This window comes from Garra rufa, chromosome 4, assembly GCF_049309525.1.
Source record: "Garra rufa chromosome 4, GarRuf1.0, whole genome shotgun sequence".
NCBI lineage: Eukaryota > Metazoa > Chordata > Actinopteri > Cypriniformes > Cyprinidae > Garra > Garra rufa.
This window is the reverse complement of record NC_133364.1, coordinates 35,743,665-35,807,944: the sequence shown is the minus strand read 5'-3', so window position 1 is coordinate 35,807,944 and position 64,280 is coordinate 35,743,665. Positions and strand designations below refer to the sequence as shown.

At 38.7% G+C, this 64,280-nt stretch overlaps 4 protein-coding genes and 1 long non-coding RNA gene across 5 annotated transcripts in view; all 5 read left to right on the top strand.

Annotated features, from left to right (window-relative positions):
• Positions 1–4,719, top strand: part of LOC141333977 (membrane-spanning 4-domains subfamily A member 5-like) — a 10,604-nt gene extending 5,885 nt beyond the window's left edge. The window contains exons 5-8 of the mRNA XM_073839129.1: positions 3,591–3,731; positions 3,866–3,982; positions 4,117–4,197; positions 4,460–4,719. Coding sequence (XP_073695230.1) covers positions 3,591–3,731; positions 3,866–3,982; positions 4,117–4,197; positions 4,460–4,534 — 414 coding nt within the window. The 3' untranslated portion in view covers positions 4,535–4,719. The remainder of the gene's footprint in view (positions 1–3,590; positions 3,732–3,865; positions 3,983–4,116; positions 4,198–4,459) is intronic.
• A 5,364-nt stretch (positions 4,720–10,083) lies between these two features.
• Positions 10,084–21,068, top strand: LOC141333978 (membrane-spanning 4-domains subfamily A member 4A-like). Its single transcript, XM_073839131.1, has 8 exons — positions 10,084–10,162; positions 11,553–11,753; positions 15,222–15,332; positions 15,418–15,486; positions 19,545–19,685; positions 19,820–19,936; positions 20,628–20,708; positions 20,849–21,068. Exons 2-8 carry the CDS (start codon positions 11,580–11,582, stop codon positions 20,921–20,923), a joined length of 768 nt encoding a protein of 255 aa, XP_073695232.1. The 5' UTR covers positions 10,084–10,162; positions 11,553–11,579; the 3' UTR covers positions 20,924–21,068.
• A 367-nt stretch (positions 21,069–21,435) lies between these two features.
• LOC141333999 (uncharacterized) lies at positions 21,436–23,988 on the top strand. Its single transcript, XR_012355452.1, has 2 exons — positions 21,436–23,772; positions 23,837–23,988. It is a non-coding gene; the product is annotated as an uncharacterized lncRNA (long non-coding RNA).
• A 13,117-nt stretch (positions 23,989–37,105) lies between these two features.
• LOC141333975 (membrane-spanning 4-domains subfamily A member 5-like) lies at positions 37,106–44,085 on the top strand. The gene is made up of 8 exons (XM_073839127.1): positions 37,106–37,220; positions 39,255–39,455; positions 40,811–40,921; positions 41,007–41,075; positions 43,099–43,239; positions 43,369–43,485; positions 43,623–43,703; positions 43,843–44,085. The coding sequence occupies exons 2-8, from the start codon at positions 39,282–39,284 to the stop codon at positions 43,915–43,917; spliced, it is 768 nt and encodes a 255-aa protein (XP_073695228.1). The 5' UTR covers positions 37,106–37,220; positions 39,255–39,281; the 3' UTR covers positions 43,918–44,085.
• Positions 44,086–49,095: 5,010 nt separating this feature from the next.
• On the top strand, positions 49,096–58,374 carry LOC141333972 (membrane-spanning 4-domains subfamily A member 8-like). Its single transcript, XM_073839125.1, has 7 exons — positions 49,096–49,296; positions 49,631–49,741; positions 49,833–49,901; positions 52,227–52,367; positions 52,567–52,683; positions 57,531–57,605; positions 57,757–58,374. Exons 1-7 carry the CDS (start codon positions 49,111–49,113, stop codon positions 57,829–57,831), a joined length of 774 nt encoding a protein of 257 aa, XP_073695226.1. The 5' UTR covers positions 49,096–49,110; the 3' UTR covers positions 57,832–58,374.
• Positions 58,375–64,280: the final 5,906 nt, after the last annotated feature.

Sequence of the window (64,280 nt, the reverse complement as noted above, 5' to 3'; positions counted from 1 at the left end):
TGAAGCTTACATTGCCATGTACCTGAGAGAAAACTGATTTGACCATCTCATTTCAACCAGTAAGAAAAGGTGTTATTTTTAAAGCTTGTTATTTTGCAGAACGGCACAGTTATAAATGATAGGAGAATAAGGCCTGAAGTTAAGAAGAAAAATGTAATTATTTTTCATAATATTTTTCTTTTTTCTCAAACATTGTCTGTGTAAAAACACTCCTGGCCAAATGCCCACAGAGGGCTTTACTTCCCACTTTGATAATTACTGTAGTTCTGTACCATGTTCTGAACATCACATCTTTTGTTTTTCCCTCAGATGTAAACTGTCTAGGTGGTTGATTATAAATATGTGGACTTCATATCTGAAAATTACCTCAACTTAGCACCAGCAAGCTTGTTTGTTAGGAAGTTAGCATCAGCTATATTTACTTATTTTCAGTATGGTTATGAATAAACATTTGTATAAACATCTGTCTACTAGGCTAGTTGATCCGAACAATATAAAAAAGTATAGCGTTAATAAACAATTTAAAAACAGACGTCACATAAGGATACATACGTAGCATTTTAATAAAACTGTTAATGTTACAGCAGCGAATATGAACGGGCATGAGTTATTTTATTTAATCCGTTGTTTTAATGTTTTTTGACCTAAAAAGAGACAATGATGTTAAGTTAATGTGTCTGCATTCAAACATTTCAGAGGGCTTAAATACATCACCCTCTACAGCAGATTTAGTTCGCAGACAACTGACAGTTACAATAATTAATCCTAAAATGCGACATTATAACTTACTTTTCGCAGCATCACTCGCGCACGCGCTCACATTATCTCCCGGTTCTTGTTTGTGAATCCAGTTGACGGGAGACTCGCTCTAAACGGCTCATTTGAATCAAAAAGTTGTCGACTCGAGAACAGCTGCAATTGGATCAGTCCAATTCGTGAATGAATCGTTTGTTGCGATTTGCAAACCGATTGAAAAGAATCAGTTTGTTCATTAATCAGACACCGCTTCTGCGTCTCGGAACACGTGATATATTATAAGGAGTAACGACATGTTTTTGAAATGTAGTGAAGTAAAAAGTACGATCTTATGCCTTGGAATGTAGTGAAGTAAAAGTAAAAGTTACTCAAAATAAAACTACTCCAGTAAAGTACAGATACTTGAAAAATGTACTTAAGTACAGTAACAAAGTACAACTACTTCGTTACTGTCCACCACTGCTCATTACCCAGAAGGCACACAGGAAAGACTTTGTGATGGGTAAAAGCAAAGAACTCTCTCAAAATCTTCGTAATCTTATCGTTGAAAAGCATTGTGATGGGAATGGTTATAGGTGCCTTTCCAGAATGCTGAATGTTCCTGTGAGCACTGTGGGGCCATTATCCGGAAATGGAAAGACCATTAGTTCACCATAAACCGGCCACGATCTGGTGCTCCACGTAAGATCCCTGTCCGAGGAGTCCAAAGAATAATCAGGAGAGTTCTCCAAGAGCCAAGAACCACTCGGGCAGAACTTCAGGAAGACCTTGCATCAGCAGGTACTGTTGTTTCAAAGAAAACTATAAGCAATGTACTGAAGCATTTTGAGGCTCGGTTAAAGTTTGCGAAACAGCATTTGGAGAAGCCTGTGGATTATTGGGAGACTATAGTATGGTCAGATGAAAGCAAAATTGAACTTTTTGGCAGTCATTCTACACACCATGTCTGGAGAAGAAATGGCACTGCCCACCACCCCAAGAACACCATACCAACAGTTAAGTTTGGGGGTGGAAGCATCATGGTTTGGGGCTGCTTTTCAGCAAGGGGTACTGGCAGACTTCATATTATTGAAGGCAGGATGAATGGAGAAATGTACCGGGACATTCTGTATAAAAATCTGCTGACATCTACCAGAAAGCTGAAAATGAAAAGAGGATGGACATTCCAGCAAGACAATGATCCCAAACACAAGGCTAAGGAAACAATGAAGTGGTTTCAAAGAACGAAAATCAAGTTGCTTGAATGGCCCAGTCAATCACCTGATCTCAATCTCATAGAAAATCTATGGAGAGAACTGAAGATCAAAGTTCATAAAAGAAGTCCAAGGAACCTTCAAGATTTAAAGACTGTTTGTGTGGAAGAATGGGCCAGAATTACTCCTGAGCAATGCAGACGGCTGGTCTCTCCAGACAAGAGGCGTCTAGAACCTGTAAACACCAACAAAGGCTTTTCTACAAAGTATTAAAAAAAGTGTGTTCAATACTTATTCCCTGTGTCATTTCACTTTATTTATTATGACTCAACTTGTATACTTAAATGTTCTGATTTCTTTGGATGAATTCAATATTTTGCTTGATGGCTACATCTGGTGGAAATTTTGTGTCAATAGTCCACTTAGAAATACCCTTACTGATAAAAATGCTGATGTGTCAAATACTTTATATTTGGAATCTGCTCTTGCCAGTCTTACTGTGGATTCACACTGCCGCCGGCGATAGCGTCAAAATTCGCCCTGGCCGCCCTGCAAGCAACGCTGTAGAAAGATTCCTTGGCGCTCTGACGATCGAACGCTTCGGTCTTGTATTTAAAGCGGCCGCAAAGCAAACAAGCATGTCGATCTTGTGCAGACTGACCACAAGTAGGGTGTAAGTTAACCTCATTAAATATTTTAAACATGAAAATAAGAAATTGAATTTAATTGTAGTTACATGTTTGCTAATGAAATAAACCAATTAAAAGCCATTTGTATGGTGTGGCTTTTGTGTTCATGGTTAAGTGCTAACTTAAAAGCAGTGACACGTCGTAGATTACAGGAAACCCGCCACAGCAATAATTAACTTCTCCTCCATTTTCCTTGGGAACTAATGTGGCCGGAACCAAGTTTACAGGACTGCGTTCTTTGGAAACCTCTCAGCAGTGAACCTCTACATTCCGATTGGTTTCCACCAGGCCGCGTCATAGCTCATTACCATAAAGTTGACCTGACTTCAACTCTCCCCGACGCCCACACCGCCCAAAACTCGCCACGCCGCTTCTCGCCGCCGGCTCACATTGAAAATGATTGACTTCCGGCCACTTTGACGCTCTCGCCGGCGGCGGTGTGAGCGCACAGTTAGGGCTTCAACAACTGAGAGCAAGGCAGTCTCAGTTGAATGTTTACTTCTGAAACCAGACTGATTGCTGTCCAGTGAGGTTGTGTGAAAAAAAGACTGAGACTTGAACACATCTTGAACACATCTTGTTCAAGTGTTTTTGCAATGAAAGGAAGAAGGGTCTGTAGTTCTCAAATAGAGATGGGTCAAGGGTGGGTTTCTTTAATAGATGGATATATGAGCTTGTTCAAATGTTTAAATGAGATGGAATAGGATCAAGTAGTGGGATGATTAGAACGGTTGAGTTTGGAGACTTCTGTCTCAGACAGTGAAGAGAAGGACGTGAACGAGTGTGTGTTTGCAGGTAAGATGTGCTTGACAGTTTGTGGTGAGGAGAATTGTACACTGAGCAGAAAGTATCTGTAGCATGTACTTTTCTATCTACATTAACATGTTAACACAATGTTCGGAAGTTTTCACTAATTTATTAATCTGTTTTATGTTTTGTTTTCGGCCTGTAGGTGAACGCTTCACTTGGAATGAACATTTTCAGTATTATAACCGCAGGCATTGCCATTATTTTACTTTCACTGGATTTGGTTATATGGCCATACAGTTACTGCAGCGGTTATAACTGTTATTATTTACAGGAACAGTATGAGGTATGTCATCAACTTTTATATTCACTAGGGATGCAAAATTTGAAAATTGATTTACATTTTCAGTTTTTGATCAGTTTCGCAATTGTATGAGAATTCACAGATAAATTTGTGTTAATGTCGATTTTTTCTCTCAGACTCTTTTCAGGGGAATCAGAGGTGTGTTGTTGGTATTCGCCTTGCTTGAGTTTATCATCTCCATCTTTCTATCAGCATTTGCCTGTAAAGGCAACAACTGCTGTTGTCCTTCTCAGGTGACTAATGAGTCAAATCAGGGGTTTCTGAACTTTGCTACTTAACACTGTATTTCATTATTTGTCAGATATTTATCATTAAAACACCTTTTCTTGAACTCAGTTCTTACGCATCCCTAATTCTTCTTCCAAAGGTGCAGTTCGTCCAACAGGTTTTACCACCACAGTCCTCTGATTGCAGGCCCATTCATGTCCAGGATCTTAACAGCGCAGAGGTAAGAGAAACTTGTAACACCAGGGCTGCGTTTCCCAAAAGCATCGTAAGCTTAAGTTGATCGTAGCTCCATTGGTTTCAATGGGTCTACGATGTACTTAAGCTTACAATGCTTTTGGGAAACGCAGCCCAGATTAGTTGGACTTTGAGTAAAATGGTAAAGGTGTTGAGAGTCCATGTATCGGGAGTGTGGGTGCAATGAATCTTGCATAATTATGAATAAAATAAGCAATCAAGCAAGAAAGTGCTTTTTTGTCTCGCAGATACCTTTGGCCAGCAGCTCCACCATTCAATACCCGCCTGCAGATGCTCCTCCACAATACAGCGAATCCAAATAAATATGAATAAGTCCCTTAAGAAACAAAATATATGGGAATGTGTTAGAAAATATCATTTGATCTATTAATCTCACTTTTTTGTTTGCTTACTTACACATTTTACAAATATATTTGGATTGTATAAAAGAAAAGTGGGCACTTAAAACAAAAATTAAAGTTTTATTAAAGCTTTGTCCCATTCCCTTTATATGAATTACTGAAATATTATGAACTCAAGTTGAAAAGACATAATCAGATATAGAGGCAAATATACAGCATGCAAACATGCATGACATACTGTATGTCATGCAGTCTTGTATTCAAACAGTCATCAGTTTAGACTAGAAGAAATCATTCGAAAGGAACCAAAAGTCAATTTTCAGTGGGGATGATCCAACGCTCTCCTTTGACTTTGTATTGCAGGAAGCTGACACAGTAAAGGTGTTTACTGTACACCTTGTCTCATAGCAGCTTTTAGACATTGTTCTGTTTTTTTGTTATAAGTCAGAAGTGACAGGGAGGCCGCTTCCCACAATTCAAAGTCAATAGAGAGCGTTGGATTGTTTTCTCCCTGGTGGCCGTGGTCTTCAGATTATGAAAATGGCTTGAAGTGGGCCAGTATAGTCTATATAAAGCATCTGCTTTGTACAAACACAATTATTCCGTTTGTTTTGGTTTCTCCTTTTGCCCATATTTGGACTTCCCCTCGTTATCATGATTTGTATCACCTGTCCTAGTTTTCGGTGGCACTCTTGAAGCATGTTCGCACCAACTCTTAGTGTCCACACCAATGAATGATAACACTTTAGGTTCTAAGCATGTGATGCAGGTTAACTGCATGTGGCTTTAAACGCTGAAGCTCTTTGAAGCTGAATGGATTCTGATTGGCTGTCAATGCTTTCATCATTCATTCCAACAATATCTGTGCAGTTATCGTTGTGAACAGTAGATTAAAATACTTATTATATTTCAACATCTGCCAACATTGACTGTCATCATGGAATATTTTTAAAACTAATTTAATGATAGACTAATACTAAAAACATTTCGGATATGGGAATAATGGCAGTATTATTATAAATCGTCATTCAGCGTAACAAATCATTTATGTAAAAATTAAACTTATTAAAATATAAAAATTAATATGTGGTCATACAAAATTTTATCATCATTTTAAATGACTTTCACTTCCTTAGAAAAAAGTATTGCTGACAAATAGGTAAAACCTTAATTTTTGAAGGACATTATAAACCCAGCTAAAAAAAATTGGTGCCCTCAAGTTTGAACTTTCACAATGTAGCTACAAAGGACTCTAAACCATTAGTCTTCATGCCTGTTCTAGAGGACCCACTCTCCTGAAATGTTTAGCTACAACCCTAAATCAAACACAGCAAAGTTCTCCATAGTGGTCTTCTATGGTGCCCCCAAGTTTGAACTTCCAAAATGTAGTTTAAATGTAGCTTCAAAGGGCTCCAATCCAGAGGTCTTCAACCCTGTTCCTGGGGACCCACTATCCTGAAATGTTAAGCTACAACCCTAATCAAACACAGCAATGTTCTCCATGTAGTGGTCTTCTATGGTGCCCCCAAAGTTTGAACTTCCAAAATGCAGTTTAAATGTAGCTTCAAAGGACTCTAAACCAGTGATATTCAACCCTGTTCCTGTGGACCCACTATCCTGAAATGTTTAGCTACAAACCTAATCAAACACACCTGAAGCAGCCAATCAAGCTCCAGACTGGTTGAAAATTGCAGGCAGCTGTGCTGAAGCAGGTTGGATCTAAACGATCCCAGTCGAGGAAGAAGGGTCTTTTCAAGCGAAACGATTAATCATTTCTAAATGTGTACTCTGTGCACTCCGGTTTAAAACAGTTAGGGTATGTCGAAAAACTCCTATCTCATTTTCTCCTACATCACTGTTTTACCTTTTTTTGTAAAGGCCGTTTAACCTTCTTTGCATGTTCACTTTGTAAACATTGGGTCGGTACTTCTGCAGCGATATAGCACAATTTTGAAATTGGAGGAGAAAATGAGATACATTTTTCCTCAGCTGGTATCATTTAGAGCAGGGGTGGGGAACCTTGATCCTCGAGGGCCGGTGTCCCTGCAGAGTTTAGCTCCAACCCTGAAAAATAAAATACCAACCTGTATCCTAAAGACCTTGATTAGCTTGTTCAGGTGTGTTTGATTAGGGTTGGCACTAAATTCTACAGGGACACCGGCCCTCGAGGATCAAGGTTCCCCATCCCTGATTAGGGCCATATGTAGCTGCATTTAAACTAGATTCTGGAAGTTCAAACTTGCGGGCACCATAGTCCACTATATGGAGAACAATGCTGAAATGTTTTCCTCAAAAAACAATTTCTTTACATGCAGCACCACTGTGCTTTGGGCCTCCCGAGTTTGAGTCCTGGCTTGCAGACGTTTCCTGATTTTTTTGTTCTATCAAAATAAAGGCGAAAATGAAAAAAAATCTCTCTTTATCTCTTAATCTATCTTTAAAAAAGATTGGTCAGGATTATTAGGTTATACTTGAACTTGAGGCCTGCGTTCAACCTGTGTGCTTTCTGATAGACATTTTCTCCCCTTGATGGAACTCAAAAATAATTGTGCAAACAATAATTCAACAAACCTGTTTCTCTTAAAATAATCCCCCTCACACTTTATACTGTGCTTGTGCTTTGGATAAAAGCGTCTATTTCTGATAGAAAACGTCCAATAGACATCTTGCAGACGTCAAATAGACGTCTCCGAGATGTACATGTGCTATAAGGGGAATAACTTACATCCAGGATTGTACAGAGTTTTGTTGTCTCCCTGCACATACATCTCTGAGATGTTTATTTGACATCTGCATTTACATCTGCAAGACGTAGTTTGCTCATCTGCAATACGTCTATTGGACGTTTCCTATCAGATGTCAAATAGACGTCTATTAGATGTATTTAAGATGTTTATTAATTAGAATGTATGTAAAACTGACATTTACAGACGTCTGCCAGACATTTGTACACAGCAGATGCTTTCCAGATCAGACATCTTGCAGACGTACATGTACTTTCTGGGTAGTATAAAACAGTAAAGATCCAAGTGTGTCCCACTTTGTCCCAATTTGACTCCTGTGAACTACCCTGGAAATCCAGAGGTCTCGCGAGAGCACAATTTGAATTGTCTCTGCAAGACACTCTGGCCTCGAGCAATGATGCACGTTACTGCAATGCGTAAGCAATTCTGGGAACCAATCAAATCGGTGTATCTGATGTAGGCGTGCCAGAGGCGAGTTAAGCTCATGACGACAGCGCTGCGAGGTACGGAATCATTTAGTAAACATTGAAAGCGATCTATTCTACAGATGAAAATCAGTTGTTTGAAACGGCTTTGGCCGCTACAAAAGAGGAACAGAAAGCCGCGCTCGAATTGTTCCTTTGCAAGAAGGACGTTTTTGCTGTTTTGCGGACTGGATACAGCAAGAGTTTAATCTATCAGTTAGCTCCGCTGGTAGTTAAGCGTATGGGCGACCATGAAGGGGAACAGATCCGAAGTGGGCAATGCCAGATAGCATTCGGCAGTCTCGAGTCCTGGCTGTTAAAAAAGAAGTGGTGATAAATGTTATCGAACAAGGTCTACCGGGACAACCTGATCGGGATTGTGGTGGATGAGGTCCATCTCATTTACAAATGGTAAGAGTCACTTGGTAAACTCACTGTAACGAAAAACGGAACTATTCAATAGTTATACAGTAGCCTAACTGGAACAGGACGATATGTCTCGCATCTGAATGAAACGCTAGCGTCCATCCACATATTAGTTGATAGTTAATGAATAGTTTGATCGGACCTAATTGTTTTATGAGGTTGATTCGGCTGTCGTAATTAATAGTTATTAATCTTGTCACATTGTTTATGTTATAACATTGAAATCCACTCTTATCGTCGCTCTGGATATGTCACACCATGTATTGTTGTGATTGGTCTGGAGTTATCCAATTGCGTGCTGTGAGAATTTCAAATGCATGCTTGGTGCCGCCCCTCGAGTTAGGTCCTTTTCATTGCTCAATGCCAGACCCAATATCTTAATAGATTTGGGTCTGGATTTTTCCAGGCTACCTGTGAACGGGAAATGCAGTCAGAAAAGGTTAGTACTGGGGAGAGGGTGCCCTCTAGTGGTGATCGAAAGGAGCCACAGAAGCATGATTGATGACACAGACATTGATTGGTGGTACTGGAAATGTACACATTTATTTTATCTATTATAACGTTTCTATAAGCCCATTATTTTGACCGTTTGGTTTTTTGCTTTGCTAATGTCCAGTAACTTTCCTGAGGGTCATTTTGACCTTGTGAGAGATTGATACATACAGCATTCAGACATTTTAAAAACTCATCATCAATTCAAACATGATCTCAAATTGATTTGTTATGGGGTTTTATTACTTTTGCACAAACAATAGAGAATATTAAATTAAAACAAAATTAAATAAAAAAATAACGGACAGGTTGCCATGGAGAGGAGAGCATCCGCGGCTCATAAGCGCGTCTATAAGTATTACAGTGCTTCTATTCAGGTTTGTGATATTCTTATAATTAGTTTGAAACGTAAAAGCCACCAAAACAATCTGCTAAGCTATGTATTGAGTGTATATTGAATATTGACAGTAAAGTACCGCAGGTGTTTCAGTAAATACACAGGCAAACATAATTCAGTCAATAATCATGAAAAGTGCTATGTTTCATAGTAAAATAGGATTCTAAGGGGTAATGTGCAAAGAAACACACAAGGACACTTTTAGGGGGAAACAGGGGGAAAAAGGGAGAAATGTGACTCCCTTCGGTTATAATTCAATAACCTCCTGTTAGAAACTGTTATATGAAAAAATCATTTTTTCTGGTATATCCTGAGACCTAGTGGAATCAAACAAAACAAGTGGCAAATAGCTGGGACACCCAAAACCTGAATAACAGACTTTTTTTTAAAAAGAGCATATGTTTTTTTTAGTTTTTATTGTAATATTTGAAACCTATATAATGTTATTTATAAAGAATTACACTGATATCATGTGGTTTAAATGGTTTTCTATACAATGAAACCATTTTTTCCCCTCCATTGTATGTGTATAGGGGAACCATTTGAATTTAGGGTTAGGCCAAATGCAGGTGGAAATCCCCCAAATAGCTGCAGAGCACAAGGGGTTAAATCAAGGATTGTCTAGCTTTCTGAAAAAAGAAGTTAAAATTAAGCGAGTTTTAGCTTGAAACGAGCAAAATAATCTGCTAATGAGGTGACAAAAATAATCTTGTTTCGAGCAGACTAGATTGTTTTGTATATAATCATAATAATATAATCATTATTTCACTTGTTTCAAGCAAAAACTCACTTAATTTTAACATGTTTTTTTCTGAAAACAAGACAATATATTTTAACTCATCTAGAAAATCCTTCGTGATTTAAGAATTTTCAGATATTTTGGCTGGAAACGAGACAAAACGTCTTAGTAAGGAAAGCATTGTTTGCAGTGCGCAATAGAAAGTCAATGGAGAGAGTGGGCGTGGCCTAAATGCACTCCGTGTTTATAGATGCTCCACATGGAAATCGAAACCGTCTTGTGAGAAGGCAGACGCAATTTCTGAAAGCTGTAAACCAAAGACTGCAGGTTCTCTCTTATTTGTATCCTTCTCATAACTTGCATGATACTGCCATATAAATGTCAGGAGATGTGTGTTTTTGATATGCTTATAGTGGTGTTTATTCGAGAAGTCAGGGACAATTTATATATTGCTAACGTTTACCATTTTAATCCATGCTTAGAAGTGAGAGTAGATGAAGTTTCTCTTCACAAACAATTATAATTTATTTAATAGTTACGTTACATACAGTAAATGAAGTGAAAGCAAGAGGGCGCGGAATCAAGGAAGCTCCACAAGTCTGGACTCGAATGTAATGCTATATTCTCCATATTTTCCCGTTAGTTTGGGCGTGGCGTTTTGTAAAATAATAAATCTACCATCCGCTTTCCGCTTTAACTTCACAAAACAGCTCGATTTGCTCCTTGATATTGCAAACTGGCGTTTATTATAATATTATTTTAATGTTTTGTCTAAGCACACTGGTTGCTAGCACAAACAATTTTACAGCTTACTGTTTTTCTTTCCATTATCTCCCCTTGAAGAAAACACGTGACAGGATGTGATTGCGCAAGGTTTTTCCAGGCAGAAAAAAACGGAATAACCGCAGTTCCATCCTAGTTCAGCTTTTCTTTTTTTTTCTTTTTTCAGTAGAGCAGAAACCTGAAAAGACCTACAATTTTTTTTTTTGAAATCCAAGTCACATATACAGTGCTGAGTTTTTCAGACTTCTATGATAAACAAGTTAAAAACAGCATTTATGCACAAAGGAAATCAATTGTAATAATATACACTACTGTTGACGAGTTTGGAGTCAATAATTTATTTATTTCCTCTGCTAGAGTCATTACTCAACTCACTTAGATTCAGATGTTTATATTTATATAAAATGTCAGTCTGTGTGGTATGCAATGTTCATACATGCAATGCTGCATTTCCTTTAAAAAACATCAATTATCAGATTTTTGAGTTGAGATTTTTCAGAAGAAATAAAGAATCTGTTGGTACATAATTTAAAACTGAACGGGTTAATATCATAATCACTGTTATAGAATTAATCATCACACCAGATACAGTGTTATGTTACATTAATATGTATTTTTTAGCAATTCTTTCAGACATTTTCAGAGGGGTGAGGAGTCTTCTTGAGCTGCAGCCTTCTTTTTTCTTCTCCTCATCCCTCATCTTCATTCTCATCCTAAACTCTTCTTCTTTTCTTCTCAATCTCTTCAAACATTCTCCGTTTCATCCAGCTCTCTTTTTTATTTCAGGTTAGAGGCAACACGATTACATTAAAGAAACATCTACATAAGTGTACACTGACTGGAAATGCTCAAAAAGTACCAGATTTTTCCTGTATTATGAGCTGTTTCCTAATCGTATTGTTCACCTGTTTTGATTCACTGTGGTTTTGAACAGGTACAGGTTTGAGATTCAGAAACCAGAATGTCCCACACGGTTATACCAGTGAACTCTTCAACGCTCGTCATCCAGTATCAACCACCAACACAAACGACGGTGGAAAATGCTCCAGTGCCTGTTTATGTCCAACAGGGGGCAGGAGTTTCGCCTCTTCAAGGACTTCAGGCTTTTCTGAAAGGCCAGCCGAAAGCCCTTGGGGTGAGAAATGTCTTATAAACCATTTTATGCATGTGTAACTCTGTGGGATAGACACATTAACAAAGCATACACAGTTTTTATTGAAGAATGTGACTTACTGCCTTGGCGAAAGTGCAGAAAGAAACCAGACTTGTCGGTTAAGTATTCTGTAACAATAATCTACTGGAGGCGAGTTTTGATGAACCCTATTACAGTTTATTAAAATCCTATACAAACAAATACAAACATACAGTATGTGACCAAATCACAGAAAATATATCATAAAAAAGGTTCAGTACTGAAGACACCTGGTGCCACACTCTAATCAGCTACTTAACTCAAAACACATGCAAAGGCCTTTAAATGGTCTGTCAGTCTAGTTCGGTTGGCTACACAATCATGGGGAAGACTGCTGATGTGACAGTTGTCCAAAAGATGAACATTGACACCTTGCACAAGGAGGGCAAGACACAAAAGGTCTTTGCAAAAGAGGCTGGCTGTTCACAGAGCTCTGTGTCCAAGCACATTACTAGAGAGGCAAAGGGAAGGAAAAGATGTGTTAAAAAAGTGTACAAGCAATAGGGATAACCGCACAATGGACAGAATTGTGAAACAAAACCCATTCAAAAATGTGGAGGAGATTCACAAAGAGTGGACTGCAGCTGGAGCCAGTGCTTCAAGAACCACTACACACAGACGTATGCAAGACATGGGTTTCAGCTGGCGCATTCCTTTTGTCAAGCCACTCTTGAACAACAGACAGCGTCAGAAGCATGTTAGAAAGGACTGGACTGCTGCTGAGTGGTCCAAAGTTATGTTCTCTGATGAAAGTCAATTTGCCCAGAGTCTGGAGGAAGAGAGAAGAGGCACAGAATCCATGTTGCTTGAGGTCCAGTGTAAAGTTTCCACAGTCAGTGATGGTTTGGGGGTGCCATGAAATCTGCTGATGTAGGTCCACTGTGTATTCTGAGGTCCAAGGTCAATGCAGCTGTATACCAGGATGTTTTAGAGAACTTCATTCTTCCTGCTGCTGACCAACATTATGGAGATGCAGATTTCATTTTCCAACAGGACTTGGCACTAAAGCTACCAGTACCTGGTTTAAGGACCATGGTATACCTGTTCTTAATTGGCCAGCAAACTCACCTGACCTTAAGCCAATAGAAAATCTATGGGGTATTGTGAAGAGGAAGATACGATATGCCAGACCCAACAATGCAGAAGAGCTGAAGGCCACTATCAGAGCAACCTGGGCTCTCATGACACCTGAGCACTGCCACAGACTGATCGACTCCATGCCACGCCGCATTGCTGCAGTAATTCAGGCAAAAGGAGCCCCAACTTAAGTATTGAGTGCTGTACATGCTCATACTTTTCATGTTCATACTTTTCAGTTGAAATCCTTTCTTTGCATTGGTCTTAAGTAATATTCACATTTCCTGAGAAACTGAATTTGGGGTGTTCATTAGTTGTCAGCAGTGGCGGCTGGTGCTAAAAAGTTTTAGGGGGGCACACACAAAATAAATCACATTGTTAATACAGGCTTTATTATCAGTAAAGTAATCATTAAACATTTGTAATCATCCAAAAAAATATTAGCCATTTATATTAATGTGTTTCAGAGATGAAGGCCATAATACTAATATTATCCACACGAGGGAGCCACAGGATAATTCTCAGTTTTAAGACAGTGAAAATAAATTGATTTGTAGTAAAACATTGCATATAAATTAATTTTCATAAAGTTATATATAGTCCGATATAATAAGTAACTGTTATGCAAAAACTGTAAATACTAAATACTTGTAGACCATTAATTGTTTTGACCTAATTATAGTGGTATTGACAATATATTTGTCAATCTATCTATCTATCTATCTATCTATCTATCTATCTATCTATCTATCTATCTATCTATCTATCTATCTATCTATCTATCTATCTATCTATCTATCTATCTATCTATCTATCTATCTGTGTGTGTGTGTGTGTGTGTGTATGAATATATATATAAATAATATTGTGCTTATAATAATACTAACATAAACACTCACAATTTACTTGAAAAAAAGACGTCTATTGTGTAACTGCATCATCTACACAAATCATTGTGCTTGTACCCCGACGATCGAGTTAAACTGCATTGTTTCAGTTACTCTCTGTGTAGTTGTCCACAACGCTTTGGTGACAGGACTTTGAAATAGCAAACAGGGAAAACGATAAAAGGCATGACTTTACATGACTTTATCCAAGCTCCATGATTCGTAAGATTGTTTTATTTTTTGCTTCATTTGAACGGCTTGTGATCTCACCGAATTTGGTGGAAATTGCTCTTCGCTCGTTAAGTTCGCCATCATTACTCTGATTGACCGCGCCTCAAAAAAAAAAAAAAAAAAAAAAAAAAACTTAAATCTCGCGGTATTTTCTGCTGCTTGGGGCAGAATTTTCAGCGCCCCAAGACCATAAAATTCTGAGAGACTGATTGGCCGCATATTTATTAATTTAAACTAGCAACAGTACATGACTGGCTATTTGGCTGACAGAAACGATACAAGTCTGTCTGTGGAAATTCACTGGTGAATGAATGTCACTAGGTGGGAAATGTTGTATATGTTTTCATATCGCATGTAGGCACATACTGGTGGGTAAAACCGAATTAAAAAACTTAATTTGTAAAAATACATTTTACATTTTTAGCCCCTTTTATCAGGGAGGGCGGTGCCCCAGCGCCCCCTATGGGCCGGCTGCCACTGGTTGTCTGTTATATTCATCAAAATTAAAAGAAAAAAACACTTGAAATATATCAGTCTGTGTGAAAAGAATGTAAACATTATACAAGTTTCACTTCTTGAATGGAATTAGTAAAAATAAATAAACTTTTTGAAGTTATTCTAATTATATGACCAGCACCTGTATATATCTGTTTGCTTTCACATTTCATGTGTAGAACAGTAGAAAAATGTTTCAAGCGATCTAGAGAGTGAACGCGCTCTGACTCTCTTATAACACTTGCGCACAAAAGAAAATGGACAGTGTTCTTCTCCAGATCACATAATTCAGTGGAGAATTAATAGAAAGTATATTAAGAACATGTGAGAATAACCATCTGTTCTCTGATGCGATGATAACAAGGGTGCATCCTCTTCTCTCATAGAATACTCCTCTTATGTGTTTGTTTACACTGGTTTTCAAAACCGCTCTCGTCCTTTTTGGACAAATCTTATTGGAAAGCTGTGTTTTGTGTGTTTGTAAAGATTCGTCGGACGGTTTGTTAAAAAAATATTTGCTTTTCCGAGCTCAGTGTGCTTAAAGTTTGCAGCCCAGGAATACGAAAAGGCAAAGGAACCACATTACAAAACAGGGACCATGATTATGACAGAATAGAAGTTACATAACTACAGCTGCCATTAATCTATATTGTATATTGTTTAACTATATGAAAGACTCTCATCATACTCACACTTTCTGCATTCTTTTTGTCCCTCACAGGCGGTCCAGATAATGATCGGTGTGCTGACTCTCCTGTTAGGCATTGTGTGCACAGTTTACATACAGTCCATCTTTGTCATTAGTGGTCTTCCTTACTGGGGATCTATCATCGTAAGAAACAATTATATAATTAGTCTTTTCTAATACAATCTACCTATTCCAACGCAAGTCTAAATTCTTGTCTTTCTTTTCTCAGTACATTACCGCTGGCGCACTCTGCATTTCTGCAGAAAACAAGATTAATTCACCCTCCAGTTTGTGTCTGGTATGTACACAGCCGTTATTACTTGTAAGGGTCCAAGCACCACACTGGAAGCACAGAAATAGTGTTCTGTTGTGTTTGGGCTGATTTTCTTTACTGGTTTATACCTACAGTAATAATACAAATAATATTTGACACATCAGCATTTTTATTAGTAAGGGGATTTCTAAGTGGGCTATTGACACAACATTTCCACCAGATGTAGCCATCAAGCCAAATATCGAATTCACAAATAAATCAGAACATTTAAGTATACAAATTGAGTTATAATAAATAAAGTGAAATGACACGGAATAAGTATTGAACACATGAAGATAACTGTCACACCCTCAGCACGTTCCCTCAGCCCCAATCACCGTGACCCATCTCAAACCAACCAATCCTCACTGCACCACGCCCGTGAACCATCACCAGAGTTCTAATCACCCACACCTGGCACTGCAATCACCACTCCCTATATATACTCACCTCTGTCATTCACTCACCGGCTGGAATCGAAGTTACATGGACACTTCTCCTTGGATCTTCTCCCCCTTCTCTTGATTCTCCTGTGCTCTCAACGGACTGCATCTGAGTGAACCTGTGAAACACATATTGCCCACTTTAAGGGAAGTGATTGTTGCTCTTGCTGGCGATTGCCTATGAACTCATGTTTACCTGTTTGGACTGTGTTTGATGACTCGGATATCGAAGTCTATACTCACCTGTTTTCACCTGTGTGAAGTGTGCACGTCTGTTAATAAATACCTTGAAATATACTTACCTTCTCCTTGTTTGTGTGGACGTGACAGGATTCCAGCCCGGAAAATTACTACAGCTCGCTCATGGAGGCGTCTGCATCAACAGCCGCTGATTCTCCCGATCCATTCGCGGAAATGGTTACTGCTCTCCGCCAATCTCTGCAATCTGTTCCTATGACGACCAGAACTAACACCACAACGATCTCCAACACGCCCATCTCTCGCCCCCTGAATTATTCCGGCGATCCAGGCGGTTGTGATGGCTTTCTCCTCCAAAGTTCTCTCTATATTGAGCCGAATGCTCACCATTTCCCGAACGAAGTCTCCAAAATCTCATTCATGGTTTCTCTTCTCACTGGACCGGCACTTCAATGGGCGAATGCGCTCTGGGAGTCAAGAAGTCCAGCGCTGGCCTCACACAGTGCGTTCACCTCTCACTTCAAGGAAGTGTTTGGAGCAGCTATCACTCCCCTCTCCGTGCACGATGAACTCATCACTCTGCGTCAAGGCACAGACAGCACACACGAATACACCCTCCGCTTTCGCTCTCTAGCCGCCCATAGTGGTTGGAATCAAATTGCTCTCCTGGCGGCTTATCGTCAAGGACTCAAACCACAAATTCGCAAACACATGGTCATCTATGATGATAACGTACCGCTAGAAACTTTTATAAAGAAAGCTACTGGTGTTTCGCAACATCTCTCTGCCTGTCCTTCTACATTGTCTGTGGCTAGTTCCCCTCCATACAGAGCATCGTCACCCCAACGAGACAGTGAGGAGCCTATGATCACCGATTCCTATCATCTAGACCCTGCAGAGCGGAGACGTCGTATTAACAACCATCTGTGCTTGTATTGTGGAGAGGCCTCACATCTCATCAACACCTGCCCAGTTCGACCACCTCGTCCAATGGTGAGTACAGTAGCCTTTTCTCCTGCCATATCTCACTTACCCCGTATTTCTGCAAACCTAATTGTGGACTCTCGTACTCTCCCCATACATGTCCTTGTGGATTCTGGAGCGGCTGGCAATTTTATCTCCTCATATTTCATTGCCAAGCATCAAATTCCCACTGTACAAAATGAGATCAAATACCGCATCATCACAATTCAAAACTCACCATTGGGCGACGGTAAAATCTCCCGACGGACCAAAGAGGTAACCTTAATTTCTCAATTTAACCATCATGAGAACCTAACCCTTCTCGTGCTTCCCCGAGCCAATGTGGACGTCATCCTGGGCAGGCCATGGCTGGCGGAACACCAGCCACACATCGACTGGAGCACAGGAGAAATCCTTGGCTGGAGTGCAGGATGCCAGAACCACGGTTACCAATCTCCATCACCAGCTTCACAACAACCTCTTCACGCTGTCTCCCTCAATGCAACCACTATAGAGAGCCCCAACACTCATTCTTCAGTCACCATTCCCACCATCTATCACTCCTTTTCGGACGTCTTCAGTAAAGAACGAGCCACCCAATTACCACTTCACCGGCCCTGGGATTGTAGCATCGACCTACTGCCAGGTGCGAAACTACCCCATGGAAAAGTGTATCCTCTCTCCCGTCCTGAGCAGGAGGCCATGAAGGACTACATCCAGGAGGCACTCCAACAGGGGTTCATCAGACCTTCCACGTCTCCAGCGGCGTCTAGTTTCTTCTTTGTTCCAAAGAAGGATGGAGGACTCCGGCCCTGCATAGACTATCGGGTGCTGAATGAAGCGACGGTAAAGTTTGCTTACCCTATTCCTCTAGTGCCAGCTGCTTTAGAGGAACTCCGTGAGGCCCGTATATTTACCAAGCTCGACCTCCGCAGCGCCTACAACCTGATCCGTATCCGAGAAGGGGACGAGTGGAAGACCGCCTTCATTACCCCGACTGGACACTATGAATATCAGGTGATGCCCTATGGCCTGGCCAACAGTCCATCCATATTTCAAAACTTCATGAATGAAATCTTCCGTGACTTTCTCCTTTGTTTTGTCATCATCTACATTGACAATATACTGATCCATTCACGCAACCTAGAAGAACACCACGACCATGTTCGCCAAGTCCTGCAACGTCTCCGTAAATACCAGCTCTACCTGAAGAAGGAGAAGTGCGAATTCCATCAGCCCACCGTCTCCTTCCTCGGATACGTGATCTCTGCGGAGGGAGTTCGCATGGAGCCTGGTAAGGTGGATGCAGTGACCTCATGGGCGGAACCCAAAACGGTGAAAGAACTTCAACGCTTCTTGGGATTCGCCAACTTTTACCGTCGTTTTATCAAGAACTATAGTCTCCTTTCAGCACCTCTTACCTCCCTCCTGAAGGGAGGACGTAAAGTACTCCAATGGAACCCCGAAGCTCAAAAAGCCTTGAAAAAAGTGTTCGACCACCATGTTTACGTCAGCGCCGATACTTCAACATCCCGACCCGTCAAAGCCTTTCGTCGTGGAAGTGGACGCGGCCGATGTAGGCGTTGGAGCTGTACTCTCACAATGGTCTGGTGAACCCCGATCCCTCCATCCGTGTGCGTACTACTCCAGAAAACTCACCCCAGCTGAACAGAACTATGGGATAGGTGATCGTGAGCTGCTGGCTATCAAGTTGGCCCTCGAAGAGTGGCGGCACTGGTTAGAGGGAGCCCAGCATCCTTTCACCGTGGTAACCGATCACAAAAACCTTTAGTACCTCCAACAAGCCAAGAGGCTTAACGCACGCCAAGCTCGCTGGTCACTATTCTTCGCACGTTTCAACTTCCGGATCACTTATCAACCAGGTCACAAAAACACCAAGGCAGACGCACTGTCCCGTATGTATTCACCTGATCCTACTGATCCTACCTTCTCCTTGTTTGTGTGGACGTGACAATAACAAGGTGCAAAATGACATAGAAAGCCAGGAGATCACCTGAAATCTGTCAGTATTGCCAGTCTCATTGCCTGTATTGCCTTCCATTACCCAGAAGGCACGCAGGAAAGACTTAATGATTGGTAAAAGCAAAGAACTCTCTGCAAGAGTATAGAAGAGTTAGACATATTGTTAAGTTTGTGTAAGTATGTCCTTTTAGCAGTGGAGACATCAGCAGAGAAGGAGGAGAGGACTGACTGATACACATTAAGGTCGGTAGGATTTTTTGATTTGCGCCAAACCCAAGGGGCAGAAGGGGTTGTATGGGCTGGCCTGGAAGACAAGGGGCAGACAGTGTCTAAATAAGATGTAAGAGAAGAAAGTATCAGTAGCATATACTTTTCTATCTACATTAACATCTTAAAACAATGTTTGGAAGTTTTCGCTAATTTATTAATCTGTTTTGTTTTGTTTTCTGCTTGTAGGTGAAAGCTTCACTTGGAATGAACATTTTCAGTACTATTACCGCAGGCATTGCTATTATTATACATTCACTGTTTTTTGTTTTATGGCCATACAATCACTGCAGCGATTATGACTGTTATCAATTAGATACACAGTATGAGGTATGTCATCAACTTTTATATTCACTAGGGATGCAAAATTTAAAATTGATTTGCATTTTCAGTTTTTGGTCAGTTTCGTAAGTGTATGAGAATTCACAGTTAATTTGTGTTAATGTTGATTCTTTTTTTCTCAGACTCTCTACAAGGGAATCAGAGGTGTGTTGTTGGTATTCGCCTTGCTTGAGTTTATCATCTCCATCTTTCTATCAGCATTTGCCTGTAAAGGCAACAACTGCTGTTGTCCTTCTCAGGTGAGTAATGAGTCAAATCAGGGGTTTCTGAACTTTGCTACTTAAGGCCGCGTTCACACTTGGCATCTTTTTTGACAAGAGAGAGTTGACCAGGGCGTTTTTTTTGGTAAAAAAAAAAGTTGGCAGCGTTCTGTTACAAAAAGCAGCCGAGTGCGTCTTTTGTTGCTATAGCAACAGCTGCAACAGTAGCATAGTGCTGTGTGGTGAAGAAATGTCGAGAAAGAGCCTCTTTGTGATGTATATTATGATAGAGTTGTTTACTCATATCATACAACTCCTTGTGCTCCGAAACTAGTTTATCTACCGGCAACTTCTCCATTTTTTTTTTCTTGTTGTTTTTGTTGTTATGGAAACGATAGGTCCCGCTACTTGCTTGTCATTGGTCAGCTGTCAAAAAAGCGCTTGACGTAGGGTGTTTTCTTAAAAAAAATCAACTTTTTTCAACTTAAAAAGACGCTCTGAGCTGCAGAAAAAGACGCCCGGCGGTGGCGTTTAAAAAAAGCGCTAGGGCTTTTTTGAAAAGACGGTTTACTCCATAGGATTAGAATGTAAAACAGACGCTGGCAGTTTGGAAAAGGACGGCAAGTGTGAACGCGGCCTAACACTGTATTTCATTATTTGTCAGGTATTTCTCTATTAAACACCTTTTCTTGAACTCAGTTCTAACGCATCCCTAATTCTTCTTCCAAAGGTGCAGTTTGTCCAACAGGTTTTACCACCACAGTCCTCTGATTGCAGGCCCATTAATTTCCAGGATCTTAACAGCTCAAAGGTAAGAGAAACTTGTAGCACCAGATTAGTTGGACTTTGAGTAAAATGGTAAAGGTGTTGAAAGTCCATGTATCGGGAGTGTGGGTGCAAATAAGCAATCAAGCAAGAAAGCTGATCACACAGTGCTTTGTTGTCTTGCAGATACCTTTGGCCAGCAGCTCCACCATTCAATACCCGCCTGAAGATGCTCCTCCACAATACAGCGAATCCAAATAAATATGAATGAGTCCCTTAAGAAACAAAATATATGGGAATGTATAAGAAAATATCATTTGATCTATTAATCTCACTTTATCATATGCTTAATTACACATTTTACAAATATATTTGGATTGTATATAAGAAAAGTGGGCACTTAAAACAAAAATTAAAGTTTTGTTAAGGCTTTGTCCCATTCTCTTTATATGAAATACTGAAATATTATGAACTCAAGTTCAAAAGATATTATCAGATATAGAGGCAAATATACAGCATGCAAACATGCATGACATACTGTATGTCATGCAGTCTTCTATTCAAACAGTCATCAGTTTTAGACTAGAAGAAATCATTCGAAAGGAACCAAAAGTCAATTTTCAGTGGGGATGATCCAACGCTCTCCTTTGACTTTGTATTGCAGGAAGCTGACACAGTAAAGGTGTTTACTGTACACCTTGTCTCATAGCAGCTTTTAGACATTGTTCTGTTTTTTGTTATAAGTCAGAAATGACAGGGAGGCCGCTTCCCACAATTCCCACAACAAGGATTACAATATGCCCAGGATCTGTTGTTCTGTTAGCTACAATTGTATTCAATCTCAACAGCCCTTGAAGTGGGCCAGTATAGTCTATATGAAGCATCTACTGTGTACAAACATCTGGCAGACGTCTGTAAGATGTCAGTTCTAATAGACGTCTTTTTGACATCTGATAGGAAACGTCCAATAGACGTATTGCAGATGAGCAAACTACGTCTTGCAGATGTAAATGCATTTGTCAAATAGACGTCTCTGAAACGTACATGTGCTATCAGGGTCCAGAGAATAGTGACTTACAGTACATACAGATGTCGGTAGATTATTAGTGTCAGTATGTATTTGGCTTAAGAGCAAGAGTGTTTTATAATGAATGCTGGTGTTCCATACAAAAAAAAAATGACACACTCATTACATACAAATCATCGTTGTCAGGTTCATGGGCTGTTTATCTGTGTTTTCCTAGTGTTTCCCCCCCCTGTGGTTATTATGTTTTGGTTTCTTCCTTGTCTCCCCCTATTATTCAGTTTGTTTTGGTTTCCCCTTTTGCCCATATTTGGACTTCCCCCTCGTTATCATGATTTGTATCACCTGTCCTTGTTAAGTTGACACACCCCTCTGTTCCCCAGTTTCTTTGTCAGTGCATGAAAATTCATTGCAGTTTCTCAAGCATACGATGTTGTGTGTAATTAAGGAAAAGTTCCTTTCACTTTACATAACAACTGTCCATATTTATGCATGCCTCAAAACATTCATCAACCAATCAGGTTCAAGCATTCAACAGCCCCCTAGAATCATATCCCTGATAGCACACTTACGTCTATTTGACGTCTGCATTCACATCTGTAAGACGTAGTTTGCTCATATGCAAGACGTCTATTGGACGTCTCCTATCAGATGTCAAATAGACGTCTATAGATGTCTTTAAGATGTTTATGAATTAGGATGCATGTAAAACTGACATCTTACAGACGTATGACAGACATTTCTACACAGCAGATGCTTTCCAGATCAAGAGATCTTTAACAGACATCTTGCAGACATACGTGTGCTATCTGGGATAATTCAATTTGACTGAGCCTGCAATACTATTTTAACATCATCAGTACAATCTTTTTCTAAATGTGAAGGTAATTCTATGTAGATGTATAATGAAATCACTTGCCAGAAGTAACCCAGATAGCACACGTATGTCTGCAAGATGTCTGTTAAAGATCTCTTGATCTGGAAAGCATCTCCTGTGTACAAACATCTGGCAGACGTCTGTATGATGTCAGTTTCACATTCATTCAAAATCATAAACATCTTAAAGACATCTAATAGACGTTTATTTGACATCTGATAGGAAACGTCCAATAGACATGTTGCAGATGTAAACAGCATTTTATGGTTGTTAATATTACAAACTAGTATTTCAAGATCTAAAATAATAAAAAAAGGTTTAAATACGAGATTAAACAGACCCAAGCCTTAGTGTTACAGATTGTAATGATGGGTCAGAGGCATGCAAATCCATTTTGCAGCTTTTATTAAACAAACTCAGGGTCAGACAGGCAAGGTTCAGAGACAGCCCCAGAACAATAAAGACAATCCAAAAGAGTAATCAGTAGACAGGCAAAAGTTAGTGCTGAGTAGCAGAACAAAACAAGAGTAATTCAAAATATCATAATTGCATTCAAATGAAAGGTTATTTTGATCATAATTGTCAAATTGTCAAAGCCGATCTCCATCAAAACAAATAGCAAAAGAAAACATGCTTTTCAGTTTATTAAAGATGAATTATAACGTTATATTTCCTCATCTAGCCACAGTGTTTTCCCGTACATCAGTCACTTAATTATTTCTGGGAAACACTCAGATTTTTTTTTTTTACTTTTTAACTATAAAAAAATATATATAAAAAGAAACGATATAGAAAGGCATGCTATACATTTGCTATACTGAAATTTCCAGTGTATTTCTTAAAACATTCTTCATTAAATATTCATCACTAATGATATAACATGAGCCAGTCACAGACCTGCGGTCAAGCCAGCCGCCCCTTAAAATACACGGTCAAGCCAGCCGCACTTTTTCTTGCGCGTGTAATCGTGCACTTACGGTTCGGGTACTGAGAGCACGCAAAATGCATGTAAAGAAGCTGTCAAACCGGCATTTCCTATATACTTTTTATTCGTATGTTTATAAATACTTTACATTAGTCCCTAAACGTTTGTATTGTATATTAATTATTCTAAATAATTTATTAATGTAAAAAAAATAATATTAATGTGTCTTATTCCGTTTTTTTATTTTGATGTTTGTGTGTGTGTGTGTGTGTGTGTGTGTGTGTGTGTGTGTGTGTGTGTGTGTGTGTGTGTGTGTGTGTGTGTGTGTGTGTGTGTGTGTGTGTGTAGGCTCTCTCTCTCTCTCACTGACTATATATAGAAGAAGAAAAAGCCGTCACACCTGCGTTTCCTTTTAGTTTATGTAATTTTGTGCATAAACGTTTGTATTTGTACATTATTAAAATAATTTATTAATGTTAATAAATGTTAATATAAAAGTGTTTTATTTAATCAGTTTGTGTGTATGTGTGTGTGTGTGTGTGTGTGTGTGTGTGTATATATATATATATATATATGTATGTTTGTATAAACGTTTGTATTGTACATTAATAATTCTAAATAATTTATTAATGTTGAGAAATGTTAACATTTATGTTTTTTATTTATTTTTTGTTTTTATTTTTCCAGTGTTTATATATATATATATATGTCCCAAATTTTAAACACTTTTCTTTACATATTTGCTCATTCTTTAAATTCACATTTGTTCAAAGTGATCCTGGCTATCAATGTACTAATTTCAAGTCATTTTACTGTACAGTTTCAGTGAAAATTAAAGGCAAAATCATCCCAAACATACTTGCACTTGTATAATTTCCTTAGATAGGTTAGCTCATACAAAACAACATAGCCTATAGCACTTGGATTATTTCCATATATTTAAACACTCATAAAAAAATTTCCTCTGTAGGTTAGCTTATTCTTTCAATTGTTTTTTCAGAATGACCCTGACTATCGCTGTAGTTATTTTCAAGACATTTTACTGTATAGTTTTGGAGAAAAACAATAACAAAATCACCCTAAACTACAAAATGAGTCCTATAGCACTTACACTGTATCCCATTTTCCAACACTCATAAAAAATATTTCTCTATAGGTTAGCTCATTCCTTCACTCCATCTGTATTCAGAGTGACGCTGACTATCACTTTAATTATTTTCAAGACATTTTACTGTATAGTTTTGGAGAAAAACAATAACAAAATCACCCTAAACAACCAAATGCTTCCTGTTATTTGCACTGTATGCCGTTTTCCAACACTCATAAAAAATATTCCTCTATACTGTAGGTTAGCTCATTCTTTCACTCCATCTGTATTCAGAGTGACCCCGACTATCAGTGTAGTTATTTTCAAAACATTTCGCTTTATAATTTTGGAGAAAAACAAACGCAAAATCGCCCCAAACAACAAAATGTGTTCTAGCACTTGGATTATTTCCATATATTTAAACACTCATAAAAAATATTCCTCTATAGGTTAGCTTATTCTTTCAATTGATCTGTTTTCAGAGTGACCCTGACTATCAGTTTGTTCATTTTCAAGACATTTTACTGTATAGTTTTGGAGAAAACTAAAAACAAAGTCACAGTAAACAAAGAAACACTGTTTTCTGTTTGTTTGTTTGTTTGTTTTTTCACCTTAATCTTTAGTCTATTGAATACAACTGCTCAGATGGAATTTCTCACTTGTCCATCTCGACTGAATCATTACAATTATATGTAATTGATAACACAAAGAAATATAAACATGATGCGGTGTCATGTACCTGTTTAAATGTGATCACACTTTTATGAATTCTTTGCTTATATTGTACAAAAAGCTTGATTTACAGAAGACTGGGGTACAACCTATGGAACGTAAACAAGATTTTTATAAAGACTGAATTACAGACAGATGGTTGCATAAGCATTATGTACGTTTCAAACAAATAAACACAAACAGAATATGACAATATGATTTTATTAGGTGTGTGTATTAGTGCTCATCAGAGAGTCAGTAAATGTCCGCAGGTGCTAAAGCCGCAGTAGACACTGTTGTGCAGTCTGAAGGGTTGCACATGAGTACAATAGGAATGCTGAAAGTACTGTTGTTCTTCAAGATGCACATAGTTGTTTTCTGTTATAACAAAAGCAAAGAATTCATAAAAGTGTGATCACATTCAAACAGGTAAATGACACCGCATCATGTTTATATTTCTTTGTGTTATCAATTACATATAATTTTAATGATTCAGTCGAGGTGGAGAAGTGAGAAATTCCATCTGAGAAGTTGTATTCAATAGACTAAAGATTAATGTGAAAAAACAAACAAACACACAAACAGAAAACAGTGTTTCTTTGTTTACTGTGACTTTGTTTTTAGTTTTCTCCAAAACTGTACAGTAAAATGTCTTGAAAATAACTACAGTGATAGTCAGCGTCACTCTGAATACAGATGGAGTGAAAGAATGAGCTAACCTATAGAGGAACATTTTTATGAGTGTTTAAATATATGGAAATAATCCAAGTGCTATCGCGCTTTTAACAATACAGATTGTGTCAAAGCAACTTAACAGTATTTAAACAGGAGTGTGTAAGTAACGCATTATTGTAAACAATATATTTTGATGTGATATCATCCAGTTCAGTTCAAATAGTATACGATATCGCTGGAAAGTGTCCCCAACTAAGCAAGCCAGAGGCGACAGCGGCAAGGAACCAAAACTCCACAGGTGACAGAAATGGAGAAAAAACCTTGGGAGAAACCAGGCTCAGTCGGGGGACCAGTTCTCCTCGAAACCAGCAGTTTGTAACAATGTCCGATTGTAGAAAACTAATCAGGATCCTGTGGTGTAGCACCGATGGCCGTCTAGGTTGCGAGGTCTTTTGTGATGATCCGTCTCTGGAGCTCATCTGGTTGACATTCAGGGCTATAGAAGTCATCTCCAGGTGGTGATCCATGATCTAAGATGGGTGCGGACTGGATCCGGGGGACTGCAGTGACCATCTGATCTGGATACAGGCTGGGTCTGGTGGCTACGGTGACCTCGGAATAAGAATGAAACAGACTAATATTAGCGTTGTAAAGTTTGCTATGGATTTAGGGTTGGTTGAGGAATGTGCTACCAGGATGGGGTGTCCATTAAAACACAGATGAATCCAGTACTCAGTCCATGCATTTTATTCATCATTAGAGGCATAAGATTTAAGCCAGGGTGGCATGACCCAGATAGAGTTGTATGGTTTAAAGTCAGGAACACATCAACTCTAAAGGAAGCTCTCTTTGTGGGAAAGGAAAGGCAATGTTAGCTTCAGCAGCATGTTGCACACACTCCAAACAACAGCAGCTAAATACTGATTAGTGCACCTGAGGAGACTTAGCTCCACCCATGGCTGACTGTCATGTGACCTCCTGGGAGTTCTTAACAGCCGCCCCCAAATATGACAACATATTTGGACTTAAAGAATTCTGTACAGTTATTATTCCGAGTCATCTGAAAACTTGGTAAGTACCACCAGGCGACTGACAGGGCGTACATAGCGTTTTCCGTCAATAAGAATTTCCACAACCCTTATCCTACCATCAGAGCTTGGTAAGGTCTTTATGACAGTTCCAATAGGCCAAAGTCCCCGTGGAAGCTGAGGTTCCACTACCATAACTACAGCATCACATGAAATTGATTCCTCATCCTTTTTCCACTTCTGCTGACCTTGAAGAGAAGGAAGGTAATCCCTGATAAAACTCTGCCAAAATCTGTCAGCCAGTACTTGGCTATGCCTCCACTTCCTGCGTGAAAGAATTTCAGAGTTTGCATATATTACTTGAGGAAGGGAAGCATCTCGCCGCCCCATCAACAATATATTGGGAGTTATAGGATCCGGGTCTGAGATATTAGAGGATACATACCCAAGGGGTTTAGAGTTTAGCAGCTCTTCTACTTCAACAAGTACTGTATATAAAACTTCTTCTGAAAGTACCTGTGTACCCAGTGTCACCCGTAAGGCCGTCTTAATGGATCTGACCTCTCTCTCCCAGCAACCTCCAAAGTGTGGAGAATATGGAGGGTTGAAGTTGAAACGTATCTGAAACTGGGAAAGCCGTTCCTGGAGAGCAGGGCTAAGCTGATCAAAAGCCTCTCAGAGCTCTCGCTCTCCTCCCCGGAAATTAGTTCCTTGATCCGATAGGAGTTCATAGGGCCGACCTCTGCGAGCTATGAAACGTCGGAGAGCTAGTAAGAAACTGTCTGTATCCAAGCCAGATAGAAGTTCAAGATGGACACATCGTGTTGTTTGACATTTGAATAGAAGACCCCACCGTTTCTCATGTCTACGACCTACACTAATACTGAAAGGGCCAAAACAGTCCATACCCGTTGACCAAAATGGGGGCTTATAAAGCCGAAGTCTAGAGGAAGGTAGATCCGCCATCCTAGGAACTGAAGGAGAACATTTCCATCTCCGACATTCACAACATAATCGTTGAACTGATTTTACTGCTTGCCGTCCTCGTAGAACCCAATATTTTCTTCTAAGTTGAGTAAAAACACGTTGTGGACCTGGATGACACAGAGTTGAGTCAAGATCTGCAATCAGAAGCTTAGTAATATGATTCTTAGGATCCAAAACTATTGGGTGGAGAGATTCTAACTCCAAGTCCTTGCTCTGGCGAAGGCATCCTCCTACTCTTATAAGACATGTCACAGGGTCATACTCAGGTGCCAATTCAACAAGTCTACTCCCTTTGGAAACATCCTGGCCTAGTTGGAGTAACTTACACTCCTCAGGAAAATCCTCTTGCTGTGCATGACAAAGGAGCAACAGCTCTGCTTGATTCTGACTGAGTCTGTTCTCTGGTGTAGAATTAGGAGAAAAGTTCTCAATGGTATACTCAACTAGATTTGACCAAGTATTGAATTGGGAAGTTTGTAATTCGGAAAGGCTTGATGAAACTTGTGTCTGGCCACAAAACAAAGGTTTCCGCAATTCTAATGACACATCATCAGAAGCAATACTTGGGTACTTAGGCCATTGATGAGGAGGTAGTGTGAGGAAGGAAGGTCCTCGAAACCAGCGACTATTAGGAGACAACTCAGCCAACCTCTTTCCTCTAGTTAAATCATCGGCCGGGTTGTTTCCAGTGTCCACAGATCTCCATTGTTCTGGTGTAGTGTGATCTAAAATCTCAGTGATACGGTTAGCTACAAATACCTATACAAATACCTATACAAATACCGGCAAGATTCAGAGTGGATCCATGTCAAGACTGTAGTTGAATCGGACCAGAGTGTAACTTGAAGGGGCACAGAAAGTTCCTTTACTAAGAGATTTTCCAGCTGAGATCCAGACAGAGCAGCACATAGCTCCAGACGAGGGATGGATATGATCTTCTTTGGGGCAACTCTAGATCGAGCCATAACAAATGAGATGACAACTTTACTCACATTTGAGAGGCGAAGATAGGCAACAGCTCCATAAGCCTGCTCCGATGCATCACAAAATATGTGCAGTTCCCTCATCTCTTCACCTGATGCTACTAATCCAGACCATCGAGGAACTTGGAGTTTACTCAAGCCCGATAGCTCTTTCTCCCAGGCTATCCAATTCACTTTAATGCCTTCAGGAACATCTGGATCATCCCATCCTCTTCCTGGTTTGATCCACAATTGCTGGAGCATAATCTTAGCACGTGTAGTGAAGGGAATAATAAATCCTAAAGGATCATATTGACGAGCAAGGATGCGATACAAAATTCGCAAAGTCAAAGTCTGGTATTTTACAGGACGATGTTTATACCCTAGAGTATCTTGCATACAATGCAAGCTCAGTCCAAGTGTACCCTCACATGGATCATTACAGTCATGGCTCAGCCACAATTCAGTCTGAAGGGAACGAGCTTCCTCTGGTAAGTGGTCAATCACAGAAGTCTGATTACTTATCCACTGTCTAATCTCGAAGCCCCCTTCACTCAAGATGGAACGCAATTTTGAGGTCATTTCCTTTGCTTCACTTATGGTGGGAAAACATTGCAAGCAATTATCCACGTAGAATGAGTTAAGGACTGAATCTTGAACTTCTGGATAGTTTGCAGAGAAACCTTGAACATGTCTCTGAAGGGCATAAATAGCACAACAAGGACTTGATGTGGTACCAAATGGCAAAACTTGCCATTCATATACATCAGCTGGAGCATCTTTGGTCATATTTCTCCACAAAAAACGTAATAAAGGTCTATCCGAAGGCAGTAACCGAACTTGATGGAACATAGCTCTGATATTGCCACTAATTGTGAATTGGTGCTCTCTGAAACGAAGCAGAACTCCAAGAAGAGACGGACCCAAGGTAGGACCAGGCAACAAACAGGAATTCAGACTTTCACCATTATATTGATAGGAACAATCAAAGACCAAGCGATGCTTCCCATTGTGCTCAACTAAATGATGGGGTACATACCAAGCTTCCTCTGTGAGAGCAGTCTCTTCTGGAGTCAACCTTTTCACATAGCCAGTTTCCACAAGTTTCTGAATCTCCCGATTATAAATTACTGCACGCACTGGATTCTTTGCAAGCTGTCGTTCTGTGCGACGCAATGTTGGCATTACTGATTGCTGGGGAGCTTCCAATTTGGGTGCATATTTGGCTCTAAGCAAGGGTGTAGCATATCTCACAACTCCATCGATCTCTAGGCATTCTGTTCTCAACTCCAGGCATTCAAGGGCCTCTTGATCTTGCTTTGATCATAAAGCAGCCTTTGGTGTCTGGGAAAAAGGTAGGACATCAACCTGCCACAATCTTTCTACATCCTTCTGCAACTGATCTTTAGTCAAAACAGCTAGGAAATGACACTGAGTGGTAGAAGTTGTTTCTGGTATCAGAGTAGTAGGACCCTGCAATACCCATCCTAAATGAGTGTGCAATGCAGCAGGGCTTCCAGCAGGACCAAATACCACTCGTTCAATAGAACATAACAGGTGAGGATGGTCTGCTCCTATTAGCAACAGAGGCTTAACTTGATTGAATTCTTCAAGCGGAAGACCTCTAAGGTGTTGGTAACATCGTTGGACAGTACGGACAGGATAGGTCTGTTCAGGTAAATCCAACATCTTAGATGTAAATGCTGCTCTTATCTGATATTTCTTTTGCTGGAAGGATGCTGGAGAAATTGAAAATGTAACAGTGGAGCCCTTAATTTCCTCAGAACCCTGTCGAATGGTTCGCAACTTCAGGGACTCAGCCACCCCATTTAGACCCAGCATTTCTGCAGCAGAAGAAAGCAGCATAGTTTTTTCAGAACCATCATCAAGAATGGCGTAGGTCTCCAAAGTTCTTCCTTGATAACTCAAAATAACTTTTGCCACCTTCAAAAGTACAGAGTTAAGACCACTTGGTCTGCTCAAATAGAATATGCCAGAGTCAGACTTACGAATGTTGACATCATGCAGAACTCCTAGATGGCGCTCTTTACAGGAGGGACAATGCTTCTTCAAGTCACACTTAGATGAACGATGTCTTCGACCACATCTCCAACAACGGCCATTATCAAGGATCCATTTCCTCTTAGCGTCTACATCGAACTGCTGGAATTCTGGACACTGACTCAGGTGATGGGCTTGATTACCACAAAAGGCACAAAATGACTTGGTTTCCTCTCGTGGCTTGCTATGAGAATTGTTAGATGGAATTATTCTTTCTTGTCGGTTACAGCTTTCATCTTGATTTATGCCCTGCAGGAAAGTAGCTGTAGGAAATGAAGACCTCATTGGTTTCCCTTCTCTCACTTGAAACTTGGGTGCCCCTTTTGACTGATCGGATACTTGGACTACTAAACTCTGACATTCAGCTTCTTCTTCCAGCCATTTGGCAAAATCCACCAGATTTTAAGGAATGTTTGGTTTGACATTTCAAATATTTCTAGCAAAGCTAGAAACATGATGTGCTGGAAGTTTACTTAAAAGCTGATGAACATGAGAAGCACATGCCAATTCCTTCTCCCCTTCATCCTGACCCCATGACTGAAGTATGCCTATGAGAGCTTGGACTCGTAATGCAAACTGACTGAATCCAGTGGAATCCCCAGAACGAATAGCTGGAAGGCTCTGAATGGAGGCTATCTCCTGCAACACTAAGTGATGAGGCTGGCCATATTTTCTTTGAAGAGCTTTCAGTGCTGTACTATAAGGCTGGGGGTCATGAGCATATGCCAAGGCTAAGTGTCGAGCAGCATCTAGCTTTAAGTGATCCATAAGGATATGATATTTGTACTGTTCCGTTTCCTCAGAAGGCAGCAGATTCTTCAGCGCCATATTTAACATTGCAAATTCCTGTGGATCATTACTTTTAAAGCATGGAAATGAAGGTCTTTCGATTGGACCTAGTCTTGAAGTCACAGTTGGTAAAAGGGGCTGAACATAAGCTGCTGCTGCTACTGATTGACTCATAGTTAAATCTCTATGAGGGATCACTGATGAAGGTCCAAATGATTTCTGAGGCGCAGACACAGGAACATTGCTCATTTCAGTCACATTTGAGGGTCTATAGGATGATTCTACTGGTCTAATCGGAACTGGAGGTATCGAAGGAAGTTGACTCATTGAAGATGGTACTGCCATTGGAAAGACAGGGCTCGGATGAACAAATGGACCATAAGTAGTAGAAAAGGGCACTGGATAATTTGGAAACATCCATGGAAATATTGCTTGGCCCTGCATTTGACTAGGAAGAGGCATACCACTTCGTGACACATGCTGATCATTGGGTGTATATGGATATAATGGCTGTTGACCAGATGACAACCAAGAGGGAACATTACTCAAATGAGCTGGATTAATACTCATTACAGGAGGATTCATTGAAGTCTGGAACTGTGAGTGAGTATGATCTGTAGTAACTGATATAGTCGGTATTTGTGAATCAGCAAGGTGTCGAGAACATGGCTCTAATAACCCTCGCCCTTCTTGTGCAGTGGTGCTGGAAGCATAGACTGAGGTGAAGGAGGGAGTGTATTTTGTCTGTTGAGCTTAGGTGGGGATATAAATACATTAGCATCACATTTTGCTTCATGTTGTCTCAAACATTCACCCAGTTCACGGACTATAGGAGCTCTGGCATCATCATCTTGATGGTTAACAACAGGAGATGTGTGATTAGAACTTTGCTCAGAACTCACAGAAAAGGAAGAACTTCTACTTCTTGACTGCATTGCTCTCATTGCCTGGCTCAACTCTGATAAAATTCCCTTTATATGCTTTATATCGTCAGCAAGAACTCTCACCTCCTCACGAGTCTCAGAAATGGAAGCTCCCTGTGATGCATCCATAAGAACTTGATCAGAAGTTACTTGTCTTTGCGTAGAAGCTGGCACATTTTGCTGTGGCTGAGTAAGTAAGTAATCTTGATGCCATCTAGGTGGTTTCAATATCCGTTTAGGTCTACCAGATCCAGATTCATCATACTTCTCCATCCTAGCAGCCTCTCCGGCTCGAAGGACCATGTAAAGTTTGCTATGGATTTAGGGTTGGTTGAGGAATGTGCTACCAGGATGGGGTGTCCATTAAAACACAGATGAATCCAGTACTCAGTCCATGCATTTTATTCATCATTAGAGGCACAAGATTTAAGCCAGGGTGGCATGACTGAGATAGAGTTGTATGGTTTAAAGTCAGGAACACATCAACTCTAAAGGAAGCTCTCTTTGTGGGAAAGGAAAGGCAATGTTAGCTTCAGCAGCATGTTGCACACACTCCAAACAACAGCAGCTAAATACTGATTAGTGCACCTGAGGAGACTTAGCTCCACCCATGGCTGACTGTCATGTGACCTCCTGGGAGTTCTTAACAAGCGTAGATACCATTCTTTTTACGATGCAACGAGTGCATCAGATGTTATGGGAGGTGTTTTCGGTTCCGGCTGACCTTATTAATGCAGCCTAACAATCCTTTAATGGATTTGAATTATAGGAATGTGTTAATGTTTTATGTGTAAGCCAGGTTAAAGAGATATGTCTTTAATCTAGATTTAAACTGACAGAGTGTGTCTGCCTCCCAAACAGTGTTAGGTAGATATTTCCAGAGTTTAGGCGCTAGATAAGAAAAGGATCTGCCGCCGGCAGTTGATTTTGATATTCAGAATTTTGAGAACGCAGCGGACGTGAGGGACTATATAGGAGCTCGCTCAAGTACTGAGGAGCTAAACCATTAAGGGCTTTATAAGTAATTAGCAAGATTTTAAAATCTATACCATGTTTTATAGGGAGCCAATGTAGTGTTGACATAACTGGGCTAATATAGTCATACTTTCTGGTTCTTGCTGTTGCATTTTGCTGCTGCATTTTGGACAAGCTGGAGTTTGTTTATTAAGTGTGCAGAACAACCACCCAATAAAACATTACAATAATCTATCCTTGAGGTCATGAATGCATGAATTAACGTTTCGGCATTTGACATTGATAGCATAGGTCGTATTTTCGATATGTTTTTCAGATGGAAAAATGCAGTTTAGCAAACACTAGAAATTTGGCTTTCGAAGGAGAGATTGCTATCGAATAGCACACCTAGGTTCCTAACTGATGACTATGAATTTACAGAGCAGCCATCTAGTATTAGACTGTGTTTTAGGTTATTACTTGTGGAGGTTTTAGGTCCAATAATTAACACCTCTGTTTTTTCAGAATTTAACAGTAATAAGTTACTCGCCTCTACCTCTTCTACCTCTTCATTTATTGCCACAAACTGATGACGGTCTGATAAGTACGATTCAAACCAAGCCAGTGCACTACCATTAATGCCTACATAACTTTCAAGTCTATTTAAAAGAATATTGTGGTCAATAGTATCAAACGCAGCACTAAGATCCAGTAGCACTAATAGGGAGATGCAACCACGATCGGTTGACAATAGCAGGTCATTTGTTACTCTAATTAGAGCAGTCTCAGTACGGTGATATGTTGGTACTGTATGATACGGTCTAAAACCTGACTGGAAATCCTCACAGATACCATTTTCTCTAAGAAGGAGCATAATTGTGAGGACACTACCTTTTCTAGTATCTTTGACAGAAAAGGGAGATTCGAAATTGGTCTGCAATTAATTAATTCATTGGGGTTAAGTTGTGTTTTTTTTTTAATGAGTGGCTTAATAACAGCCAGTTTGAAGGTTTTGGGGACATATCGTAATGATAATGATGAATTAATAATATTTATAAGAGGATCTATGACTTCTGGAAGTACCTCTTTTAGTAGCTTGAAGACTGAAGAGTTTAGCTCTAACCCTAATCAAACACACCTGAGCATGCTAATCAAGGTCTTCAGGATCATTAGAGAATCACAAGCAGGTGAGTTTGATCAGGGTTGGAGCTAAACTCCGCAGCGCATTGGCCCTCCAGGGTAACATTTGAGGAACCCTGGTTTAGATGATTTAACAAGTTTATACAATTCTTCCTCTCCTATAATAGAGAATGAATGGAATTGTTCCTCAGGAGATCTACAGCGCATTATCTGATGCGATACTGTAGCGGGCGGCTGTATGGTTACAATTTTATCTCTTATAGTGTCTATCTTGGAGGTAAGGTACGTAAAAGTACATAAAGTCATTACTGCTGTGCTGTTGGGAAATGTCTGCACCTGTTGCTGCTATATTTTCCGTTAATTTAACCACAGTATTGAACAAATACCTAGGGTTATGTTTGTTTTCTTCTAAGAGAGACGAAATGTAATCCGATCTGGCAGTTTTTTTGGCAAAAGTACAGCACGCAAACATGCCTAACATATATAACATTGGATTGCTATAGCAGTGGATGAAAGCTCCATCATTAGTTGTATATTCAAACAGTCATCAGTTTGGAGAAGAAATTGGTCACTTAAAAGAAACACCAAAAGTCAATAATGTGAGCCATTTTCAGCAAGCAGGATGTCATAGTTTAAATAATGTTTACTTCAATACTATCAGCCACATGTGGGCCACATAAGGGCCATCAGCTCTTTACAGAAGAATACCATACGAGGTCCATTTATCAGCCACATATGTTTTCATGATTTGGCTCATTTTGGGGTGTCTAATGGCACTATTTTAGTTCAGTTCTGGCTAAAAAAGATGTGGCCCAGGTTTGGGCCGGCGAACAAATACTTATATCTGAGCCACACTATAGCTGTTGATATGGGCCAAAGAAAATGTTTACTCTTTACTCTGAGTAACTAATCCCACTGGAGGAAACATTTATTGGCAACAGTACATTTATTGGTCCTTACCTTCTTTTTGTTGGAGAAATGATCCAACTGAACGGCCCAATGTGAAATATCCTGACATCTACAACCATTTGTGTCTTTAAACTTGTTTATTTTGATTTGACAGCTTATAAAAACGTAGTTTTGTGGTTTTTAGCAGGCAGCTTCCCGCAATACAAAAAATGCTTTTCTTACTTAAATTTGTTTTGTGTTGTCTTCCATTCACCTTCTTCAAGAGCTTCCCTGAATGCTAACTCTTAGACGTTGGGCTTAGTTGCACTTTTGTCACTTTCTTTTCGTTTCTTTTTTGGTTTCTTTTGTTGAGATTGTGTTTTCGTTGTTTTTTGCTTATAATTCCAATATTGCTTTGTTGGGATGCAGGGTTCCGATGCCATTTATTTAGTTTGTTATATTCATTGTCTTTGTTTAAAGCGTTAGTTAGTTAGGGTAGATAATCAGTATTTTCTTTTTCTTTTTTGATGAGATTAGAACGAGATTAGGGCTTTGTTTAAGACTGAAGTTTGCCCTATTTTCTATATTGTAATTACACTGTAAAAAGTTTTCACCAGATTCAACTTAAAAACCTAAGTTCAGCAGCTGCCTTAAGTTTTTAAATTAAATCAGCTTTAAACTACTAGTCATTTGAACTTATTACAATACAAATTAGTTCATTTAACTAAAGATTTTAAGGCAGCTGCTAAAATTAAGTTTTTAAGTTGAAACTGGTGAAAACGTTTTACAGTGTACCGTAAACCAAGCCCACGTCTAAGAGTTGTTTCTGTTGCGATCTAGCCCGTCTAGACGAGTAATAATTATTTTCTTGTTTTCAGAAAAAACAAACAAGCAAAATAATCTGCCTAACTCAATTTTTCTAAATTTCAAACTGAAAACATGATTATTTTTTTTATTTCAAACAGAAAACAAAATTAATTTTCTTACCCCATTGGCAGATTATTTTGCTCGTTTTAAACAAAAACTCACTTAATATTCCTTTCTTTCTTAAATCAAGAAGGATTGTCTAGTGTTCAGAAAAAAGATGTTAAAATTAACCGAGTTTTGCTTGAAACGAGCAAAATAATCTGCTAATGGGGTAAGAAAAATAATCTTATTTCTAGCAGACTAGATTATTTTGTTTATAATCATTATAATATAATCATTATTTTGCTTGTTTCAAGCAAAAACTCACTTAATTTTAACTTCTTTTTTTTTTCTGAAAACAAGACAATACGTTTTACTCATCTAGAAAATCCTTCTTGATTTAAGAATTTTTAGATATTTTGGCTGGAAACAAGGCAAAAAGCATTTTTTTTTTAAGTCAATGGAGAGCGTGGGCGTGGCCTAAATGCGCTCCGTCTCTATGGTGTTTGTAATCGGCTCCACATGGAAATCGAAAGTAAGTTTGAGATCGTCGTGTGAGAACGAAGACACAATTCCTGAAAGCTGTAAAACCAAAGACTGCACGTTCTGTCTTATTTATCGGTAAGTCCAGTATGTCCTTCTCATAACTTACATGATACTGCCATATAAATGTCGAGATGTGTGTTTTTAAAATGCTTATAGTTGAAAGGTGTTTCGAGAGGTCGGGGACAGTTTATGAATAGCTAACGTTTATCATTATTTACATTTATGCGAATTATAATCCATGCTTAGAAGTAGATGAAGTTTCTCTTCACAAACAATTATAATTTATTTCATATTTACGTTACATACAGTAAATGAAGTGAAAGCAAGAGGGGCGGAATCAAGGAAGCTCAACAAGTCTGGACTCGAATGTAATGCTATATTCTCCTTATTTTCCCGTTAGTTTGGGCGTGGCGTTTTGTAAAATAATAAATCTACCATCCGCTTTCCGCTTTTTTAACTCCTTGATAGGCCTATTGCAAACTGGCGTCTATTGTCAAATTATTTTAATGTTTTGTATAAGCACACTGGTTGCTAGCACAAAAAATATTACAGCTTAGGCTACTGTTATTCTTCCCATTATCTCCCTACAGCCGCTAAAGAAACGGAAGTCACAAGATTATATGGGGTGTTGTTGAACAAATCTGGTGTTGTTTTGCAATGAGAATGTACCACAGACAGCAATCAACAATTTCTGACCTCAAAATCCACTGGGTTGTGCAATTTGCAGAACTGATACCTTCAAAACTTCTGTTTTGTGCTTAGTTTTTTTTATTTTTTATGATTTGATGCCGACATGTGATTTACCACTTTATTGCTGAAGCTTTTATCATGGTATCTTAAGTGTTGTGCGCTGTTAACACTATAAAGCCTGCTGTATCCTTTTTAAAACATGCATTTCTAAAAGTAAAAGACTTATTAAAGCCTTCTGTATCAAGTATATGACAACACATAAAAAAGACACATGCAAATCTTTTTCTTTTATATTTTGTGTAACAGCAAAACAATATTGTTTTTTAGTTTTTAAAGTGGTTATCTGACTCTTTAATTATTTCAGGCTTTACAGTGTTAATAACAAAGTATTATATATTATAACAAAAAGAAGTTATAGCCTTCTTTTGAAAAATACAAAAATGTATGAAGTAAACACATTTTTCAAACCGACCCATTTTCCTGTTACACGACAGGATGTAATTGCGCAAGATTTTCCCAGGCAGAAGAAAAAGTATAACCTCAGTGCCATCCTAGTTGAGCCTTTTTTTTTCTTTCAGTAGAGCAGAAGCCTGAAAACACCTAAAAAATGTTTTTTTTTTTTTTTTTTTTTTTTGAAATCCAAGTCACATATACAGTGCTAAGTTTTTCAGAATTCTTTGATAAATAAGTTAAAAACAGCATTTATTCACAATAGAAATCAATTGTAATAATATACACTACTGTTGACGAGTTTGGGGTCAATAATTTATTTATTTCCTCTCCTAGAGTCATTACTCAACTCTCTTAGATTCAGATGTTTATATTTAAAATGTCAGTCTGTGTGGTATGCAATTTTCATACATGCAATGCTGCATTTTCTTTTAAGAAAACATCTATTATCAGATTTTTGAGTTGAGATTTTTCAGTAGAAATAAAGAATCTGTTGGTACATCATTTAAAACTGAACGGATTAATATCATGATCACTGTTATAGAATTAATAATCACACCAGATACAGTGTTATGTTACATTAATATGTATTTTTTAGCAATTCTTTCAGACATTTTTCAGAGGGGTGAGGAGCTCTATTAAAATGAGGAACATGTCTTCTTGAGCTGTAGCCTTCTTTTTCTTCTCCTCATCCCTGATCTTCATTCTCATCCTAAACTCTTCTTCTTCTTTTCTTCTCAATCTCTTCAAACTTTCTCTGTTTCATCCAGCTCTCTCAAGTTGCTCAAAACCTCACTCTCTCCTGAGATATGTCATTACAGGTTAGAAGCAACACGATTACATTAAAGAAACTTCTACATAAGTTTACACTGACTGGAAATGCTCAAAAAGTACTAGTTGTTTCCTGTATTATGAGCTGTTTCCTAATCTTATTGTTCACCTGTTTTGATTCACTGTGGTTTTGAACAGGTACAGGTTTGAGATTCAGAAACCAGAATGTCCCACACGGTTATACCAGTGAACTCTTCAACGCTCGTCATCCAGTTTCAACCTCCAACACAAACGACAGGGACAAATGCTCCAGTGCCTGTTTATGTCCAACAGGGGGCAGGAGTTTCACCTCTTCAAGGACTTCAGGCTTTTGTGAAAGGCCAACCGAAAGCCCTTGGGGTGAGAAATTGCTTTTTAAACCATTTTCTGCATGTGTATTTCTGTGGGATAAACACATTAACAAAGCATACACAAATTTTATTGAAGAACGTGACCTTGGCGAAAGTGCAGAAAGAAACCAGACTTGTCAGTCGAGTATTCTGTAACAATTAGTCTACTCAAAACACCTGCAAAGGCCTTTAAATGGTCTGTCAGTCTAGTTCTGTAGGCTACACAATCATGGGGAAGACTGCTGATGTGACAGTTGTCCAAAAGATGAACATTGACACCTTGCACAAGGAGGGCAAGACACAAAAGGTCTTTGCAAAAGAGGCTGGCTGTTCACAGAGCTCTGTGTCCAAGCACATTACTAGAGAGGCGAAGGGAAGGAAGAAAGATGTGTTTAAAAAATAGTGTACAAGCAATAGGGATAACCGCACCCTGGAGAGAATTGTGAAACAAAACCCATTCAAAAATGTGGAGGAGATTGACAAAGAGTGGACTGCAGCTGGAGCCAGTGCTTCAAGAACCACTACGCACAGATTTCTAAAAATCATTTCTTTGTATTGGTCTTAAGTAATATTCTAATTGTCTGAGATACTGAATTTGGGGTTTTCATTAGTTGTCAGTTATAATCATCAAAATTAAAAAAAAAAAATAAACACTTGAAATATATGAGTCTGTGTGAAAAGAATGTAAACATTATACAAGTTTCACTTCTTGAATGGAATTAGTAAAAATAAATAAACTTTTTGAAGTTATTCTAATTATATGACCAGCTCCTGTAGATATCTGTTTGCTTTCACATTTCATGTGTAGAACAGTAGAAAAATGTTTCAATCGATTTTTTTTAATACGGAAGATCTAGAGAGTGAACGCGCTCTGACTCTTATAACACTTGCGCACAATAGAAAATTAACAGTGTTCTTCTCCAGATCACAATTCAGTGGAGAATTAATATAAAGTCTATTAAGAACATGTGAGAATAACCATCTGTTCTCTGATGCGATGATAACAAGGGTGCATCCTCTTCTCTCATGGAATACTCCTCTTATGTGTTTGTTTAAACTGGTTTTCGAAACCGCTCTAGTCCTTTTTGGACAAATCTTATTGGAAAGCTGTGTTTTGTATGTTAGTAAAGATTCGTCGGACTGGTTGTTAAAAAAACATTTGCTTTTCCGTGCTCAGTGTGCTCAAAATTTGCAGCCCAGGAATACGTAAGGGCAAAGGAACCACATGACAAAACAGGGACCATGATTATGACAGAATAGAAGTTACATAACTACAGCTGCCATTAATCTACATTGTATATTGTTTAACTATATGAAAGACTCTCATCGTACTCACACTTTCTGCTTTATTTTTGTCCCTCACAGACAGTCCAGATAATGATCGGTGTGCTGACTCTCCTGTTTGGCATTGTGTCTTCAGTTTACGCACAGTCCATCTTTGTCTTTAGTGGTATACCCTACTGGGGATCTATCATCGTAAGAAACAATTATACTATTCGTCTTTTCTAATACAATCTACCTATTCCAACGCAAGTCTACATTTTTGTCTTTCTCTTCTCAGTACATTTCCGCTGGCGCACTCTGTATTTCTGCAGAAAATAACATTAATTCCCCCTCCAGTTTGTGTCTGGTATGTACACAACAGTTATTACTTTTAAGGGTCCAAGCACCACACTGGAAGTACACAAATAGTGTTCTGTTGAGTTTGTGCTGATTTTCTGTACTGGTTTATACCTACAGCGGGAAAAATAATATTTGACACATCAGCATTTTTATTAGTAAGGGGATTTCTAAGTGGGCTATTGACACAACATTTCCACCAGATGTAGCCATCAAGCCAAATATCGAATTCATACAAAGAAATCAGAACATGTGAGTATACAAGTTTAGTCATAATAAATAAAGTGAAATGAAACAGGGAGTAAGTATTGAACACATGAAGATAACAAGGTGCAAAAGGACATAGAAAGCCAGGAGATCACCTGAAATCTGTCAGTATTGAGAGAGAAACCCTGCCCCCTATCAGTACTAATTGATAGCCTATAAAGGCTTCTCATTACCCAGAAGGCACACAGGAAAGACTTTGTGATGGGTAAAAGCAAAGAACTCTCTCAAGATCTTCGTAATCTTATCGTTGAAAAGCATTTTATGGGAATGGTTATAGGTGCATTTCCAGAATGCTGAATGTTCCTGTGAGCACTGTGGGGGCCATTATCCGGAAATGGAAAGAGCATCAGTTCCCCATAACCCGGCCACGATCAGGTGCTCCATGTAAGATCCCTGTCCGAGGAGTCCAAAGAATAATCAGGAGAGTTCTCCAAGAGCCAAGAACCACTCAGGCAGAACTTCAGGAAGACCTTGCATCAGCAGGTACTGTTGTTTCAAAGAAAACTATAAGCAATACACTGCCATGGTATCCAGAAAGTTTGCGAAACAGCATTTGGAGAAGCCTGTGGATTATTGGGAGACTATAGTATGGTCAGATGAAAGCAATTGAACTTTTTGGCAGTCATTCTACACACCATGTCTGGAGAAGAAATGGCACTGCCCACCACCCCAAGAACACCATACCAACAGTTAAGTTTGGGGGTGGAAGCATCATGGTTTGGGGCTGCTTTTCAGCAAGGGGTACTGGCAGACTTCATATTATTGAAGGCAGGATGAATGGAGAAATGTACCGGGACATTCTGTATAAAAATTTGCTGCCATCTACCAGAAAGCTGAAAATGAAAAGAGGATGGACATTTCAGCAAGACATTGATCCCAAACACAAGGCTAAGGAAACAATGAAGTGGTTTCAAAGAAAGATAATCAAGTTGCTTGAATGGCCCAGTCAATCACCTGACCTAAATCCCATAGAAAATCTATGGAGAGAACTGAAGATCAAAGTTCATAAAAGAGGCCCAAGGAACCTTCAAGATTTAAAGACCGTTTGTGTGGAAGAATGGGCCAGAATCACTCCTGAGCAATGCAGACGGCTGGTCTCTCCAGACAAGAGGCGTCTAGAAGCTGTAATCACCTGTGTCATTTCACTTTATTTATTATGACTCAACTTGTATACTTAAATGTTCTGATTTCTTTGGATGAATTCAATATTTGGCTTGATGACTACATCTGGTGGGAACTTCTCTTGCCAGTCTTAGGGCTTCAACAACTGAGAGCAAGGCAGTCTCAGTTGAATGTTTACTTCTGAAACCAGACTGATTGCTGTCCAGTGAGGTTGTGTGAAAAAAGACTGAGACTTGGTTGAACACAGCTTGCTCAATTGTTTTTGCAATGAAAGGAAGAAGGGAAACCGGTCTGTAGTTCTCAAATAGAGATGGGTTAAGGGTGGGTTTCTTTAATAGATGGATATATGAGCTTGTTCAAATGTTTAAATGAGATGGATTAGGATCAGTTGGACAAGTAGTAGGATGATTAGAAATGATGAGTTTGGAGACTTCTATCTCAGAGAGTGAAGAGAAGGATGTGAACGAGTGTAAGATGTGCTTGACAGTTTGTGGAGAGGAGAATTGTACACTGAGCAGAAAGTATCAGTAGCTTTAATGTAGATAGAAAAGTATACTTTTCTACCTACATTAACATGTTAACATAATGTTTGGAAGTTTTCGCTAATTTATTAATCTGTTTTATGTTTTGTTTTCGGCCTGTAGGTGAACGCTTCACTTGGAATGAACATTTTCAGTATTATAACCGCAGGCATTGCCATTATTTTACTTTCACTGGATTTGGTTATATTTCCACACAGTTACTGCAGCGGTTATAACTGTTATTATTTACAGGAACAGCATGAGGTATGTCATCAACTTTTATAATTCACTAGGGATGCAAAAGTTCAAATTTGCATTTTCAGTTTTTGGTCAGTTTCGCAAGTGTATGAGAATTCACAGATAAATTTGTGTTAATGCTGATTTTTCTCTCAGACTCTCTTCAGGGGAATCAGAGGTGTGCTGTTGGTATTTGCCTTGCTTGAGTTTATCATCTCCATCTGTCTGTCAGCATTTGCTTGTAAAGGCAACAACTGCTGTTGTCCTTCTCAGGTGAGTATTGGGCCAAATCAGGGGTTTCTGAACTTAGCTACTTAACATTATATTTCATTATTTGTCAGATATTTATCATTAAAACACCTTTTCTTGTAGAACTCATTTCTTATGCATTCCTATTATTTTTTCCAAAGGTGCAGTTCTTCCAACAGGTTTTACCACCACAGTCCTCTGATTGCAGGCCCATTCATTTCCAGGATCTTAACAGCTCCGAGGTAAGAGAAACTTGTAACCCCAGATTAGTTGGACTTTGAGTAAAATGGTGAAGAATAAAACATTTTTGAATTAAGTTATTTTCAATAAATAAGTAGTCAAGAAATAAAGCTGATCATACAGTGCTTTGTTGTCTTGCAGATACCTTTGGCCAGCAGCTCCACCATTCAATACCCGCCTGAAGACGCTCCTCCACAATACAGCGAAGCCAAATAAATATGAATAAGTCCCTTAAGAAACAAAATATATGGGAATGTGTTAGAAAATATCATTTGATGTATTAATCTCACTTGATCATTTGCTTAGTTACACATTTTACAAATATATTTGGATTGTATAAAAAAAGGGGCACTGAAAACAAAAATTTAAGTTTTGTTAAAGCTTTGTCCCATTCCCTTTATATGAATTACTGAAATATTATGAACTCAAGTTCGAAAGACATAATCAGATATAGAGGCAAATATACAGCATGCAAACATACTGTATACCATGCAGTCTTATATTCAAACAGTCATCAGTTTAGACTAGAAGAAATCATTCGAAAGGAACCAGAAGTCAATTTTCAGTGGGGATGATCCAACGCTCTCCTTTGACTTTGTATTGCAGGAAGCTTACACAGTAAATGTGTTTACTGTACACCTTGTCTCATAGCAGCTTTTAGACATTGTTCTGTTTTTTGGTATAAGTCAGAAATGACAGTGAGGCAGCTTCCCACAATACAAAGTCAATAGAGCATTGGATTGTTTTTTTCCCAGGTGGCCGTGGTTTTCAGATTATGACGCGTGTCGCTCTGTCTCTATGGTCACATCAGCCACAGCTACCAGAGGGAGATCAACAAAACACTCCCAGAAGTTTCATAACAACTGTCCATATTAATGCACGCCTCAAAACATTCATCAACCAATCAGGTTCAAGCATTCAACAGCACCCTAGAATCATATTATTCAATTTGACTGAGCCTGCAATACTATTTTAACATCATCAGTACAATTTGTTTCTAAATGTGAAGGTAATTCTATGTTGATTTATAATGAAATAACTTGCCAGATGTAGTTTTGTTGTTTCCCTGATAGCCCACATTCATAATAGCATTTTATGGTTCTTAATATCACAGACTAGTATTTAAAGGTCTAAAATAATAATAATAATAAAAAATGTTTAAATACGGGATTAAACAGACCAAGCCTTAGTGTAATGATGGGTCAGAAGCATGCAAATCCATTTTGCAGCTTTTATTAAACAAACTCAGGGTCAGACAGACACGGTTCAGAGACAGCCCCGGAACAATAAAGACAATCCAAAAGAGTAATCAGTAGACAGCTAAAAGTTGGCAGCTAGCAGAGCGAAACAAGAGTAATTCAAAACAATACAGTCCAGGGGCAGGCAGTGGGGAATCAGAGGTAGATAAATAGAGGTAGATCAAATATAAAGGCTGGCTAATGGGTGACACCTGGGCAGGTGATCAGGCACGGGGTGTATGGGAAATGCAGTCAGAAAAGGTTAATACTGGCGAAACGGTGGTGATTGAACAGAGCCACAGAGAAACTGGAAATTGACACATTTATTTTAATCCATTATAATGTTTCTATCAGCCCATTATTTTGACCATTTGGTGTTTTGTGTTGCTAATGTCCAGTAACTTTCCTGGGGGTCATTTTGAACTTGTGAGATATTGATACAGACAGCATTCAGACATTTGAAAATTCATCATCAATTCAAACATGATCTCAAATTGATTTGTTATTGTGTTTTATTACTTTTGCACAAACAATCGAGTAAATCAAATGAAAGTAAAGTGAATCAATCAAATAAAACTAGAATTACATGTTCCTAATGAATCATATTTGAGAACGGTTCTTTTCAAATGAAAGGTTATTTTGATCATAATTGTAAAATTGACTGAGGTGACATTACAGCAGAAGCTGATTTCCATCAACACAAATAGCAGTTTATTAAAGATGAATAAATCCATTGCTGTAAATGAATGTCGAACAAAAGTCAACACATAAAATATACTATTAAATGCGTAAAAGCGTGGTTTGAAGTTTAATATACTATGGATACATTTATTCATATTCTAACAGTTTTCCAGTATACTTATGTATTTATTTTAGGCCGATGCTGATTAGGAAGTAGACCAGCACTGCATAATTTTTTTTTTGCAACCAATTATTTTTGTGATTTATTTGTTAATAAGGAACAACAAAGATGTGTGTTTTTTTGGATTGGATTACTGTGCTGAAATGACATATTAATGAAAAAGACAAGCAAAAGTAAATGTACAGATTTGACGCTGTAGTGGAAACACACCGTTAGGGGCCGTTCACATGTCGTGCTTCAAAACGTGTGGAAAACGCTAGGCGCGCCACTTTCTCCTTCTTTCCAAACCGCTCTGTAGCTTGTGCCTGGAAAAAACGAGCGCATTGTTTCCATTGTGCGTGCGCATACCGTGCGTCTACATTTGAAATAACGAACTTGAGCGCGCAAAAGACGCGACATGTGAACGGCCCCTTAGATAGTGTTCTAAGTAGTTTAGAACGCAAATTTATTTTGAAAAAAGAGCAACTTTTGGCATTAAACCACTGCTCTACATACGTCATCCGGTTTGATTGAAACATTTGGCTATGAGCTACGCACAGGCACATTTGATAGACATTCGTAGAGCCCAATAAACGGCTCTGGGCATTCGTAAACCACGCCTCAAATACGAGAAAATGAACATGTGGTTCCCAGTCCACGAATCATGACATCGTCATGACGTGGTTTGGCGTTAGCCAGGCTAGTTTCCTATCAAGATCAGTCTATCAAAATTGCTTCCCTGATAGCACATGTACATCTCGGAGACCTCTATTTGACGTCTGCATTCACATCTGAAAGACATCTGAAGGACGTAGTTTGCTCATCTGCAATACATCTATTAGATGTTTCCCATCAGATGTCAAATAGAGATCTATTTGATGTCTTTAAGATGTTCTTGAATCAGATTGTAGGTAAAACTGACATCTCACAGACATCTGCCAGACGTTTGTACACAGCAGATGCTTTCCAGATCATAAGATCTTTAACAGACATCTTGCAGATGTACGTGTGCTATCTGGTACGCATTTGATTTAGAACATGCGAATCAACGTACATAAGTTTCATCCCTGATAGCACACGTACATCTCGGAGACGTCTATTTGACATCTGCATTTACATCTGAAAGACGTAGTTTGCTCATCTGCAATACATCTATTAGACATTTCCCATCAGATGTCAAATATACGTCCATTAGATGTCTTCAAGATGTTCTTCAGTGTAGATAAAACTGACATCTTACAGACATCTGCCAGACGTTTGTACACAGCAGATTTTTTCCAGATCAAGAGATCTTTAACAGACATCTTGCAGATGTACGTGTGCTATCTGGGATAGTAACAAATTGCACATTTACATCTTTAGTTTGCAATCACGACTTTAAAAGTGGGAATAGTTAAATTGACCTTACCATCCAGTGGTGATTGTGTAAGAGAACAGAGTTTTGTTGTTTAGGTCACGTACAGTAGCAGTAAACATTATATGTGACCCTGGACCACAAAACCAGTCATAAGGGTTAATTTTGTTTTATTGAATTTGAGATTTACATCATCTGATCAATAAGCTTTCCATTGATGTATGGTTTGCTAGGATAGAACAATATTTGGCCGAGATACAGCAAAATCTGGAATCTGAGGGTGCAAAAAATCTAAATACTGAGAAAATCGCCTTTAAAGTTGCCCAAAGTAAGTTTTTAGCAATGTATATTACTAATAAAAATCTTTACTTAATATCTTAAAGTTTTTTGGCATAAAAGAAAAATCGATCATTTTGACCCAATTAATGAATTGTTGGCTATTGCTACAAAAAAATCCTGTGCTACTTAAGACTGGTTTTGTGGTCCAGGGTCACATATTTCCTCATCTCATGCACAACAACTCTATATCCACCATGTTTGTCCGTCATCCAGTCACTTATTTCCGGGAAACACTCGGATTTTTTTTTTTATTCGTTTTATGAAAAGAGACAATTTAGAAAGTCATCCTATGCATTTGCTATATTAATGAAATTTCCAGTGTATTTATTAAAATATTCTTCATTACATACATATGCATCACTAACGATCTAACATGAGCCAATCACAGCCATCTGTTGTCAGGATGGACCAATCACAGTCGGGATGGCGCTTATTATTTGATGGTTCACGGGCAAATTGAAACCAAAAATGTGAATTTGTCATGTGAATAGATCGCTGTAAACCAAAACACTGCCTCAGTCTCATCTATCGGTAAGTCCAGCATGTCCTGCTCATAACTTATACGATGCTGTCATATAATGTCACGATATTAGATGTATGAGTGCGTGTGTTTGATATACCGAACTCGAGTTTACTGCGAGGTGTTTACTCGAGGAAATTTACGAATAGTGTTTATCATGTTTATTTCTGTATTTATATTACATATGTGTGCCTGTATGCATGCATGCCATATTAAATACGTTTCTGCAAAATCTAAATGTAATGTATTAAGACATCAGTTAGTGAGAGTGGATAAAGCTTCTGTTTACGAGCAATTATTATTCATTTAATATTTACATTACATAGTACAATAAAGAATAAACAGTAAATGAATTAGAGAGAGTTTAAGGGACGGAATCAGGAAAGCTTAACAAAGCAGGACTCTGACTAAACTCTATCTCTTGATTTTTTGACTGTCTCTTTCTTTCCATACACACGCCACATTTCAGCCTCTGAGTGCAACAACATCATGAGAAAAAAACTGCTCTGACTGGTTTGAAATTCTTTAACATTCCAGAGGCAGAGAAAGAACAATCAGTGTTTACTTAATGCTGTTAAACTCTGTACATTAGCTTGCTTTCCAGATAGATACTGCAAGATGTCTGTTAAAGATCTCTTGATCTGAAAAGCATCTGCTGTGTACAAACAGCTGGCAGACGTCAGTAAGATGTCAGTTTTACATTCATTCTAATTCATAAATTAGAGTATTGCAGATAAGCAAACTGTTTTGCAGATGTAAATGCAGATGTCAAATAGACATGTATGTGTGCTATCAGGGTTATTTTGCTCTCAAAGGAGCATCATGTATTTCTCAATTAAGCCTTCGATTGCAACAGTTCTGCAATTACCTTTCCACATAAATGTTCAAAATTGGCCAACAATGCAAAATGATGCATTGCAAGTCATTTGTTCTTTTGTTACGTGACGTGACAGCTTTGACAGCTACGGAAATTAGTGATGAACAACGAAGAATATTTTAATAAATACACTGGAAATGTCATTTATAACTCAAAAGTATTTCATAATCATTATATTGTTCACCTGTTTTGATTCACTGTGGTTTTGCACAGGTACAGGTTTGAGATTCAGAAACCAGAATGTCCCACACGGTCATACCAGTGAACTCTTCAACGCTCGTCATCCAGTTTCAACCACCAACACAGACAACACCTCTTACGACGGTGACAAATGCTCCTGTGCCTGTTTATGTACAACAGGTGGCAGGAGTCTCACCTTTTCATGGACCTCAGGCATTTCTGAAAGGCCAACCGAAAGCCCTTGGGGTAAGAAATGTCTCATAAACCTAAATAATCAATCTTTCTGTGTGTATATGTTGCCTAAGTTTATCATTTACAGAGTAAAATAGACAACTTTACAGCATGTCAGTGATGGAGAATAATGTTTTAGGAGTTGAAAACTACCAAAAAATGTGAAGTAATCCAATCTCCCAAATTGGACATTTGCACATGGTAGTTCCACACTTGCAGAATATACTTCTGGGGATATACAATCATAAGTCCATAACTACAGCTGCCATAAATTGATATTATGTATTTTACATTGTTCCCCTTTATGAAGTCCTACTCAGACTGTAAATTCTTTTCTTTTTTATAACAGGCGGTCCAGATAATGATCGGTGTGCTGACTTTCCTGTTTGCCATTGTCTCTACAGTTCATGCAGAAATCATCTTTGTCATTAGCGGTGTTCCTTACTGGGGATCTATCATCGTAAGAAACAATTGTACAATTAAGTGTTCTGTCTTTTGTGATGCAAGCTACATATTTCAAAAGAATCAAATTGTTGTCTTTCTCTTCTCAGTACATTACTGCTGGCATACTCTGCATTGCTGCAGAAAATAACATTAATTCACCCTCCAGTTTGTGTTTGGTATGTACAAAGGCAGTGGTGCTTGGACCATGACCATGACACTCCAGATATTTTTCCAACTACATCAGGGGTGGCGAACCTGTTTGGTATAATGAGCCAAAAAAAAAAAATTTAATCACTGCAAAGAGCCACACAACAGATGTGCAAACAACAGTATATATGTCACAATATATATATAAAGCAATAGTTTTCATGGATTTAAATTAGCCTACCTCCTTTTACTTGACTCAGTGGGACACCTGACATTCCTTGGTTTCCACAATCTATTCAGGTCTGGCTCGTATTCAGTTGTGGCTACTAGTAGTAGCTCTTTCACATTTGTTTCAGTAAGAACAGAGCGATGCTTTGATTTCACTAGTTTCAGTGTCGGATAAAAGTGATTCACAGACATAAGTTGACCCAAACATTGAAAATAGTTTGAGTGCAGCCCGTTTGACATTGGGATATCTGTGAAAGGGCACAGTCTTCCAAAACTCCACAGTTCCTTCCCTCAGAATACTTTTAAGTCTGTCATCCTCAGAAAGTTCGATCATTTCAAGCTGAGATGCTGCTTCATCTTCCACTAAAGGGGCCTGATTCAGCAGTGAATGGGTTGATCAGAAATGTAGGCTGGAGAATCTGTCCTCAAAACTTTCAAGATTTTCAAGCAGCGTGGCATACCGTGCAGTACTCCCTTTTACAACCTCTGCTTCTTGTCCACTTGCCTTCAACAAGGTTGGAAAATGTGTAAAGTCTCCCTTTTGTAGATGTGTCTTGAACAGCTTGAGTTTGTTGACAAATGCAAAAACACTCTGCACCAGGTCAGGCAGCATCTTTAACTTCCCTTGTAGATCCGCATTCAGTTCATTCAGATAATGCAGCAGGTCGACCAAAAAAGCCAAATCTGAAATCCACTGGGGATCATGTAGCTCAGGATAGTCCTTATGTTTCTCTGCGAGGAACAGCTTCACTTGGTTCAAGAGCTCAAAGAAACGAGAAAGCGCATTTCCTCTTGAAAGCCATCTGACGGCACGGTGAAGAAGCAGATCAGATGGACATGTGCGTATAAAATTGACCATTTCCAGCACAGGTTTCATGATGTGGTCTAAGTTCAGTTTTTTAGACACCAAGTGCTCTTGATGGATAATACAGTGAAAAGTCCAAAATTCTGGAAAACGGTCATCAGCTTTACACAGGCCTACAAGACCTTTCTCGGATCCCAGCATGGCTGGAGCTCCGTCCGTGACTATTGCTGTTAGTTTTGATAACTGCAGATTTGATTTCTCAACAACAGTCATCAGTGTCTCTTTCAGATCAATGCCACGAGTTCTGTCTTTCAGCGGCACTATGTCAAGCAGCTCTTCCTTAACTGTGCAGTCTTCTGACACAAACCGTACAAATATTGCCAATTGTGGCTTGTCTTGAACATCGCAGGACTCATCCAACGCAATGCTAAAATACTGGCACTTATGAAGATCTGACAGTAAATGTGTTTCTACTGAATTGTCAGTGTCCGATATTCTCTGTTCAACAGTGTGACAGTTAAAGGTCCTTTACTGAACGTTTCAAATTTTCATTTTCGGGACAAAGAATAGCAACAGCATCACTGAGGCACTTTTTAACAAACTCTCCTTCAAGGTATGGGTTTTTTGCACGAGCAATGTTCCATGCTAGCTGATATGATGCTAATGCGACCGTCTCTGAATGCTTAGTAAATTTTCGGAAAAGCTGAGTTTGCTTTTCTGCTTGACCTTTCAGTGTCTTTACCTTGTGCTTGCCAAGTTCACTGCCTTTGGGAAATTCCCGGGCTACAGCAGAATGGAGAGAGGTGAAATGGCGCTCGAGATTTGAAGCCTTAAAATGCGACAACGAAGTCAAGCAGAATAGCTTTCCATTTCTTTCAACAAAAAATATCAATCCTCCCATTCAATTAAAAAAGTTTTGCGCTCATCTTCGTATTTACATTTAGCTGTACGCTTTCCTGACTCTGCCATGACGATTGATATAAACGAACTGCACGTCACTGGTGTTAGCCAATTGGCTCATGTATGTTAAATCGCGTGGGAGGTTGAGTAAAATAAAAATAAAGATCCAAATTAGATTCGGCAAATGCATTGAAATACATAACCATTTATTGCAAAATTGTTCAAAAGTTTCAACATTTTAAAAATAAACTGCGATTGTAAACACAGAACATGTGGACGGATTGAAGAGCCGCACAAGAGCAATGAAAGAGCCGCAAGCGGCTCGCCACCCCTGATCTACATGAACACGTTAACACAATGTTTTATAGTTCTCACTAATTTATTCATTGGTTTAACATTGTTTTTCTTTTTCTGCCTGTAGGTGAACGCTTCACTTGGAATGAACATTCTCAGTACTATAACCGCAGGCATTGCCATTATTTTACTTTCACTGGATATAGCAATAGGGCCATACACTTACTGCGAGAACTATGACTGTGATGCATTAGTGAGAATGTATAAGGTATGTCATCAACCTTTGTATTCACATTTATTTAGTAAATTACTATAAGATCACTGTGTGGCCAGTACAGTTGCAGTTGCAGAGTCTTTAAGGGATAGTTTACCCAATGGACCCCAAGGATAGATTCTGGACTGCTGAGCATTCAGTGTACCATTGATTTTCTTACTTTTAATTGTGTTAATGTTGATTTTTCTCCCAGACTCTTTTCATGGGAATCAGAGGTGTATTGTTGGTTTTCGCCTTGCTTGAGTTCATCATCTCCATCTGTCTGTCAGCATTTGCCTGCAAAACTAAGTCCTGCTGTCATCCTGATCAGGTTAGTAATGAGCCGAATCAGGGGTTCCCAAACTGTTTTTTTTTTAAATAGGCTTACTTCAACATTAAGGAATACAGTTAGCTAGTGTGCCATTCCAAACACAGCTAATGTATTAATCAAAACCCAGACGTATGTCTGCAAGATGTCTGTTAAAGATATCTGCTGTGTACAAACATCTGGCAGACGTCTGTAAGATGTCAGTTTTGCCTACATTCTAATTCATAAACATCTTAAAGATATGCTTCAACTTGAGGCCTGAGTTAAACTGTTGTGTTTTCTGATAGGCATTTTCTCCCCCTAATAAGCCTAAAAAAGGTAATAATTACAAACCTGCTCCACTTAAAATAAACCCCTTTACACTTCATACTGTGCTTGGGAATTAGCACATTTAAGCCTAAAGCAGGGCTGCCCAACCCTGTTCCTGAAGATCCTCTTTAAACCCTGATCAAACACAACTGTCTGTAATGATCAAGTGCTCCTTCAGAACTTAATTACAGTGCCTTGCATTTTGTTTTGTTGCAGCATTATGTTAAACTGATTTAAATTATTTTTTTCCTCACATCAATTTACACTCCATACACCAAAATGAAAAAGCACAAAACCAGATTTGCATATTTTACAAACGTATTAAAAATAAAAACACTGAAATAAGTAGATTGCATAAGTATTCATACCCTTAACTCAGTACATAATTGAAGCAGCTTTACAGCCTCAAGTCTTTTAGGTCTGATGTGACAAGCTTTGCACATCTGCATTTGGCAATTATCTGCCATTCTTTGCCTCACCTTTTCACCTCTCGAGCTCTGGCAGACATTTTCTAGAGTCCTAGTTGTTCCAATCGTCTTCCATTATGGAGAATGCTTCTGTCAACCTTCAATGCAGCAGATTTTCTGAACTCTTCTCTAGATCATCGCCTTAATGCAAGTCTGTCACTGAGCTCTGCAGCCAGTTATCTTGGTTTTTGCTCTGATCTGCATTTTCAGCCGTTAGACCTTTTCTGAGAGCTGTGTGCCTTTCTAAATCAATCTCATTCAAATTAATTTGCCACAGTTTAACTCTACTCTAAGTGTAGGAACATCTAGAAGCAATATGAATGCTCCTCAGCTAAATTTTGAGTGTCCCAGAAAAGAGTATGAATACTTATGCAACAGGATCTTTTCAGTTTTTTTATTTTTAATAAATCTGCACAAATGTTAAAAACTTATTTTTTTGCTTTGCCATCAAGGAGTAGGGAGTGTAGATTGATGTGGGGAAAAAGTAATTTAAAATAGTTTAACATAAGGCAGCAACATAACAAAATGTGAAAAAAATGAAGGGGTATGAATAATTTCGCAAGACACTGTAGTTGGTTCATCTGTGTTTGTTCAGAGTTGGAGCTGAACTCTGCAGGAAGGTAGATCTCAGGGAACAGGGTTGGGCACCCCTGCTCTAATGATTTATTTGCTTTAATTCATTTACTTCTTTTCTACTTAGATGCGCATTTAGGCCATTTCTGGGAAAGTAAAACACTCTCAAAATAAATTTAAAATTTAGTTTAAGTTTTAGTTTAATTTTCACTGAGAGGGTTCAGTACTCTGGCTGAAGGGGTATTGTAATATTAAAACTTTACGACCCTTTTGAAAAATACAGGCTGGTTGGCTGGTCTTAGCTGGTCAGCAGGCTGGTTTTAGAGGGGTTTTGGCCACTTTCCCAGCCTGACCAGACTAGCCAGGCTGGGAGACTAGCTAAAACCAGCTAAGACCAGCCAGCCAGCCTAGGCTGGATTTTGCTGTTTTTCAGCAGGGGAGTGTCACATTTGTAGACTCAGAAGTTGTTGTTTAAATAGTATGCCAGTATGTGCTTTAAGCCAATATAATAATTCTGAGTCAGTTCCCTACTTATTAATATTTTATTTCATAACATTTCTTGTTTTTGTTGTTCAAACTCCCTTTCTTGTAAAACCCATTTCTTTCATGCCATGAAAACAAAAAAAAGACAGATTAAAGTCATATTTTGAGAATAAAGTTGAAATATTTTAAGAATAAAGTCGAAATGTTTCGAAATGAGAATAATGTTGAAAAATTTAACCAGAATCGATATAAGTATATGTGGGAGTATTAGCAGAAATCATACAATATTTTGTATTTTGTGTATTTTTGTATTTTGTATTTTTGTTTTTTTGTATATTTTGTCTAACATTAATTCTTACAATAATGGGTTTTTCATAACAAAACATTTGTTTCATTAAATTATACTGTTTTCTTTGCAAAAGTTCCACCACCTCGGCCTACTCCGCAAAAACGCTTGTGACGTCAAATCTTTGTATTCCTTTTTATTGTATGTTTAAAAACAACAATAAATTGTTTTAAAGCTGTTACAGAGGCGTTGAGAGGTAGATCCAAATGCAGCTTTATTGACAGACGTGGTCAAAACAGGCAGGGTCAATCACCAGCAAACAGGAATATCAAGGGCAAGACAAAAACGTAATCCTATAAAGACAGGCGAGGGTCGAAATCCAGATGAGCAGTCCAATGTAACACAGGAAAACAAACAAAGAAAACAAGGCAAAACTATGACTAAACTAAGATTGAAAAAACAAGAACGGGGGTGTTAAGTTTACCAAATAAATAGGGCTGGGTAAAAAATATCATTCTCCGATTTTAGTCGATCTTCAGTTTAACGCAACGATATCAATTCGGGAAATCCCCGAATCGATTCTTAATGCACGTGCTTCACGTAAGAGGATATGAATATTCCCCTCTCGTCCTGAAGGTGTCACTAGTGTTCCTGCTGAGAGAGTTTTCTCAACTGTTGGTGATCTAATCACAGCGCAAAGGAGCTATCAGAACATGTTGATCAGCTGCTTTTTTTTGCAGAAAAATCTGGTTATCAAAAATGATAAGGCTGTAGATAAGAACTGTTAGTTTTATAGACAGTTAGAATGCTTTGTATACGCAGACAAGGGCTTATAATGGGCCTGTTTTGAATTTAGAAAAATGTTTCATTTCTTAAACATGTTTGAAGTTCTTAATAGATTTCACAGTTGCACATTTACAGTCTTTTTATTTTCTTACAGTAATGTGCATTTTGCAGTTTGTTTACATGGTGTACAATGGATGCACATATTTATGACTTCCTGTTACAGTGTTCATTTAAAATAAAAGTTGTTTAAAATAAACAACTGTGTGCACCCTATTATTAATGTATGTGTAAGTAGGAGAGTTTCAGTTACAAGCATTTATATCAAAATATGGATCCCATGTCTGCAAAACTAACATTTTAAATGAAATATTGATAGCTAATCGATATCGAATCGAATCGAATCGGAATCGAATTGAATCGAAACCATAAAAATTAGAATCGAATCGAATCGCCGAATTGGTCACAATACCCAGCCCTTATTTCAGCCCTTTATAGGCTTATTTCAGTTAGTCTGACTTATTTTGAGCCAAATCAAGTGACAATAAATCAGACTAACTAAAATAAGCCTGGCTTATTTGGTCAATTTGTTTTATGGAACACCCCTCAGAACTATGGCTAGGGCTAGGGAAAAACAACAAGGGAAACTAGGAAACTGCTTGGTAAGGCTAGCTAGGAGCAAAACAATACTTGACGGTGTGTGTATGGCATGGGCTTGCTTAAATGGCTGACAAACAGGAAGTAACCAGCGAAGCAGCAGTGGGAGCAGCAACAGTTAGTGAGGGGCAAGGCTCCCTCTGCTGGTCTGGTGTAACAAAAGCAGTGGTTCTCAAAGTGTGGTTTGAGTACCACTATTGGTACTCAGAGGAATTGTTAAGTTAAATATAAATTAACGTTAAAACACAATACATTTAATCTTTATTTGAGTAAAGTTTGTAAGCACTGTGCAGTGTTAATGTTCAAACTGTGTATTTACAATGTTAAAGTGGCTGCAAACAATAAATATTGAGCCACTGATCTGCAGAGATTGATTAAGTGTGAGTCTGTGCATCTCTCAACAGTCTTCGGCAGGTGCATCTCTACGAATCGCAGTAGTAGAGTCTACTAATAGCAGAGTTTAACTGTTTCAAGAATAGCAACATTAGCATTTGTTGTGAAATGTTATGTAGCTTTCACTTTTGAAATTAGGAAATCCAGATGAAGGCCTAAGGCCGTGTTCACACTTGGCGTCCTTTTCCAAACTGCCAGCGTCTGTTTTACATTGTAATCCTATGGAGTAAACCGTCTTTTCAAAAAAGCCCTGAGCGATTTTTTAAACGCCACCGCCGGCGTCTTTTTCTGCAGCTCAGAGCGTCTTTTTAAGTTGAAAAAAGTTGAACTTTTTTGAAGAAAACGCCCTACATCAGGCGCTTTTTTGACAGCTGACCAATGACAAGCGAGTAGCGGGACCTATCGTTTCCATAACAACAAAAACAACAAGAAAAAAAAAACTGGAGAAGTCGCCGGTAAATAAACTTATCGTACTAGTTTCGGAGCACAAGGAGTTGTATGATATGAGTAAACAACTCTATCATAATATACATCACAAAGAGGCTCTTTCTCGACATTCCTTCACCACACAGCACTACGCTACTGTTGCAGCTGTTGTTATAGCAACTAAAGACGCGCTCGGCTGCTTTTTGTAACAGAACGCTGCCAGCTTTTTTTTTTTTTTTCTAAAAAAACGACCTAGTCAACTTTTTCTTGTCAAAAAAGACGCCAAGTGTGAACGCGGCCTTAGGTTCCACACTGGAACATTTCAAAAGCATTTCTGTCTTTTGCTTTCTCCAGTTCCATTTAAAATACAATGAGGTTTATAAACCTGTGATACTGAAACTGTCTGCTGGTGTTATTGCTTTTATGGCATTTCACAGTAAAAGGCATAAAACAGTACTTGTGTATTTTTTTAGGTGCAGTATGCTCCTTTACCTCCACAGCCCTCTGATTTCAGGCCCAGTCATTTGCATGGTCTTAATAGCTCAGAGGTAGGAGAAACCTAAACCTGAAATGTAGTTGGACTTTGAGTAAAATGGTACTCATTAATAATACTAATATATATGAGCGCTATAATTGCTATATAATATTATCAATACAAAAGTAATCATTAAACTGATCATTCTTTTTTTTTTCTTGAAGATCCCTGTGGCCAGCAGCACTTCCATTTCTCACCAGCCTGCAGAAATTCCTCCACAATACAATGAATCCAAATAAATATGAATAAGTGGACAGTGTTTACTTATGAAACAAAAACATATAGAAATGTATTGGAAAATGTAATGCAATATATATTAAGTAGTACACTTCCATACATGGGGAAACTACGGTTTATATTTTTAAGTGTATTGCAATATATTCATGGACTATGTATGCTTAAATATTGATACCTAAAAACATACACTACAAAACTATACACTTTTTTCATGTAATAGCTTTTTTTAAGACACTTAATGCTTGGGTTTACATATGGCTGGACACATTTTTAAACTTTAAACATTTTTATTTCTTCATTGTTTGCGTAATAACATGTTATATATAAAAATATGTGCGGTGTATAAAAGGAAAGTGTTTACTGAAAACAATCATTAAAAGTGTTTTTGGGCTATTGGAACTCTAGTTAAAATCATGGCAACATGGTGGATGGAAAATGATATGTGCTTTATGTGTTATATGAATACAAGTATATAACAATATGTTCCTCATAATTGTAATGTTGTAAGAATGAAATACACTGAATATTGCTTATTCATAAACAAATGGCTTTTTCTTAATCAAAGCAGGAAAATGTTGAAAAAGGTTTGTGATGACTGACCAGAACTGACTAAAACACAGGACTATATACAGTATTACACAGAATTACTAGAGACGACAGCAATAATCAAAAAATTAACATTTATTATTAAGCAGGAACACACGGACAAAATACAAGACAAATTGAATTTATTTGGGTGAATACAGCATAGTTTACAAAAGCCTATTACACACATATAAATTCGTTTAACAAGCATTTTAGACATTGAAAATGTAACATTTTCCAGCTGTTTCAGATAACCGCAAGGGGGCGCTGTTGTACCTGCATTGCCCTTATTTTCAAATGACATTACTTTGCTGATGTATCCATTACTTTAAGTCATATCAGCGCAACAATTCAACAAAAATGTATTTTAATTTCAAAGCTAAAAATGACAGCCCAGTCACATTTTGGTTTTACATAATGTGATAAAGGATGGCCAAAAGACATTAACACGCCAATGTGTCAATTATGAATGAGAGAAATATCAGCTAAACACCACTGTTGTTGCATGGCGGAGCAAACAGTTTAGGAGGCCAAGGCGAATCGGGGAGCTCGGGTGTTTATGGCAGAGTAGTCAGTTCAGGAGGCCATGGTGGAGCAGGAAGCCCGGGCATATGGGAATTAGGGTTCTACTCGCCCAGAAGAGTTCAGGATGAGCCAGCTCTGGAGGGCTGGACAGGACCAGTGGAGACAAAGGAGACTCAGGAGGGCTGGACGGGACCAGTGGAGACAAAGGAGACTCAGGAGGGCTGGACGGGCCCAGTGGAGACAAAGGAGACTCAGGAGGGCTGGACGGGACCAGCGGAGACGTAGGAGACTCAGGAGGAGACGTAGGAGAAAGGATCGGTCCCAAAAACTCCAGAGGGAGTACCATCCACAAACTCCATCTTAATCGGGGAATCAGGCGAGGCAACCATCTTAGCCGGGGACAAGGCGAGGCCTGCTGGCTTGCCATAGGAGAGGCCAACGGCGGACTTGAGTGCTGAATGGTGGCCGGCAGTTCTGGGCTGAGGACAAGGTGAGGAGCTTTGGCGGACTTGGTGAAGCTTGGAACTAACGGAGGGAGCAAGCTTATTGGAGCAGCATGCGGAGGACGCTGGCTTGTGGTGAGCTGGAGTGTCCACAAGCTTTTGGACAAGAGGAGGATCAACATTTGAATTACTTAGATCAAGGACATGGTGAAAGCAAGTATCAATCGTTGAATCACTTCAGCTGACCAGATGTAATACATTCAGATATTCCTCCACATACTGCTGCAACGGCCTTCCCTCCTGCTGGAAATCCAAAAGATAGTCCTCAGCCCAGTTCATCTTTAGGGTCCAGTCTTATGTCACAGGTTGTGGGAGGTGGGGAGCATGAGGGAGCGCAATGGAGCCAGGAAGACAGACAAATAGCATTTTAATGAATCTACCAGGAGAAAACCAAGGAGAAAACAACCTGATAATGGAAACATGACATTTAGACTGGACAAAAAGAAAGGGACAAGTACGAACTTAAATACACAGGATTATTAAACAGAAAACCCAGAACAAGAACACAACACTGACATAACCCTGACAGAAAGGAAGAGATGATAATTTAGTAGATGTTTTCGAAATATTCATTAATAATCTGTATGTACAGTAGCGTATTCTTCCTAATGTAAGATTAATGGTCACTTGAGGGTGCTCTAAGAGGGCAGTCATGATCTAATGGTTAATACTCTACTGGAGAACTAGAGGCAGGCACTGCCAAGACCCTAATGGCCACTCGCAATAATGCAGGAAGGGTGTTCCTGTTCATAGCCCAGAACAACAGGGCATTCTGTCCTTCAGAGAAGTCAATGTAGTGACTCAGCTGATGTGCTGGAGTCATCCCAATTTCTCTTCTGATAGGCTCAGGCTGCAAACAGCTCCACCTCGTGGCCAAAAGTAGAAACAAAATAAAGTAGCTGGCACATACTCAGCAAGATTAATTCTTAATGTCACACCCTTGATCTCATTTGTTGTTCTGGTATAACTCCTTATAACTGCACTTGTCTTCTGGCTTGTCTATATCAGACCATTTTCTGGTGTCCTTTTGTTCTCAGTTGGCAGTCTTCAAGCTAAACCCATGTCATTCTATCACTTTACGGAATGTTAAAGGTGCCATAGAATGGAAAACTGTGTTTACCTTGGCATAGTTAAATAATAACACTTCACTACATGGACATACCATGAGTCTTAAACACCTACATTTCCTCCTTCTTATATAAATCTTGTGTTTGCAAAAGACCACTGAAAATAGGTCAATTCCAACAAAAGACAGACTGTTAAGAAACTTTCCTGGGATCGTTAATAGTTACGCCCCCAACATTTGCATCGCCCAATCATCATTAATGTCAGCACATCAGTAAAACAAGGCAAGCCACTTAAAGGACACGGTTAGCTTAATGCTAGCGCTAGCCTGTTACATTGCTATACATAGGATTTCACTTACCACATAAACAGAGAGATGACTGCACTGATGATGGTGAATGATGGAGAAATAACTGCGCTGATGATGGCGAATGATTTACAGATCTTGAGAATCACTGTCAAGCAGCTGAACTTGTGTGGTAAGCACTCTCTCAGCATTATAACGTTACACAGAGCACATGCATCACAGTAATCAGACTAAAATATCCGCGATTCAAAACGGCAGATTCAACAAACCGCATATAAAAAGCGGCTAGAGCTCCTAATTATATATATATATATATTTATATATATATATGTTTATTCATGTGCGAGCTATAGAGATGAGAAGCTCTGTGAAACATCCAATCAGAGCAGAGCTCGTTAATATTCATGAAGCTTCCAAATAAGGCAATAACAGAGCATTTCATTCTAGGGACAAATCCTAGGGTTGTAAATGGACCTGTAAAACCATTTCTGGAGATTTTTTGCCCTTTCCTATGCCATATACCTTCTATGTAGACATCAGAGAACAATTTAAAATATTCTCTCAATGCATTCTATGGCACCTTTAAGAACATTGATGTGTCTATTTTAGCTGATGAGCTTGCCAACTTTTCCAGCGAAATTGATTGTTCCACTGCACTGGTTTCCTATTGTAATAATGGACTGATTTTGATAATAAATACTGAAAATGAAAATGAAAACAGATTTTTGATGTTTCTGCACCTGTGAAAACTCAGATTGTTTCACATCACTCGATGTTTGACTGACCAGTCCCTGCACAGTATTGTACACTCCCATGATTTCAGCACCATCTGCTTCTGCGACAGAGAGGACAAAGTGAAAAACTCAAATCAACAAACCAAATGAATCAACTCTCAGTCTCTTGATCCAGAGCAACCAACAGGGGAGAGGCTAAAGGGGTGTCCGAGTGTCTAAAAAAAATCTGGTGTCAAACGACAAGCGCCCACACATGATCTGACCAATCATAACCACTATTTTGTCCAACAAACAAACCAGACAAGTAGATTAACGTTGCTGGACTTGAAACACCTTTTTGTGGTTGAAACAAGATTACTTCTGATGTTCAATCATGTTTATTTTGTGGTATAACTTAAAAATAGGTTCACGTGCCACTTGAACTAAGACGCTAGTGATTTGGCACAATACATTGAAGAAACAAAGAATCAAAAATTTTTTGCTTTGAATTTCTTTAAAAAAAAAAAAAAAAAAAAAAACATTTGAAAACTGAGGTTTTGTTTCATGCCTAAAGTAACCTGAGCTGCATTTCTCAAAAGAATTGTAAGCCAAGTTGATTGTAGAGACCATTGGTGGCAATGGTTCTAAGATCTACAATGCTTTTGGGAAACGCAGCCCTGCTCTGTCTTGTCTGTTGGCGTTTAAAACCTTGGGTTTCCTTAACCAAACTAAAATGATAGAGGCTGTCAAACGGCTAAAAGCAGAGAGTGCTAATGTCATCAGGGCCGAAGATGAAAGACCATCCACATCATCAAGCACTCAATCAACAGAAGCAACATGATCAAACCAACAGCTCACACCAAGCTCAAGTGTTTATTTATTTATTTTTGTATTACTTTATTTTAAAAAGTTGACCGTTGAGGTGTCTTATATTCAGTACAGTCACTCCCAATCAAATATATTTCTCCTCACACTTCTTAGGTTGAAACCTTTGGAGTCAATATAATTCAATATATGATAAGGTTTATACCAGATAAAGTATCAATAGCAAAATGAATATACTGTATATACACATATATTTAAAAAATAATTATATGATGAAATTGTATATGGTACTTTATGTTAAAACCATATATCCGAATAATAAACGTCCAATTTATATATCCATAACATTCGGTATTTCACATTTAATTTTAAGATGTTTAAAATGTGGCCACAGTTTCACAGACAAGGCTTAAAACTAGTCCCAGGCTAGCCTGAGCTGTTTCAACTGACTGATTTTAAAATAAATCAGTACCTTTGTTTTGTTTTAAAATAGACACCAGTAATGTTTTTTTTTTTTTTTTTTTCCGAAGGCACATTTATAAAAAATACTTCTAAATAATCCTGGGTTAGTCTGAACCCTGTCTGTGAAACCAGACCATGTTTTTTTTTTTTTTTTTTTTTGCTGCAGAAATACAGTTCTGTGATGAAACTGTAGATGGCGCAGGCAATCTAATATATAATCACATCATTCACATGCTTCAGCTGATTAGTTTCTTTTTCACAGCAGCCAATTAACATCTGCTCAGCATTTAAATACTCAGCTAGTGCTTGCTGCAGCAGTTACAAAGCACTTCAGAAACCCTTTACCTTCCCCAGCTCCACATGTATAGATCTGCTATGGGGTTATTTATGTGCAGCATAAGTATTTCTTAAATTTTTTACAGCAGTATGTTGCGAATGTATTCGTATAAGTCTAAAAGAGAGAAACATCTTTTTTATTTTATAAACTGCATAGTGCAAAGTGCATGTGCGAGTTAAAAACAGACAGACATGAGCAAGCAGAGGTTTTAGCACATTGCTATCTTCAGTGCTCACTTAAACAACATTCACCCTTTTTCTTAGTAGGTCAGCAATTAAAGTCAATCAGCTGGATGTAATTAACTCAGGTAGACCTCAATGTTCACAAGTTGAACTGCGAGAAAATCAGAAAAATCACACATATAGCAGAATGTTACAAGCATACAGCTGAATTAACTTAAATATGTCGGTACACTTAAATATAATTGATATACCAGATTAAGTAAACTTGTTGTTTAAGTACACTATATAAAAACAAATGTAACCTATTTGTGACTAAACTGCAAAAAAAAAAAAAAAAAAAATAGGCAGTGCCGGTCTAAGAGGCAGCTTCAGTTTCAGAGGAAGTTTAAGTTGGATAGGCAGTACTACTCTGAAGGGCTGTGTCAGTCTCAAAGACAGTGACACTCTGAGAGGCAGTGTTAGTTTGAGAGACCTTCTAAAAGGCAGTTTCAGAGACAGTGCCAGTCTAAGAGGCAGTGTTGTCTCAGAAGTAGTGCTGGTCTGAGAGTCAGTGGCAGTTTGAGAGGTATCGGCAGTCTCGGAGGCTTCGACAGGGTGAGAGGCACTATCAGTCCTAGAGGCATTGCCAGTCTCAAACGCATCGCCAGGCTCAGAGGCAGTAGCAGTCTTGGAGTCAATAACAGTCTGAGAGGCATTTCCAGTGCAAGAGGCATCTGCAGACTTAGAGACAGTTGCAGTATCAGAGACATTGGCAGTTTTAGAGACACTGTTGGTCTGACATCCTGTAGCAAAGCAAGAGGGCAATATTATACTATTAAATCTATTTCATTTTTATTTGTATAATGGTAACTGGGATTATACTGCACATTATTTTGAATTTAGTTGAATACTTCTCTCGAATGTTTACATTTAGCAAATATAATAACAGTTTTTAGTGTGTGTTCCTC

Bases quoted from the DNA above. Each gene is read 5' to 3' on its own strand.
- LOC141333978 (XM_073839131.1), top strand. From the start codon at position 11,580: ATGTCCCACACGGTTATACCAGTGAACTCTTCAACGCTCGTCATCCAG. The intron at 19,686-19,819 runs GTATGTCATCAA...TTTTTTTCTCAG, and splicing joins AATTAGATACACAGTATGAG to ACTCTCTACAAGGGAATCAG. The intron at 19,937-20,627 runs GTGAGTAATGAG...CTTCTTCCAAAG, and splicing joins ACTGCTGTTGTCCTTCTCAG to GTGCAGTTTGTCCAACAGGT.
- LOC141333975 (XM_073839127.1), top strand. From the start codon at position 39,282: ATGTCCCACACGGTTATACCAGTGAACTCTTCAACGCTCGTCATCCAG. The intron at 40,922-41,006 runs GTAAGAAACAAT...TTCTCTTCTCAG, and splicing joins CCTACTGGGGATCTATCATC to TACATTTCCGCTGGCGCACT. The intron at 43,704-43,842 runs GTAAGAGAAACT...GTTGTCTTGCAG, and splicing joins AGGATCTTAACAGCTCCGAG to ATACCTTTGGCCAGCAGCTC.
- LOC141333972 (XM_073839125.1), top strand. From the start codon at position 49,111: ATGTCCCACACGGTCATACCAGTGAACTCTTCAACGCTCGTCATCCAG. The intron at 49,297-49,630 runs GTAAGAAATGTC...TTTTTATAACAG, and splicing joins GCCAACCGAAAGCCCTTGGG to GCGGTCCAGATAATGATCGG. The intron at 49,742-49,832 runs GTAAGAAACAAT...TTCTCTTCTCAG, and splicing joins CTTACTGGGGATCTATCATC to TACATTACTGCTGGCATACT.